Here is a 72,089-nt window from a genome sequence, read left to right on the forward strand (position 1 = left end):
AGAATTCCCCCATTATGGATGTGCACAAGGTGATTCAATTTTTTTTCTGATCTCATCAATATATATGTTCTTTCTATATGTCACGTTGTCTGTCAAAGTATTGAAGAAATCAATGGCTTCATCATTAGCTAGAAGTAACAGCATATGATGCTATGAAGCTCTTCAAAGTTGTTTTGGAAAGGAGTCCTGATAGGATAATTTGCTTTTTGGTACGAAGTTCAGCAAAGGCCTTCCAAATGGCGATATTCGGAAGGCTATTGATGAACTTCGTACCAAAAAGCGAATTACCCTATCAGGACTCCGTTCCAAAATAACTTTGGAGAGCTTCATACCATCATGCGTCTATTACTTCTGGCTAATGATGAAGCCATCGTTTTCTTGAATCTTTGACACTAGACAACATGACATATAGAAGGGTAGATGAGATCAGGAAAAATAGTGACCATTTTCTGCACATCCAGAATGGCGCCATTTTGTTAAATCCCTTAAAGGTTAAGACAATCCATTATGTTACATTTGCATATAGAATTTTTATATAAGAAATCACAATCCAATCATTTAAAAAATGCATTTGCATATAGAATTTGTTATCGATGTCAACGATGCCCATCCCGCATCCTCGCCGTCGACCCGTTCGTGACGACGTCCTGCTTCAGAGGAGCCATGTCCGGGACTGGGCTCCGCCGGGCTGGCACTGGGAGGTGCTACCATCAGGGGCACTCCGCATGGTGAGGAACTCGTCCCCGGGTCCCGTCGTTGGCCCGGAGCTCCTTTGGTGGCGTTCGCGTGGGCCACTTTCGGTGCGGAGGGAGCCGGACCACCGGAGGTGGTACGTCACCGTGTCAGGGAGGAGGACAAGCACATCCGTCGCTACATGGCTGTGTTGGACATCAGGTTCTCCAATATCTGGTAGATTCTTCGGGGATCTCACATGAGCTATGATCCCGTGATGGTTCCTTCTCTTTGGGTGTCCACCGCCCACGCTTTAGGAGCCACGAGTGAACTATATTATTCGATAGTATTCCATCTGTATTAGATAGCTAGTGATGTATTCGATAATATTTGAGACAATATATTCTAGATTATATATATTATTCGATAATATTCGAGACGATGTATTCGAGATTATATATATTATTTGATAATATTCAAGACGATGTATTCGAGATTATATTCGATGATGCATATTATGTACAATGATTCAGTTTTTCCTTATTGATCGCATGCATGCATTCTAATTTGAATACTAAACTGTTTTATATTTCTTCTGGATTAGTTAAATAAAAGCTATGGACAATATCGGCAGAGAAGGAGAGGAGGCCCTATTCAACATCATACGCTCATCCCCTAGCCTAGATGAGTATGAAGAAGATGACGGCTCGCAATATCAGAACCCTACAGATGAGGGTATAATATTTGATGAAGATGAACGAATAGATGAAGTCCAGAACTATGATGACGAAGAAAATGTTGATCTTGAAATAACAAAGACAGGCGAGGTATATTTATATATATAAGCAGGTATCTGGTGATCATCACATGTTTTAATTGATTTTTATATATATTAATAAATCAATCTTTCTTCTTTCAGCCCTCCAGATCGAGTAAATCTTCTACAGGCAGCAGGACAGTGCGAAGCCCGGCCAAAAAGTTGAAGGATGGTGTAAAGTACAACATCGATGCCATCAAACCTAATGGTGAACCAAGCGAGCATAAGAAGAATGTGGTCAAGTTCGTTCATCAGTGCGGAGTTCCCGTGATGGACCAAATCCCGATCTCAATTCAAGAATGGAAAAAGCCAGCAAAGGAACATCCAGATCTTACTTTTGTCGACCAAAGAGCAAAAGATCTACTTTGGGAATCTCTCATGTCACATTTCACCCTACCAGATCATTTCACAGATGCAGATGTGTGGAAAGTCAAGGACGCTGCTCTTAGGAAGATGGCGGTACCATTCAACAACCACAAGAAAAGATATAGGCCAAGTACATCGAAGGAGGAAAGAAGACTCCAGAATTCAAGGGAACACTGGAGAAGCAAAGATATCACTGGTCCGCTTTCATGAAATTCAAGGAATCGAAATTAGCTCAGGAACGGTCGAGAATAATCAAGATCAATGCCGCGAAAAAGGAGCATTACCATAAGCTGGGGCCAGGTTGCTACGCAATGGCCGACCTAAGTGGGATAAGGCTGAGCAACAAATGGTAGATGAAGGTGTCATTCCAGTTACATTGAGCTAGCCCCCAGTCCAGGACTTGGTTCTATGCACATGGGGGGATGTTGGACCCAAAGACAGGCCAGGTTTTGGAGCGGGCAAGTCTTAAAGGAGCTGACCTCAAAATACTTGTTGCAATTGAATAGGCTCAAACGGGGATGTTCACGCCCAACAAAGAGAACGTCAAGATTACGCATGCCCTGGGAAATCCTGAACACCCGGGAAGAACATGAGGCAAAGGCGTTGTTCCGTGGAATGAGGGGTTTGTGGACTGGAACGCGGACTACAACAGCTGTGCGAGAAAGAAGATGCAGGAGAAGTAGAAGAGGAACCTATAGGAGGTGGAGAGGAAGCAAGAAGAAGAACACCTTCGCATAGTAGAATCCAAGCACGCCGAGTTAGCACTCCAATTCCAGCGGCAGCAGCAGCAGATCGACTCACTTAGCCAGGAAAGGGGGTCTCTGCAACGGCAGTAGCTACCGGATCTAGCATTGGATAGCACTGTCCCATCCATGCCGAGAAGCAGCATGGGTTTCGCCCCAGGCGATGAGGTACTGCTGGATAGATACCCTGTGGATGACATCATGGATAACACTAATTGTGAGCTACACTTTAAAATGAAGAACATATCCATGAAGGTGGCAGACGTCGTTGCTTCTACAAATCCTCTTGAAGCAACCATCCATTGCAATCTGATTCCAGCTGGCTATGCTCGTGTCGTGGTTGATGAAGTGGTGGCACAATATTCAGGGCTAGAGCTTGACATTCCTGGAGGTGACGACAAGCGCACACTGGGAGAGACCATACATCGTATCATTCTATGGAGAAAGGATTGCATCATCTTTCCAAGGCCACCGACACCGCGTCAGCCGACACCTCCTCCAAGTTCACCACCGCGTCAGCAGACTCCGCTCCTCCATGTCAGCCACCACCTCAGCAGAGTCCTGCTCCTCCAAGTCTGCCAACGCGTCAGGCCACTCCTACTCCTCCAAGTCTGGCACCGCATCTGCCCACTCCTCCTCCTCCCCCAAGTCCGGAACCGTGTCAGCCCACTCTTCCTCCTCCAAGTCAGGCAATGCGTCAGCCGTCTCCGCCGCCTAAGCAACAGCGGAAGAAAGCCGATGCAGCTCTGGCGGCTAGTGGTACAAGTACAAGAGGCAAGAGATACCAATTTGGTCAGAGCCTCAAGCCTCTTCCAAAGAGGCCTTACGACCTGACTCTAGAGGAAAACGAAGCTGAAGTGCAAGCCCAAGTGAGGGCCCATTTTGGACCGAAACCGCCATTGCCGCCAAAGGAGAAAGTTCCTGAGCATGTCATTGACCGCTTCATTCATATGAATCAACCACCAGCTCCCAAGCCTAGGGACTCAAACTATGAGCACCAAATCAAGAAGGCATATCAAGCACAAAAGAATCAGTCGAGCTCAAGCTCAAGCCAAGTAGGTGCCAAAAAGCAGGAAAACCGTTCCCCGGCTGGTAGAACAGGCGGTGCAATCGATTCCCCCGCTCATTGTACCAACACATGTGAGTACTGGCGCCGATCAGCTTGTAATAACCGATGATCATAGAAGGCAGGCTGTAGAGATCATATGCACTATTGAACAACTACTATAGATCGAGCCCATGGAAATGTTTAAAGAGGAGGAAATAAAACGGAAATATGCCTGCGGCGAACCTATGGTCAAGCCTGAGGAGGTCAAGAATCTCTCAACGAGAATGTATGAATTGCATGAATGGTACATGAAAATTGCCAAGACTACCAATCGAGAGTCCCTCATGGTGAGAGTCAAACCAGAGCATTACTACCAAGAGAATGATCTGTATGTTGAGTTTACAGAACTGTTTCAGTTATTCAATCAAGACGCACTCGACAAATCTATTGCCAGTTGTTATTGTCTGTAAGTTATTTCTTTCTGTAATTTCTTTAAGTCTCAAGCTAGCTGTAGTGCTCGTTGATCATTACCTATAATTATCATCACTATATTCTTTTCTGTGGTATTATGCAAAATGAATATCTATGAAATGAAAAAATGGCATTGGGTTCATTGACCCAAATACCATTAATCAAGAGACATGGACGCGTCAATGGGAACGAAAAGATAGAGGAAAGCTTGCTAGAGTTCTTGAAACGCCTAAATACGAATCGAGATATACTACTTCCTTACAACTTTGGGTGACTCATACTGTCTTGTACTAAAAATTCTATTTTTGCTCACTAGCTAGATGTTAATAAGTGTACAGGGTTTAGGGTAGTTGATGATTTATATACACATGCCCGCTTAATTTATACATGCAAACATGTGCGCATGCAGTGTCCACTGCATCTTGTTAATCATTCAAGTCGACGATGGAAAAGTTGAAGTACTCGACTCACTACTTAAACCAGTTACTGAGTACGAAATCATGAAGGGGATTGTATCCGATCCAAGGTAATTAATTAAGTAGCTAGTATTAGCTACCTACCATCTCTTCAATTCTAGTTTCAATAGCATTAATTATCATGCTTGTTGTCGGTGTACAAGAAGAGGGGTACACTTTTTGTACCCCTATAACTGTGCACGGGAGTCTGAGCCACGGGCACCACCACACCAGGCAAGGCAAGGGAGGTGAGCCAGGGTAAGACCGAAGCTCAAGAGAACTAGAAGAACACCAAGGCCAAGACCACGAAGAGCAAAGGGGACGAAGCGGACTCACCCGGCAAGATCCTTGCAGGGAGACAGTTCTAGCAGCCCCGTCAAGACCCTCGCCACGGCGACTCGTCCCGCGCCTACGGAGCAAACCACCCTCGAGTCCACTGCCCCCAAAGGGCAAGGATTCGGGAGACATCCCCGTGGCGGCATGCAGATCTTTGTGAAGACATTCAAGATCAGATACGCACTAAGGAGACGACAACCCTTGGCGGGATCCCAGCCGAGGAAGACCACAAGGCCCCCGGCAAGCGCCTTGCCTGGGATGACAGCAGGCGCCCCGGCAAGACCCTTGCCGGGGCCCCGGCAAGGCCCTTACCGAGGACACCCGCAGGGCCACCATCAGGCCCACGCCGACTAAACGTCCACAGCCGTTCGCATGCAGCTGCCGACCCAACCTGCTGGGCTGGCACCTGCGTGGCGGGATGCAGATCTTCGTGAAGACCCACCACTATGCCACCTCAGCTGCCTGCCTACCTACGTGGCATCGCAGGCGTCGCTGGCCAGGGCGCGTGTCGACACAAGAAGGAGCGGCGACGGACGAGACAGGTTTCTCCCCCGTCCCCGATAAAGCAAGGACACCTAAGCAAGACGCATTAATTGCGCCTTGTCATGTAATGCGAGGGATAATCTCGCATCACTGTACCCTTTCCACCTCCTGTGTGCCACTGTGGCAAACCCTTTTTCTAAAAAAGGAGGCCCGAGGCAACCAAAGGAAGGATTGGGCTTTTTGGAGCTCCTCACGCCCCATAGCTAACTCAAGAACACAGATATACAATCCACCAAAGCAGGAGTAGGGTTTTACGCATCCTCGTGGCCCGAACCTGGATAAACGAACCGTGTGCTACCTACTAGATCCGCTCTTCTCACGACCCCGCGCCCCACTAACCACAGTAGGGATTCTTGTGATCCCATAGGAGTCGTTCCCACCGACACTTGAGTAATTATTATCTGATTGAATTCTATTCTCGTAAAGGCCCTGAAGCAGGCGCTGCAGATTGATTTATGTGCGTAGTATGCTTGCGAGAATATTCGCATCATGATGTCCGAAAGGATCAGAACTGATAGAGAGCAATGGGTACGTTTGCCAGAACACTATTCACAATTTTTACATCATTATATAATATATATACACACAACTAATAAGACATTCATATTTTGATCTCTTCTTTAAAGATGAAGGAGATGCGGGATCGGCTCCTACCAGAGGCTCGCGTACGAGCAATTCAAGAGGAAATAGCGGGATTTTTGCTCGACCATATCATATATCTCATAGGAGAATTCCATTACCCACTACCACAGTAGTGCCTCCATGTAATGATCTGCAAATTGTAGGAGAAATTGTATATATACATGTGTATGTGTGAATGGTCGTGCGAGACATTCGATGATATATATATATATATGATCGGTTCTACGAGAAATTCTATTTATATATATGCACAACATGTACAATATGTAGTATCGTAAAATAGTAGCAAATGAAAAAAATGGAAAACTCAAAATTAAAGGAAAAATAAATCATAAAACCAAAACCCCTAAACCTTTTAGTCCCGGTTGGTGTTACCAACCGGGACTAAAGGTCTCCCAGCCCCGGCGCGGGCTCGTGCCACGTCGTGGGCGTTTGGCCCCGGTTCTTGTTGAACCGGGGCTAAAGGGGGGACCTTTAGTCGCCACCCTTTAGTGTCGGTTCCAGAACCGGCACTAAAGGGCCTCACGAACCGGCACTATATCCCGTTTCTGCACTAGTGATTAAGTTCATGGAGAAATGATGTAATGCAATAATAACAATGAAATGATGTAGACGAGATCTATTATTGTAGGAATATCCCCCATCTTGTTATCCTTAATAGCAATGATACATGTGTGTTTGGCTACCCTTCTATCACTGGGAAAGAACAATGATACGTCTCCAACGTATCTATATTTTTTGATTGTTTCATGCTATTATATTACCTGTTTTGGATGTTTAATGGGCTTTAATATGCTCTTTTATATTATTTTGGGACTAACCTATAAACCAGAGGCCTAGTGCCAGTTTTTGTTTTTTTTGACTATTTTAGAGTTTTGCAGAAAAGGAATACCAAACGGAGTCCAAACGGAATGAAACCTTCGCGATGATCTTTGTTGGACCGAAAGCAATCCAGAAAGACTTGGAGTTGAAGTCTAGACCTCCACGAGGAGGCCACAAGGCAGGAGGGCGCGCCCAGGGGTAGGCACGCCCCCACCCTCGTGGGCCCCTTGTAGCTGCACCGACATACTTCTTTCGCCTATATATACTCTTATACCCTAGAAACATCGCAGAAAGCCACGAAACCACTTTTCCACCACCACAACCTTCTGTACCCGTGAGCTCCCATCTTAGGGCCCTTTCCGGTGATATTCTGGAGGGGGAATCGATCACGGAGGGCTTCTACATCAAAACCATTGCCTCTCCGATGAAGCGTGAGTAGGTTACCATAGACCTTCAGGTCCATAGTTATTAGCTAGATGGCTTTTTCTCTCTCTTTGATTCTCAATACGAAGTTCTTCTCGATTTTCTTGGAGATGTATTCGATGTAATAATCTTTTGCGGTGTGTTTTTCGAGATCCGATGAATTGTGGATTTATGAACAAGATTATCTATGAGTATTATTGGGTTCTTGTCGGTGAGAACGACACCTATGGGATCACCGGGATCCCTTCTATGGTCAGAGGGCGCGGGGTCGTGAGAAGAGTAGGTTTAGGACCAAGCACACGGGTCATTTATCCAGGTTCGGACCGCGAGGATGCGTAAAACCCTAGTCATGCTTTGGTGGATGTATTGAGTGTTCTTGAGATTTTTGAACTAGCTACGGTGGCTGTGCCGTCCCAAAAAGCCGAATCCCTCTCCTGGTCGCCTCGGGCCTCCTTTTATAGGAAAAAGGTGTTGCCACAGTGGCACACAGGAGGTGGAAAGCCCTACAGTGCGCGAGCTTATCGCACAACATTACGGGACATAGTGCATTAAATGCGCTACGTTGGTGTTCATTAGCTTTATCGGGGACGGGAACGAGGCCCGTCCCGTTCGTCGCCGCTTCGCCTCGCTTCGACACGCGCCCACCCCGGCGATGCATGCAGTGCCATGTAGGCAGGCAGGCAGGTGAGGTAGCACGGTGGTAGGGCCTTCATGAAGATCTGCAGGCCGCCACAAAGGTGCTTGCTGATTTGGCCTCGAAGCTGCATGTTGCCACAAAGGTGCCTGCCCAGCTGGTTGGGCTGGCAGTTGCATGCGAACGGCGGCGGAGTATTGGCTGATGCGGGCCTGGCAGTGACCCTGCTAATGCCCCCGGCAAGGGTCTTGCCGGTGGTCTTGAGGATTTCCTAGGCTAGGATCCTGCCGAGGGTTGCCATCTTCTAATCCTCATCTGATCTTGTGTTTATGATCTTGACGAAGATTTGCATGCACCACAGAGGTGCCTCCCGAGCCTTGGTTGCAACACAGTTGTTTGGGTCGGAGCATGTGGGCTCCAGGGTGGCTCACTCTGCTGGTTTTGGGCAAGTTGCCCCGGCAAGGCTCTTGCCGGGGCTGCGGGGGGCCGCCTCGGCAAGGATCTTGTCGAGGGAGTCCACCTTGCCCTCGTGCCCTCCTGCACTTCTTGTCTTGGCGTCACCTTGGTTGTCTTGTGCTTCGGCTTCCCTCCGGCTTCCCTCCTATGCCCTGCTAAATGTGGTCGCGGCGCGTGGCTCTGACTGCTCGTGCACAAGTAACGGGGTCAAAAGGAGAGCCCCTATTTTTGTACACCGACAGGAGCCCCCGTGCCTGGGCCATACATAAGTGCGATGCGTTGTTGGGCTAGGCCCAGAACGGTGCGTGGGCAGGTGGGGCGGATTTTACCGTAGTAACTTCTCGTCCGCTGCGCTTCCCCACGACCCGCGTTGAACGCGCGACGTGGAGGGTCATGCGTGACGTGGGGGTCATGCGTGGGGCGGTTCCCGCACGCATGCGTCACATCATGGTAAAGAGGCGGCCCGCGCCTTCCCCGTAAAAAGGGAACGACCACGAGCACACTGCTCATTTACCCCATGTGTCTTCTCCAATCTCAAAGCCGTCGTTCCTTCCTTCTTCCTCAAACCCCTACTCGCCGCCGCTGCACTTTCGCTGCTCTTTCCCTTCCACCGCTCGCAGCCGCCATGGAACCTAAGACTGGCAAGGGCAAGGGAGCGGCCAAGAACACCGGAGGGGTGGAGCCGCCGGAGAATGAGTTGGCGGCGCGGCAGACGGAGCTCGCCTACTTTCCCTCGATGGTCGATGCGGCCCACCTTCGGAACAAGACGGGGGGAGAGACGACGGGGCACCCTGCCACACGTGTCATCCCTGCCAACTGCGGCAAAGCCGCCCCGAATCGGTATCCGTTCTTCGTTGATTACTTCTCCTGCGGCCTTTCCCCCCCCTTCTCCGATTTCTTCAATGACATCATGCATACCTTCGGCTTCCATCTCCTGGTTTTGACCCCAAATGCCGTGGCGTGCATGGCTCTCTTCGCCCATCTCTGTGAGGGCTTCGTCGGAGTGCACCCCAACACGGCTCTCTTCTGCCACTACTTCTACCCTCGGATCCAGCAGGGAGGCGCCATCTCTGGTTGTGTCACCTGGATCCCAAGGTCCAAGGGGACATACCCGGAGGGCGCTCAGAAGGAGAGGTGGGAGGAGTGGCGGGGCCGGTGGTGCTGGATTGAAGAGGAGGATCCACAAGAGTTCTGTTGGGTTCGCCAGGCGCCACCGGTTCGTGGAAACGATTGGAGCAGTGTCGATGCCGACGATGCGAAGCTCACGGTCGCCACCACCAGGATCCTTCGCCTCACCGAGGCCGGGCTCACCCTTGAGATAATCGGGGCGGATTTCATCCGCCGCCGAATCGCTCCGCTACATAACAAGGGGAGGCCATCCTGGCTTTTCACGAACTCGGCGGACATCATGTGACTCCGCCCCGGCCTCGACCACAACTACACCGTGTTGGTGCACGCTCACTTCTGCCACCAGCTCTTCCAGCTCGATGTGCACCGCAACGACAGGGCCGAGAGGTCCAGCAAGGCTGCGAAGGCCGGCAAGGTCGCCAAGGGTCCCTTGTTTGGGTTGCCGGCTTGGATGGTCCCGCTGAGCAACAACTCGCGCCAGACCGACATTATCGCTATGATGCCGGACTGCAATGCGCACGGCCCCGTCCAAAACTGGGTCGCGCCGCCAGAGGAGCGGGTGCTGGAGTTTTTTGACACCCTAGAGGAGAAGTACATCCCTGAGGAGCCGCGGCTCGTACAGGACACCACCCAGGCGGAGCTGGACTACATCGCCGCCAGGGCAGCAGAGGAGGAGCTCGCCAGGGAGGCCGGCAGCACCGGCGGCATGGAGAAGGAGAAGGAGCTCGCCCAGTGGGCGGAGTCCGTTGGGGAGGCCATCAGCGTCAGGGCTCCTCTTATTAGACACGACGACAAGGAGCCGTTCGAGGAGGAGGCTGAAGCTATCGATCCCCCAGCCACGGGGAAAGGGCGTGTCTTGCGACGGGCCAGCTCCGGCGAGCCGGTTCAGCCCAGAAGGGCCATGCCACCCCGGCAAGCCTAGGAGACGTCCGCACGCCAAACGAGGATTGCGGAGGCGAAGAAGTTGGTGAAGGCCGCAGTGGCGACGAAGAAGGCATCTGCTTCTTCTTCTTCGTTTAAGCGTTCCCCAACTCCACCTGCTTCCCCTCCTCCCGCAAGTAACGACATGGAGGTCTTCTTCGACCTTGGGTCTCTCAGCCCAAGGAGGAAGAGGAGGGTAACAGAATAAGAAACGGAGGACGAGTAAGTGCTTCAACTCTTGTCATCTCCGTCCCTCCGGGCCGTAACTCTTTTCTTGACTTGGCTTCATCTTGGCAGGGATACGGAGACACTAGCCCAGAGGGTGAAGAGGGCCAGGTCTTCGGCGGGCGGCCAGCCCCCGGCGGGCACCTCTAAGGCGCCACTGGTGCTGGTGAGCAGCCCGGACAGCAGCCCCCGGCACAGCCCCCAGCATAAGCTCATCACTAGCCCCTCGTCAACGTGTGTTGGGGTACGATCCTTGGTGCTGACCTTGCCGTGATTACAGGAGGAGGGCAGCAGCAGGGGGAGCCACTGAGGGCCACCCCCAGCACACCGCCTCCGTCAACCACGCCGCCCCTCATGGCATCCCCGGCAAGGGCGCGAAGCACCAAGCCCATGCACATGGAGGAGGAGTAGGAGGAGAACTTGGGCGCCGGCAGCTCCACCTTGGCGCCAAATGTTGGCGAGGAAGGGGCTACTTCTTCCTAGCCTGTCACGGGTACATTATTTGCCTCTCATCCCTGCCCTTTTGTTTTAATTTCTGAATCTTTATCTTGGCTTTGCTTCATCCCCTTCTCGATGTCCACATCCTCCATCGGCGGACCAGGAGGACATAGACACCATCATCGAGGATGTTGCCAAGGGCGCCACGGCGGGGGCCGAGAAGATCGCCGCCGAGGATGCCGCCAAGGGTGCTGCCAAGGACGCCACCAAGGGGCCTGCCGGGGAGCCCGGCAAGGCTGCTGCCGAGCAGGATGGCAAGGGACCTGCCGGTGAGGCCGGCAAGGCCGCTGCCGAGGAGGAGGTGGTGGATGACGAGCCTTCCTCCTCTGCTACCTCCGGCTCCGGCAGGTACATGAGGGTGAGTGACATCATTTTCTTCCACCTTCCAGGGGCGTCAAGCTCCAAGGCGCCCATCGAGGGAGAGGTGTTCGACGAGTAGGTTCTCGCCGCCACCGGGCTCGAGATCGTCGACGAACCAAGCACCGGCGATGACGGTTCCCAGGAGGAGCGGCTTCTCCAGGCCATGGGTTCCAACTTCCTGAAGCTCCAGGTGCTCCACCGCCGCCGCCTGGACAAGGCCAAGTCCAGGGCGGCAACGATGGACAAGGCGGAGGCGGACCTCAAGGTACGGGTCGCTGAGACGCAGACTTGGTTCCGCCAAGCTTGTGAGGAGCTGAAGGCCGCCTAGGGCGAGCTGGCCAAGCGCGAGATGGAGCTCACCTTGAAGCGGGCCGACATTGAGAAGGCCCAGGAGACGGTAGAGAACTTGGCTGCCGTAGCCAAGGCCGCTTGGGCCCAGCACCAGGCCGCGCTGAACTCCTAGGAGGAGGACCTTGCCGCGCGTGAGGAGAAGCTTGCCGCAATGCTCCGCGCCAAGGATGAGGAGGTAGAGAAGCTCGTCATGGAGTGGAACCAGGGGCTGGAACAGAGGCATAGGGAGGCACTCAATGCCCAGGCTCAGGTTCACGCCGGCAAGATGAAGGAGCTGGAGGTGGAGTGGGACAGGCTAAAAAACTAGGTCCTGACACTGTCCAAGGAGAAGGACTGGGGAGCTCTCTGAGGCCAACAACTCCATCAAAGACCTCAATCTGAAGCTGGAGGGTCTTGAGGGGATGTTGTCGGAGAGCAAAGCCCGGGAGGAGACCCTGACCAAGAATCTAGAGACCGAGAAGCAGCTACGGAAGGACGACGCCCTCGCCCACAAGGAGCACGTGGAGGGCGAGAACCGCTGTCTCAATCGCCTCGCCGCCGTTGCCGACAAGGCCACCACGTAGCTAGCTACCATGGGGATACCAGATGTGAGGTACGCCCCGGAGCCAAACTTGAGCGCCAACTGCAGTCTGACTCAGTTCTTTGAGAGGGTTGTCGGTGCCTTGGAGCGGCTTCGTGCCAACCGGGTGGCCGTGCTGGCCAATGAGGCCCGGAGGCGTTGCCAGGGTGCCATGACCAAGGTTCTCACCAAGATGACGTACTAGAACTCCAACCTCGACTTCGACACCGCGCTGGACAGTTTGTCGGCGGGTGTCGACCTCGCGGTGCTCCGAGATTAGGCACCCCGTCTCCCACTGTCGCTGCAGGTTCATGACCAAGACAGTTTTTATCTTTATTTAGAACCGCAGCAACAATTGATGTAATATAACTCTGCAGCACTTTTAGTACGATGCATGTTATCTTCCCGTTCGATCTTCCCTCTGTATGTTTACCCTACATTAAACGGGTAGTCTTGCCGGCGCATAAACCCAGGGAGGCACCATGAGGACGGATCCCCAATGGCCTGCCGGGTGTGCTTGCTGCCGAGCGAACCACCTTACCGCTCTCAACGCGGCCGCTCGAACTGTCGAGCTTGACTCGAGTCAGAATCGAGAGCGTTGCCAATTGCGGAAGGCTACCCTACCACTCTCGACGCGGCCGCTTGAGCTGTTGAGCGGACTCGAAAAAGAACAAGGGCATTGCTAATTGCGGAAGGGCCTCTTTGCGTGCAGGCTTTCATACATAGGGCAGGACCTTCGAGCACAATAACCTCATATATAAAAAGGAAATTTCTTAAGGTTTCGTATGACTTTGCTTTTCTGTCGCCGCACCGGCGTCCTTCGCGCTAGCAGGCGGCGTCATTCTCTTGGTCGTCTTCTTCTCTGGAAGACATGGCCACGCGAAACTGCTAAGCTGATCGCTAAACTAGATTCTTACAACTGCGGCCCCCTACCTAGCGCGCCAAAGATGTCGGTGAGAGCGACAACTATGGGATCTTTGGGATCCCTTCTACGGTCGGCGGGCGCGGGGTTGTGAGAAGAGCAGGTTTAGGTGCAAGCACACGGGTCGTTTACCCAGGTTTGGGCCGCGAGGATGCGTAAAACCCTAGTCCTGCTTTGGTGGATGTATTGAGTGTTCTTGAGCTTTTTGAACTAGCTACGATGGCTGTGCCGTCCCAAAAAGCCGAATCCCTCTCCTGGTCGCCTCGGGCCTCCTTTTATCACTACTAGGGAAAACCTTATACACAGAATCTTAGCAGCAGCGCGGCATAAAAAGCGGTGCTGCTGCTAATTAGTAGCAGCGCGGTTACGGAAAGCGCGCTAATGGTGCAAATTTAGCAGTAGCACGTGATGTTTAAACCGCGCTGCTACAAAAATCCACCGACAGTACACAACGACCTAAGTTACCAGTAGCGCGGCATCAAGAAGCGCGCTGCTGCTAATGCCATAGTAGTAGCGCTCTTTTTAGTCACGTCGCTGCTGCTAATTTTGAAATTGTCCACACGGTTGGCCCGTTTAGCAGTAGCGCGTGATAGGAAAGCGCGCTGCTGCTACGCTCTTAGGAGCAGCGCCCTTTTGCTCCCGCGCTACTGCTAAGACGCAGCACCCACCACCTTTTTCCACCTCCCCCTCCCCATCTCCTCTCCTCCCTTTCCCCTACCTCCCACATCCTCCCTCTCTCACTTTTCTTCTTCCTCAATACTTCTCCCCCCATTACTCTCCCTCTTCTACCTACCTTTCTCTCTCTTCATTACTTCTAGCTATAACTACACCACCTCCATTAATGCATCTCCTTTCTGTTTTCCTTCCCCCTCCACTAGTTGAAGTTGTCTCCTCCCAAATTAGGTAGCTAGGTAGATGTAGCATTTAGTTAAGTGACCTATTTGCCCCTAACTGGATCTATCTTTGTTAAGAAGTGCTCTGTGCACTTTTGATCTCCCTGCAACATCATCTCCACCGTGTGCTCGATCTCGAGATAGAGGTGATTAAAATTTCATGCTTTTGCAAAATGGAAACATGTCTATGTGTGTGTGATATGTTTATGGAAATTTTGTGTGTGGCATGAGTTGACGCCAAATTGTGCTTTTGAGTTGCCTATGTTTTGCCGAAATGTCGATTCATTTCCATTTTGGCGAATTCCGTCAAACTCTAGATCTATATATGTCCTATTTTTAAGGAAGGTCGTGCCGAATTTTTGTATGACTTTGATGAATGCACGCATTTTTATAATCAATTTGTTTATTATTACCGCGCAGAGTTGACGATGGTGGACAGGTGGTTGCGGTCGGCGGTGCAGGACATGTAAATAACCTGACAGAGTTTTTATGTCCATGTCGAAAATGCAAAGGAATAGTGTGGCTCGACCCCCATGACGATGGTCGTGTCGAAGCGCACCTGCTCATGACTGGTTTCATGCATGGCTATACTCGGTGGATAATTGAAGATGAGGATGGCGATGTTGAGGATGCCGACGGGGCAGGCAATGATGACATGGGGCAAGACGAAGAGATGATCGATAATGGCGGCGGGGAAGAGGCCGGACATGGCGGCGGAGAGAACGACATGGACTCCACGCAGCAGAGTTCGTCGGTACTAAGTTCAATCGTGCGGGACCCTCATGTTCAAGCATTGCTTCGCAAGGCGACAAGTACTGAGAGAGCTACTTCTAGAGAGGAGGCTAAGCTGGAGCAACTGGTGGTAGACTCGAACACTCCATTGTATGAAGGTTGTAATCCTGAGGTGACCCGCTTGAGTTTCACGCTCCAACTCCTGAAGACGAACGCTAAAAACAAATGGACTGACACTAGCCTCGATGAGCATCTCAAGTACCTAAAGGATGTTCTTCCCGCGGGTAATCTATGTCCTAGTAGTGTTGATGAGGCCAAGAAGATCGTGTGCCCTCTTGATCTGCCACACGTTAGATTGCATAATTTATCGGAAGGAGCACGCGGAAAAAACAAGCTGTCCGGTGTGCAATGCTTCTCGATACAAGAAGGCTAGGAAGAAATGTCCCCATAAAGTGGTATGGTACTTACCGATCACTCCCCGTCTCCAGAGGTATTTTGTAGATCCCAAGGAAGCAAAGCTAATGCACTGGCACACGGAGAGAAAGAAGCCCGACGATGGAAATGATCCGAAGCTGAGACACATGAAGGATGGAAGCCAGTGGAGAGCGTTGAACAGCTTCTATTGGTATTTTGGATGTGATGCAAGGAACTTTGTGCTCGGCGCGTGTACCGATGGCACGAATCCGTTTAGCAATCAGAACACCAACCATAGCACATGGCCCGTGTTTGTATGGATGTACAACCTCCCCCCTGGTTGTGCATGAAATCGAAGTACATTCACATGAGCATGCTTATTCAAGGGCCGAAACAACCAAGAAATAATATTAATTTGTATCTGGGGCTACTTCAAGAGGAGTTAGACACGTTATGGAAAACACCGGCCAAGACATGGGACGCCAGCAAAGGAGAGTATTTCAACATGAGAGCCGCGCTGATCACGATAGTGCAGGACTATCTCGGTTACGGATACGTGGCAGGCCAGGTGTGCCATGGATATTGCGGATGCACACGGTGAATGGATGATACGACGTCTCAGCAGCTAACGTCAAGGAAAGATGGGAGGTCGGGGAAAATTGTGTACATGGGGCATCGAATATGGCTCGAACAGGACGTCCCGTGGAGAAACCGTGGAGATCTATTCAATGGTCACGTTGAGCATCAAGGACCTCCACGTAAGCGGAGCGGTGCCGAAATCGATGAGCTATTCAAAAACTGGAAGGAGTGCCCCGCGTCGGGAAAGACGATGAGAAAGGCGCCAGAGCCGCTGCTGAAGGTATGGAACACGAGGTCTGTGTTCTGGGACTTGGAGTACTGGCACAAACTCGATACACCTCATTGCCTTGATCAAATGCATATCTGTAAGAATGTCCTTGAGAGCTTGCTCGCAACACTGATGAACATGCCGGATAAGACCAAGGATGGGCTGAAGGCAAGAAAAGACTTGCAAGATTTGAAAATCAGGGAAGATCTGCACATGTCGCCCCGTAAAATGTCAGATGAGACAGAGACAGAGACAGAGGCACGGTAGAAGAAGGGCAAGAAAATAAAGAAAGAGGATTATTGCCCCCCTTCTTGCTTCACCTTAAGTCAGGCTGAGATCCATCAATTCTTTAAGTGCCTTACCGGAGTCAAAGTTAGTGCCGGTTACTGTGGCAAGATAAGAAGATATCTAGACACGGACAAGAAAAGGTTCAGCGGGATGAAGTCCCATGACTATCATGTGATGATGATGCAGATACTACCTGTTTCCCTTAGAGGGATAATGGACAAGCACGTCAGTGACACACTTATTGGTCTCTGCAACTTTTCCGACGTCATCTCTCGAAAGTCGATCAGTGTGAAGCAGCTCCGAAGGCTACAGGAAGAGATCGTTGTGATACTGAATGAGCTTGAGATGTACTTCCCGCCCACGTTCTTTGACGTCATGGTGCATCTGTGTGTCCATATTGTGGATGACATAATAGACCTGGGGCCGTCATTCCTACAAAACATGATGTCGTTTGAGAGCAGGAATGGGATCATCAAAAGGATTCGTTCGTAACATGTCCCGTCCAGATGGAAGCATCGTCTAGGGCTATTTGACACAAGAGTGCATCTCTTTATGTGAGAATTTCTATATGGTGCAGACCAGCCGGCTGGTGTTAGTGTTGGTTTGCCCGTTAACAAGCACGATGGGAGGCTCGAAGGAGAAGGTCACTGCAACTGTCGCAGGGAATTGCACGTGGCATACTCAGATCGACGCAGCGACTTTGACAGAGCAAACTTGATAGTGCTACAACATCTAGACGAGGTAGATCCTTTCGTGGCACCGCACAAAGAAATTATCGCAAAGAAGTATCGTGACCGGGGGGGTATGCATGATAGACGCCGAAGTTACTAGAGAGCACAACTCCACTTTCCTGCATTGGTTCAAAGAGCATATTATTGCTAATCCCCCAGAGGAGGGCTCTAAGGATGGATTGCTCATATACGCCTTAGCACATGGCCCCTCGCCCAACCTCGTAACCTATCAGGCATATGATATCAATGGATACACGTTCTACATGGAGGCCAAAGATGTGGACAGTGATGATCAGAACTCAGGGGTGACGATGGAATGCATGACCGGCAGCGACAATGACGCAACTGAACGATTTTATGGAAGGGTCGAGGAGATCTTGGAGCTTGACTACTCTTGACTGCACAACATGACGATGTTCTGTGTCAGATGGGCTAAGAATGTCGAAAGAGAAAACCGGATTTTCACTACCATGACTATACCCGACGCCAAGAGCGCTACGGTGAACGCTATCGCAAAAAACGAGCCATGGGTACACGCAAAGCATGTGACACAATGCTTCTTCATAACAAACCCATGCAATCCCAGTCGTGTTGTCGTGAGGAGAGGCAAAAGGAACATCATTGGAATGGATGGAGTCGCCAACGAGGAAGACTATGATCAGTACGGCAACCCAATGAGGGAAGATGACGATGAGGATGAAGTATACGTTAAAATAAGAATCAATACTACATTACCTAAGAAAAATTGTACTCCATGGAAAAGGCAAAGTCACAATGAGGGGCTCAATTATTCTTCGACGAACAAGAAGGGAAAGAAGCTGACTTAAAAACGAAAACGTCAGCGCTGAGGAATCGGTCAAATGATGTAATATATATATATATATGTTCCTATTTTGTATACACACTTAGCCACTATAATGCATGGGTCCAATGATGTAATATATATGTTCCTATTTTGCATACATATTTAACGGTCAAACAATGCAATATATATCGCCTTCCCTTCGTTCACTGCTCTCGGAAAAAAAAAGTGGGAAAAATATAGGAAAAGAAAAAGGGAAACTGGTTATAGCAGTAGCGCTTTACTGAAAAAGAGCTACAGCTAGTCAAGGTAGCAGTAGCAGTTTTTGTATAAAACCGCTATAGCTGCCTTTAGTAGTAGTAGCGCGTTTTGTCTAAACGCGCTACTGCTACGTCCGCTTAACCCAAAATTCTCACTCTCCCAGCTTCATCCCGCCTCTTTTCCCCCAAATCCCCACTCTCTTCCCCCCATCGCACCGCCGCGCCCAACCCGGCACCGGCGCTCGCCCCCGACCCAGGCACTTGCCCCCGACCCAGGCGCTCGCCACCGGCACCGGTGCTCGCCCCCGACCCCGGCGCGCTCGCCTCCGACCCCGGCACGCTCGCCCCCGACCCGTTGGCCCTCGCCTCCCTCCTCTGCTTCCTCCCCTCCCAACCTCGGCCGTCGTCGGGCCTGCCTCGTCGCCCCTGCACCCTCTGTAAACCACCCCCCTCTCTCTCTCTGCTAGCTAGGGTTCTTCGGTTAATTTATTTAGGTTTTAGTTATGTTAATTAGGTTATCTATTTAGTTATGAATTTAGATAGGTTTCAAAATTAGCTGACACTCTGTTTGTCTATGTATTCACACATGTATTATGTTTCCAGTTAATACAATTCTAGCATAAATAATAAACATTTATCATGATATAAGGAAATAAATAATAACTTTATTATTGCCTCTAGGGCATATTTCCTTCACCTAGATCATCAGCGGGCTCATCTGATGCATCTTCTTCAGCTTCTTCCCGCATTGTCGGCTTAGCTTCTTCCCCCATTGTTGTATCATCATATTCAGAGAACCCATGGCCAGGATAGCTGTCGTCGTCCTCTTCTTCATCATTGTCTTCCATCATAACCCCTCTTTCTCCGTGCTTGGTCCAAACATTATAGTGGGGCATGAAACCGGACTCAAACAGGTGGACGTGAATGGTTCTTACCTTAGAGTAATTGTGATCATTCTTACAGCCAACACATGGACAAGGCATAAAACCATCCGCCCGCTTGTTTGCATCAGCCGCAAGTAGAAAAGTTTGCACGCCATTAATGTACTTGGGAGAGCATCAGTCATCGTACATCCATTGTCGGCTCATCTTCATTACACAACACCGAAAAGACCAAATTAATACAAGTTCATACATAAAGTTCAGACAACACTTAAATGCAACAAACAAATAACTCTCTAGCTAAAGCATTTAAATGCAACAACAAATGTGATCAAGATCGCAACTAATGTAACAATTGATCCAACAGCATAATGATACCAAGCCTCACTATGAATGGCATATTTTCTAATCTTTCTAATCTTCAAACACATTTTCTCCATCTTGATCTTGTGATCATCGACGACATCGGCAACATGCAACTCCAATTTCATCTCCTCCCCCTCAATTATTTTCAATTTTTCTTTCAAATCCTCGTTTTCTCTTTCAACTAAATTTAACCTCTCAACAATAGGGTCGGTTGGAATTTCCGGTTCACGTACCTCCTACATACAAATATCCATGTCAACTTGATGGGCATAATTTTTCATAAACACGAAATGCAACAACTAGTTTTAAAAGAGAATATACCACATCCGAATCATAACAAGGACGAGGGCCGACGGGGACGGATATCCAAACCATGGCACCATGTATAACAAACAATGTACGGGTAAGATAATTATATGAGTAACTATATATCCAATTCACACAAACATTAATTTTTTATATAAAACATTCATGAACAAGAGGCTCACCACAAGGTTGTGCCGGCGATGGGACGGTGCGGGCGATCGACGGTGGTTACAACGGAGATTTAGAAGGCACTAAGTAAACCACACCTACATATGAAAACTAAGTGTTATTTTTGACCTCAAATTGCATATAAATCAAATACTAGCACATATAATTCCTCCCAAATTACTAAACTCACAAATTAATCACTATATAAAGCATTGCAAGAGCTAATCTAGCAATGAGAGATGAAAGGACAAAGTTGCTAATCTTTGTGATCATTTGAATGGATGGGGGCCTTCAAATCTTGACAAAATTTGGGCAAAATGTGTGATGAGCTCGAGAGGAAGAGGGGAAGAACAGAGAGGAGAGGGGAAAGGGGAAGAGCAGAGCGAACTCGGGTGGACGAAGGGTTTATGTAGGACGACCTTTAGTACCGGTTCGTGACACGAACCGGCACTAATGGTCACATTACACTACTAGGAAAAGGCCTACTAATGGCGCACCTAATTTGGCCATTAATGGCGCATTAGTGGTGCGCCATTAGTAGCACGCCATTAGTATATTTTACTAATGGCGCACCACTGGTGCGCCATTAGTATCTGGTATACTAATGGCGCACCACAAATGCGCCATTAGTATATACAACAGTGCGCCATTAGTATGCCTCCCAGGAGGCCATGTATACCCAGGTGCTTTGGCATACTAATGGCGCATGACAGCAAGATGCGCCATTAGTAACTTCGGCATACTAATGGCGCACTATGATGTGATGCGCCATTAGTATGAATATTAGGTTTTTTTTTTATTTTTTAATTTTCTGTTTTTTGCACAGGTTACAAAATGTATAATTGGACAAAATATAGACAGCACACATCAATAACAGATTCATCGAATACAATAGAAGATTAGTCTCTGAATACAATTCATCATTTTAGTCTCTGAATACAAGTCATGATATTAGTCTCCGAATTGAAAAGACTGAACAAAGATGGAACATTATATTACAAGTCTCGAGACCGCGAGTTTGTCTTCACATTACAAGTCGATATCGATCATCTAAACTACCATCACATAGAAGAGAGCTGCGGTCATCACGATGAGCATCATCACGTTGAAACTCATCTTCATCCGGTTCCTCCAACACTCCCTCCCCTCTCCCGCTAGATAGCGGGCGTATCTAGATTCGGCCTCGGCCCTAGTGGCGTACCCTTTGTAACTGTTACCGCTGAATCGGCGAACCTGTCTCCGACACTCCTCCTAGTCGTCGTAGACTCCGGGAACCTTACCCTTGTACACGACATACCACGGCATCGCAATGCAGTAGCCAAACGAAACGTTAGTACCAATTCACAGACAATACATAAGCAATATATAAGTATGCAACAGAACATCGAAAGAGAAAAGCAAGACATTAATAGCATCGATTACATCTTAAGTTGAACGACTCTCGAAACCAAAGAGACATACTACAAGTTCATTAAAGTTTAATTACAACATGAGCCAATCGATGTTTCATAACTAGACACAGTATCACTTCTTTCGACTCGACTCAAGGGACCGGAGCGTGGATGAAGCCGCCGTCTATCGTGGGAGTCATGAAAGAACGGGCGTTGTCAGCCTGCATTTGTAGGATTGTGTCGATGTCACTATTGGACGGTTGATTTCTGAGGTAGAACTGCCCCGTGGTACGAAGGACATCTTGATGGATGATTTCCGCAAACTCCGACTGGATGCGAAAGAATTCTTGTCTGATGTCCGCGTCCTGGATTGCCGACACGCTCGCGGCCCAATCTTTGAGTCTACTCGGTAGCAGAAGTTGATGATGGTCCCGTACGATCGCCCGCATGTGATGGATGGCATAGTAGGCACCCTTCTGACCGCCAGGCGGCTGCTTGACGCAGCAGAACGTCGTATTGTGGGAGAACACGTGCTTGCCGTACTTACGAATAGGCCTGGTGAAGGTGCCTCCAGATTTGACGTAGCCGAGGAGAACATCATCAAGAACCTTCTTGACATTTGTGTAGTCTACGTTCGACTGCCGGTCCGGGTCGAAATACGTGGCCATGGAATATTTAGGGCTTAGGAGGATGAGCGTGCAATGTGTGTCACTGCAGAAAACACGGAATGTTAAAAGAAAAACGATCGAAATCTAAGAATTCATATGTTACGGGGCGGTTGAGGGGAGGACTTACTCGGGAAAGTAAGGCACGAGGAAGTTATCCTTATCTTGGTTTGCCAGAATGACGCCTTCAAGGTAAGAACTCGCGACTTGCCGGTCCCCAGCGCTGCCCAAGATCTTGGCACGCATGTAGAAGGGGTCGACTATCACGATGTCCGGGGTCTTGTCGCGAATGATCCGCATCTCCATACTCAGCGAAAATAGCCGAACGAAGGTGTAGTGCAGCGGATGAAGGTTCAACATAGCGTGGATGTCATCAAACCGCAGGACGATCGTACCCCCGATGGAGTTATCCACAAAGCCCTTGCCCTCTGGCACCTTGGCCGCAAAAACCGGGTATGCCACATCCTTCTCTCCGAGACGCCGCTTCTCCAAAGAAAGAACACTGTCATGCAGACTCCGCATAGCACCGGTTGCAGCATCGAGCATATTTCTCGGTAGCATCGGCCTACCCGCCACATGCACCCTCCTCGAGATATCCTCAGGTGAAGGTGGGCCGTCCTGAGCACGGATCGTACTCGGTGCCGGCTGGGCCGCACCCTTGTTAGTCTTTCTTTTGCGTGCCTTCTTCTTCTCCTGTAATGGGACCGAGTTCTGCTCACAGACCGCCTTCTTGAGTGTGTTGGGGCTGATCATATTTCGCACCTCGCCTATCTGAGGCTCGGTGAAGTCGGCAGCTAGAGGTGTCTCCTGAGAGCTGAACTGGAGACGACGCCTGTTGCAACTTGGCTTCTCCGCGGTATCAGCTAGATCGTGCACGTCTTTTGTTGGGTTGGGTTCTTGAGAAGGAGGCCCCATGAAGTCGCCACCGTACCCATGATCGGCAAAGTACTGATCGACGTTGGCAAATGTATCGTCGTCGTCGTCGTTCTGATGCTGTGCCATATTCATGTTTGGATCCAGTGGCATAGGGATGTCCGGCACCGTTGCGGCGGTCTTGCCATGGGTCCGACTTGGCGCCGGCACGACTGGTGGTGTTGTCTTTAGGGTGGTGTCCCCCGCCCCCAAACGTATCTGGCTCTTCGGCCAAAGCAGGGGCCAGCTCAGGCAGGCGCTGAGGGTCATCACGTCATCATCGTCGGCCCAGATGGGTCGAATCGGAGGTAACAACTCGTCGCAGCCTGGCAGCACCCGATCCAGTTGAACCCTAAACAAGTTGGGTGGCATCTAGGTACCGTGGAACAAGGGGTTGCCGGGTTGAACAATTTTGCCCTTGGCGACATCGACCAACTCGTTGTTCACGAAGTGCAGGAGAGTGCACGGAACGTCGGCGGCGCCCTGCGAAAACATGTAGGGCGTTAGGGATGCCCAGTCAAAGGCAAGGAGATGAAGTCCTCAACCGAGAGAGGCTTAATTAGTTACCGTGATGATGGCGTCGAGCTCGGCTAATGCCGAGGCACCGCCAACGGTGGGCGTGCAGTTGACGGAGGGGCCGCTTGCTGCAGAGGTGCCGGCCGGCATACACCCGGGTGCATTAAGCTCCTGTGCCGGCGTCGGAGACACCAATGCCGCCTCCGCCGGAGACACCAATGGCCCCGCCATCGCGTTCTGCGAGTTGCTGGCCGTGAAGCTAGGAATCGGGGGCGGCCCATGTTGGCCGCCCGCAATCCACGCACTAATCCCCTAGATCAAGGTAGGCACAATGGCGGTGATCGTCGCTCCGAGTTGTTGTTGCACTCGCTCTTGGACAATCTCCGGAATCCGCCCCACCTATGCCCTGAGTTCTTGAACCTCGTGCACCTGGCTTTCCGAGCTGGTCTTTTTCTCCTTTCGCCCACCAGTGTTATAGTATGACGACCATTTTGTCGACAAGCCTTTGCCGGCCACACGACCAGCTGACGTCGGCTTACTGAGCTTATCCTTGTTCTTCATTACATTCAACGCTCTATTTAGAGTGGTGTCCCAAGGGTTGCTCTTAGTCGACCCCGCGCTACTGCTTTCAGTCGCCTACGGAAGGAATGTGAACCATTTAGAAATTTGGTTTCATTAATTAGAATGCAACCATATGGAGCTTATTACTCGGGGGTGTATTCCTTACCAGAACAAGCTCAAGCGCCCTGGTCTTCAGATCCGTGGTAAGCTCCTTTGTTTTCGAGTCCTTCTTGTACCGGGCCCTGACAAAGTTCCTGGTCTTCTTGTCACCGTATTTATCGAAGAGGGGCGGTAGGCCTTGCTCGGCACGGTCCGCCTCCTCCTTGTCCCATATAGGCTCCGCCACTCTGTAACCGCCGGGACCGAGTGTGTGTTCCCCTAAGTTCAGCTCCCACATTTCTTTCCCCCACTTACTTGATTCGGAGTTTGCGGTGCTCGAGCAATTGATCTTGAAGTCATTGTAGTCATCTTCGATGATCGAACGATTTTTCTCCTTGATCTTCTCATAACTCTCACCTTTCTCGATCATTCTCTTCACATTGCTTTTCCAAGTAGACAGGGCCTTGCTCATCTTCTTGAGGGCAGCATTGTTCACTTTATTCCCTTTGAGGCTTGTGTTTTCAAATTCAGCGGGGAACTTGTATCGTTCGTGCAGCTTCGTGAAGAGGAGGTTGCGCAAATACCCTCGGTCAGGATGCCTCAGGTTCTCGGTGTTGATCGAGACGGTGCTCCGGAGAATGCACCCGAGCTGAAGCGAGTACCCCTTGACTATTCGTTCGGGCGCCGTTGGATTCCCGTCGGAGTCCACTTCAGTAACTTCCTCCTTGAGGGTGCGGAGCACGGTCGGGCGCCGGTCCTTCCGTTGCCTCTTCGGTTGGCTGCCATCTGTGCGTGCGCCGCCATCATCAGTGGTGGCATCCTCGGCGGCACCATCAGTGGTGGCATCAGTGGGGTCATCCTCGGCGGTACCATCAGTGGTCTCAGGAACGATGGGGAAGGCGGCGTCCTCATACAAGTGAGGTAGTTCCTCCATCTCCTGGGACAGTTCCAGAATTTCTTGCCGCCCGAACCCCCGGCCTCATCGTTGTTGGCCATGTTTCTCTATAAATAGGAACAAAGTTTGGTCAAAAAGTTGGTTATTGTCAAGGAACAAGATCATGGTCTCATCATTTAGGGTTTGTCGACACCGAGGCATCCTAAAAGCTAAGCTTTTATCATTCAGGGTTTTTCGACGCCGAGGCACCCTAAAAGCCTAAGCTTTCATCATTTCGGTTTTTATCGACACCGAGGCACCCTAAAAGCCATGCATTAGTCACAAGTACGCCGGGGCACTTGATCCTACTTAATTAACTACTAAGATACCCCGGCCCACACCAAGTCACAAGTACCCCATATGTCCTATTTTTAGCAAAGTCATGCTAAAATTCACGGAAAATTTCAGCATGACCTTTGCTGAAAATAGGACATATGGAGTACCCGAATTTGCCGGAACGGAAGTTAATCGACATTCCAGCAAACTCAAGGGCCTCTCGGGTGGACAAGGCAAAAAAGGCCTCCATCACAACGTGGAAAATACATTGGCATGTGAAAAAAAGGCCTCCATTGCTTAGGATGCACTGCCACTGAAGCATTGGGTACAAGACTGTTACATGAAAGTAAATGCAGCAGTTGAAGCAGAGATTGGTGTACAAGCAAGAATAGAGCAAGTTCTTCTTATCCTCTGCAATAATAATAGGAGCCAATCAAATGGATAAAAGGTGAATAGACTTAACAAACTGCACATTAGCAATCTTCTTATCCTCTGTAAATCATTTTGTCTACAGACTGCACATTAGCAATCCAAGGAGCAAACAAACCAAAAAAGGTGAATAGACTTAACAAACCAGCAAAAGCAGCCGGAAAGTAAGGCCATCTACAGTAAGTTACAAAACATTACACTACAGATGACCAGTCTATCCAGATTTCATTTTAAGCACCACACCACAGGAGCTCCCCTGGGTCATGTGGCCAGGTTACTACAATTTTTAGCAACTGTTAAAGTTTACAGGCAATTGCTCTACAACAGAAAAAGCTGTGATCCTTTACTCCTAATTGACCACAGACAAGCACCAAACTGCCGTCATCAGAAAAATACATGGTGCTGTAGTAATAACAACAAATAGACCACAGCTGTTGTACTGCTAGGATTCATATGTGCAGATATATATATATATAAGCAATGCTGAATAATGCTCCCAGCTAAATGCCATTCATGCTTCTGTTATAAAAGTTTACAGGTGATTAGGCCCACAAACAGACAAGGATGTGATCCTCCACTCCTATCTAACTATAGACAAGCACCGAACACGCAAACAAGCCATCATCAGAAGATAAGTGATGATGTAACAATAACAACAAATAGATCACAACTGTTCTAGAGTTAGGATTCATATGTGCATATGTAAGCAATGCTGAACAATACTTGCAGATAAAGGCCATTCTTGCTGTTTTGTCAGATTTGATCTATAAATAACTAGTAGTACATGTCTGAGTATTTGGATATGCTATCTATCTATCAGCAAGTAAATTATGCCATTTGAACAGATTTATACTATTTGAATGCCAAGTACATGACTGAATCTGAATTAATGCCAAGTACATCCAAATTATGCAAGAAGTGTAGATTACAAAAGCTAGACACTCATCACTATAGTAGTCTACAGCAACTGCAGAATCACCAACACTGAAAGTCAAATCTATGGGTACCATGAAAAGAAGTTAACATGGACAGCAAGTAGCTGACACAAAACGAACATAGCCTAATTTTGCTAAGAAAACCCTCAGGTTGTAGTAGAAGATAGTGCTCTAAAACATTGTAACAAAACTTTTCTTCAGAACACAATTTCAGAACACATATTTCAGAACACAATTTTTTGAAATAGGTGCTAGTCCATTTAGCAAGTGCACTTCTACAATTTTTTGAAATAGGTGCTAGTGCATCAAATTGAAGATAGTGTTCTGAAATAGGCGCTAGTCCGGCTTGTAGAAGTGCATCATACACCCAAAAGGTCCCATGTGGTTTCTGAAAACAAACTAAACCTGTTATCAGAATCAGATATCTCGGTAGAAAAACAAAATTCCGGCCATCTGATATGTGCTAAAGGGTACTGTGTAATTTTGTTTGTTCTTTCCCACTTCCACTCTGCATATTCCTATATAAAGGGACATGAATCCCTGAAGACGAAAGTGACCTACTTTAATTTTTTTTCACGAAAGTGTCTTCCAAAGGGAAGGGAGTCCCTAATATTATATGACCAAGCAAAAATTGACAAAAAAATTAGAGTTACAAAGTTCTTATGCTTCCACCTCGTCTTATAGTATGGTCCTCCCAGTGTATTTACCATTTGTTCTAGCCGTGACTTGAGTGTGTGTAGATGACATTTTCGTATTGTATGATGCTAGTCCACTGTATGATGCTAGTCCATTTGATGCCATTGTATGATGCCATTGTATGATGCTAGTCCATTGCTAAATGCACTAGCACCTATCTTCAATTGTATGATGCACTTCCACCCGGACCTCAGGTTTAGCATAATGAATAGAGAGGGAGAGGGGGAGAGGAGGAGGGGGAGCTCACGGGGGCGGTGGTGTGGACGGGGCGACGAGGTGGGGCGATGAGGTCCGGGTGGTGGTGGTGCGATGAGGTCCGGGTGGTGGTGGTGCTCCGGCGACGGTGGTGTGGACGGGGCGGCGTCCGGGCCACCGGCGATGAGGGCGGCGGGGCGATGGCGTCCAACGAGGTGGGGCGACGGGGAGAGCGGCGCCGAGCAGACGAGGACGACGAGGCGGCGGGGAGACGAGGACGACGGGGCGGCGGGGCGGCGGCGTCGGGAGAGGAGAGGGCGGCGTCGGGAGAGGAGAGGGGAAGGGGATCGAGGGCGAGGGCGAGGGAGAGAGAGGGGATAGGGAGGGGCCGGGGAGGAATTATGGATGGCACAATACTAATGGCGCACCTCACCCTGGTGCGCCATTAGTAGTTTTTTTCTTATAGCAATGGCACAATACTAATGGCGCACCACCCCTCGGTGCGCCATAAGTACATCCATACTAATGGCGCACCTCACCGTGGTGCGCCATTAGTATTTTTTTTTATTTCTGCTCGAGCCAACAGGTTATCTTCCACCTGACCTGATCCACACCAAGTCCCCTCTACTAGCTTGACTGGTCAGCAGCCAATTCTCACACCAGGAGGTCCTGGGTTCGATTCCCAGGCTCCACAAATTTTTTTATGCATTTAAAATGCTGTTTGATACTTATTTGTGTTTAAATATGTTCAAACTTGTTTAAATCGTAACAGTAATATTTTTTAAAAGATAGTAATAATTTTTTAAAAAATATCATCAAACAGTAATGCCGGTGGAGCGGGGGAGGGTGCGCGGGGTGCGGGGGGTCGGCGGCGGCGGTTGAGTAGGGGAGGGGTGCGGGGATCGGCGGCGGCGGTTGAGTAGGGGAGGGGTGCGGGGGGTCGGCGGCGGCGGTTGAGTAGGGGAGGGGTGCGGGGGGTCGGCGGCGGCGGTTGAGTAGGGGAGGGGTGCGGTGGGTCAACGGCGGCGGTTGAGTAGGGGAATCGAGGGTGCGGGGGGCCGGCGGCGGCGGCCGGTGGACCGGGGGGTGCTCGGCGGCGAGGGGGACCGGATTTGGCGAGGTGGGATAGCGATCGAGATGGAGGGGGATCGAGATCGAGTGTCCATGAAATTTAAAAATATTCATTATAGTTCAAAAAGTGCCCATGAAATACAATCGAGATCGAGAAATGAAGGCTACGATTTAAATACAATCGATCTTAGCTAGCTATCTGTTCACAATCTTCTTGCCCTTCTTTTTCGCAAATGGAGTACTTCTGTGGAACGGACGTCCTTTAGGTAGGGTGGTCCTACTTCTTCTTGTGGTGTCTGCTGCTACTTCATCATCGTCGTCATGTTCGATCCTCGGGTCGCCGTACTTGTCGAAGTCTTGCTCATTGGCTACTCCATCCATTCCGATGATCTTCCTTTTGCCTCTGCCCACGACAACACGACTGGGCTTTGACGGGTCGGTAATGAAGAAGCATTGGTCCACATGGGAACCCAGTACCCATGGCTCATTTTTCGCGGTGACGTTTGCGCCCGCAGTCTTGGATTTGGCTTCGGGTATAACCATGGTGGTGAAATACCGGTCTTCTTTTAGGACGCTCTTGGCCCATCTGACACGGAACATCGGGACCTTCTCTCCAGCGTAGCTCAGCTCCCAGATCTCCTCGATCCTTCCGTAGTATCTGTCCTTGTCGTTACCGGTGTAGGATTCCATCGTTACCCCGGAGTTCTGATAACCATCGCTCTTCATGTCCTTGGCCTCGGTGTAGAATGTGTAGCCGTTGATATCGTACGCCTCGTAGGTCATCAGGTTGTGCTCGGCGCCCTGTGACAAGGCGAATATGAGTTGTTCTTCCGCGGAAGAATCCACATGTAAAAGGTACGACAGAAGCTTCTGCTTGAACCAACGCGTGAAACATGAGTTGTGCTCTTTGAGTATATCTCCGTCCGTCCTCTGTTGGCCTCGGTCATTGTACGTCTTCTTAATAAAGGTTTTGTGCTGTACCACCCAAGGATCGACCACGTCTATGTGTTGTAGCGCGACTAGGTTTGCTCTTTCAAAGTCGGCAAGTCGACCCTCGAAGTCGACATGCATTTCGCGACGACCCTCACGGTGACCCCATCCAGCGAGCCTGCCGAGGTGCCTGTTGACGGGCAGACCAACGGGGTTCTCGATTCCTAGATAATTCGTGCAGTAGGAGATGCATTCTTCGGTCAGAAAGCCCCTGGCTATGCTTCCCTCTGGATGTGACATGTTGCGAACGTATCCTTTGATGACACCATTCATCCTTTCGAATGGCATCATGCTGTGCAGGAACGTCGGCCCGAGTTGGATGATATCGTCCATGATATGGACCAGCAGATGCACCATAACGTCGAAGAATGCGGGCGGGAAGTACATCTCAAGCTCGCATAGTATCACCACGATCTCTTCCTGTAGCCTTTTGAGTTGCCTCACGCCAATAGACTTCCGAGAGATGACTTCAAAAAAGTTGCATAGGCCAAATAGGGTTTCACGGACGTGCGCGTCCATGATCCCACGGATTGCAACTGGAAGTATCTGCGTCGTCAGCACATGACAGTCGTGAGACTTCATCCCGCTGAACTTCAGCTTCGCTGGGTCTAGGTATCTGCTTATCTTCCCCGCATAACCGTAAGGAAGTTTTACTCCTACGAGGCAGGTGAAAAACTGCTCGATCTACTCCTGACTTAGAGTGAAGCACGCGGGAGGGTAGTCATTTCCGGTCTTCTTGGCCTTTTTGCCTTTGCGACGACTTTCCGTGTCCTGCTTCGCCTCATCATCAACATCATGATCATCATATATAGCGTGAAGCTCCTGCCTGATGCCAATTGATTTCAAGTCTGCCCTTGCTTTCGGCCCATCTTTGGTCCTCTCTGGCATGTTGAGCAGGGTACCAAGAAGACTCTCGCACACGTTCTTCGTGATATGCATGACATCAAGGCTGTGAGGCACACGGTGGATCTTCCAGTACGGCAAGTCCCAGAAAACAGATCTCGTTTTCCATAACTTCAGCAGCGGCTCTGGCGCCTTTCGCTTCTTTCCCGGCTCTGGCGCCTTTTGCTTCTTTCCCGGCAGTGAGCAGTCTTTCCAATTTTTCAACAGCTCGTCTATCTCCTCGCCGCTCCTCGTACGCGGGCGTCCTCGGGGTTCGGTTTCACCATCGAACAGATCCTTGCGTTTTCCCCACAGGTCATCATCGCGAAGCCACCTTCGATGTCCCATGAACACGGTTTTCGAAGACCCGGGATCTCTATCTAGCTGGCGATACGTTGTGTCATCCATGCACCTGACGCATCCAGAAAATCCGTGGACCACCTGCCCCGCGACATATCCGTAACCGAGATAGTCGTGCATCGTCGTGAGCAGCGCGGCTCTCATAGGGAAATATTCTTTCTCTGCGGCGTCCCACGTATTGGCTGGCGTTTTCCACAGCGTGTCAAGCTCCTCTTTCAGCAGCCCCAGATACAGATTGATGTCGTTCCCTGGTTGTTTCGGTCCTTCAATTAGCATACTCATGTGAATGTACTTCCTCTTCATGCACAACCAGGGGGGAAGGTTGTACATCCACACAAACACAGGCCATGTGCTATGTGTGCTTCTTTGGCTGCCAAACGGATTGACTCCATCGGTGCTTGCACCCAGCACGATGTTCCTTGGATCGTTCCCAAATTCTAGGTCTTCGAAGTTCAACGCTTGCCACTGGCTCGCATCCTTAGGGTGACTCAGCATCTTGTCTTTTTTATCTATCTCCGGATCATTTGCGTCATCTTCTCGCTTCTTCTCCTCCCTATCCGCGTGCCAACGCAGGAGCTTTGCTACCTTAGGGTCCGTGAAATACCACTGCAGACGAGGAGTGATCGGAAAGTACCACACCACTTTTCGAGGAGCTTTCTTCCTCTTCTTGTATCGAGTGACACCGCACATCGGACATATGGTAGACTCCGCGTGCTCGTCCCGATAAATGATGCAATTGTTCATGCACACATGGTATTTCACGTGCGGTAAATCCCGAGGACACACGATTTTCTTCGCCTCCTCCAAACTGGTCAGGCACTTGTTCCCCTTGGGAAGACGTTCGTGCCAGAATGACATGTTCTCGTCGAAGCATGCGTCGGTCATTTTGTGTTTTACCTTCATCTCCAGAGCCATGAGCGTTACTTTCAGGTGGGTATCCTTGGGCCTGCATCCTTCATACAATGGAGTAACCGCGTCTAACTCAAGTTGATCCATCTTGGCTTTCTCTCGAGCGGCAGCTCTTGCGTTATCCGTCTGCTTGAGAAGCAGCTCTTGAATATGAGGGTCCTGCACCCAGCCCATCGATGGTCCAGCGTCGTCTGCTCCGCCGGCATCATCATCTTCATGATCATGCCCGTCGTCTGCTCCAACATCTTCCTCATCATCATGTCCTGCATCTTCTACATGATGACTGTGTACAGCATCACCATGGTGGTCATCTCCTGGGGATTCTTCGTCTTCTCGCCCGCCCGAGCCGCGGTGGTTGTCTTGCTGCCCTTCCTCATTTCTTTCCCGGCCCCCATGGACGACTTCATAGTCATCTTCATCACCTTGCCACCGATAGCCATCCATGAAACCACGTAAGAGCAGGTGGTCCCGCACCTGCCCGGATTCCGGGTCCGCAATAAGGCTCTTCAGCTTGCATCTTCGACAGGACATCTTATCTCCGTCTCGTTCTTTTGAAGCATCTAGGCCTTCGCGGACCTCAAAAACCGATTCACGATGCCTTCGGTCATCATGCGGACCATGGTCGCCTGCGGGGTATAGCAAAACGATATTTTAGAACCAAGAAAAAATTTGGCATGACTTTCCCTAAAAATAGGACCAAAATGAATGCTTAATGCCAAAATTCTCGCCGAAACGGAAATGAATCAACATTCCGGCAAAATATTGGCAACTATCGCATTTCAAATACCGGTATACCTCCAAACACAAACACATATGCAACACCACAAACATATGCAACACCACGAACATACATAGATCTAGCTAGGCCATAAAAAGTGCATGTGCACATTGTTGTAGGGAGAACAACATAAATATAGCTTCCCCCCTTACTTACCTATCAAAACAAGGTAATTTAACCACTTAAATTGAATGAATCTATGGTGGAAATGAGGTGAAAAAGAGGAGGCACCCGAGACAAGGAGGAGGTGGAGAGAATGAAGTGGGGAGAAAGTGAGTGTGGGTAGGAGAGGCTGTCCAAAATATCTTGTTGCTGCCCACTTACTAATGGCGCACCAACTCTAAATGCGCCATTAGTAATCCAGGTTACTAATGGTGCACCTTCTGGTGCTGCGCCATTAGTAGTTTTGCAAAAAAAAAAATACTAATGGCGCACTGTCCCACAGTGCGCCATTACTAGTTTAAACTAGTAATGGCGCACGGTGGAACAGTGCGCCATTAGTAGTTTTGCAAAAAAGGGAATAAAAAATATAATAAAAAAAACAACATTAGTGGCGCACTTTCCGGCAGGTGCGCCATTACTAGTTACAACTAGTAATGGCGCACTGTGTCTGGATGCGCCATTAGTATGTTTGGACAGGCGCACTAGTTAATTTTTTTTATACTAATGGCGCACCCTGGGCCAGGTGCGCCATTAGTAGTTTCAACTCTAATGGCGTATCAGAAGGTGGTGCGCCATTAGTATATACTAATGGCGCACCGCTTGTCTGGTGCGCCATTAGTGTCAATCCCATCTATAGCCCTTTTTCTAGTAGTGTTAGTGCCGGCTCAAATTCAAACCGGCACTAATGTGCTTTACATTTCACCGTTTTTCTACTAGTGATGGCCGACGAGGTATGCGGTGTAATGCCCCCGCTTTGTAGTTCGGCTGATATAGCCGTAGTGTGATCCTCTGCGCGGAGAGAGCGCTCCATGTGTTCCCCTGTAGGGGACTGTGCCATGTGTACCATGTTCACTATCTTTACTTCGATGGGAAATTACTTCCGATCCCTGGCATTTGGTTGGCGAGTTTTGTCGTCATCGCCGTCACCGGGCGGCTTCTTCCCCTTGTGTTCGGTGTTTAACTTGCCGACCTATTTGAAGACCCAACAGTTTCTGTTGGTGTGGTTGGCTGGTTTATTGGGGTGGCCATGAATCTGGTAGGGCCTATCCAATATCTTATCCAAGTTGGATGGTCTGTCTCTGTTTGCCTCGAATGGCTTCTTCCGCTGACCGGGTTTGGGGCCGCTGAATCTGGCGTTGACCGCTGTGTCGTGCGCTCCCTCATTACTATTGCCACGTTTGTGCTTACTGCGTGGTGGTCTCTCGTTGCCATCTCGAACTTTGGAAGTGCCTGGGTCGCTGGCACTATTGCTTCTACGAGCAAGCCAGCTGTCTTCTCCCGCGCAAAAGATGGTCATCAGAGTGGTAAGGGCTGACATAGATTTTGGTTTTTCCTGACCGAGGTGGCGGGCGAGCCACTCGTCTCGGACACTGTATTTAAAGGCCGCTAGGGCTTCCGCGTCCGGACAGTCTACGATTTGTTTCTTTTTAACTAAGAACCTAGTCCAGAGCTTTTTGGCTAACTCTCCGGGCTATTGGACGATGTGACTTAAGTCATCCACGTCTGGTGGCCGGACATATGTACCTTGGAAGTTGTTGCGGAAGGCGTTTTCCAGATCTTCCCAGTTGCAGATATAGTTTTCAGGCGGACTGTTTAACCAGTACCTTGCTGGTCCTTTGAGTTTTAGTGGGAGGTATTTGATGGCATGAAAGTTGTCTTCTCGAGCCATATGAATATCGAGAAGAAAATCCTCGATCCATACCTCGGGATAAGTTGTTCCATCATATGATTCGATATTCACGGGTTTAAACCCTGCTGGCAATTCATGCTCCATTACTTCGTCAGTGACCCCGTGCTGCGGCGCCTCTATATTGGGCCAGGTCACGACATAGCTTAGATGGAGTCAATCTGCGGTTCTCGGCCCGGGCGTGACTAGACTTGTCCCGTCTGAATAGGTAGCCGACGTGGCGTGCCGAGGCACAACCTCGCGATCCGTAGATCGATCTTGTATGTCCTGCTCTACTATCTAGGTCTTGCCGAGGGTCGTATGTATGACCCCGAGCTGTTTTATCTCTATTTTTCTTTGGGGCGAGGAGGGCTGTTGTTCGGCTTGAGCTGCTGCTTTATCCCGACTACATGGTGGTCGGTTAGCCACATTGTCCCGACCGCGTGGTGCAGGCTCCGGCGCTTCCTTATCGAACTGAAGTAGCAATCTGTGCTGCGGGTAACCCTTGGTTGTGCACCTAGGGTCGTATTCTTCGGCCACTAGGATATCTGTCCATATATCGTTGAGCCGGTCTTCGTCAGCTTGAAGCTGCTGCTGTTTCTTTTTCAGGCTACTTGAAGTGGCTAGTATCCGGCGTTTAAAGTGCTCCTACTCGAGAGGTTCCTCAGGCACCATGAAATGCTCGTCGCCGAGGCTCTCCTCATCCTCAGAGAGCGGAAGATAATTACTGTCCTCCGAGTCTTCGTGTATGGCCTATTTATGCGGGCTATCGTGCCCGTCTTCCAGTTCATCCTGTTCGGATGTTGCTCCAACAAGGGCTTCATTGGCTTCGGCATCGTCCGAGGTGTTGTTTTCTCTGGTGTCGGTATTACTGTCTTTTGCACGACGTGACTTAGAGCGACGCTGCTGACGCCAGCGTCTGGCCTGTGTCTCAGGAGGTTCATCCTCAACTGGATCTTCTTTGTCATCATCGTTAGTTTATTTAGGTGTATCCACCCTGTATACATCGTATGAAGAAATGATTGTCCCTCGTCCGGTGAGTGGTGGGTTTCGGCCCTGCTCTTCTTCGGCATCGTCATCTATGTCGACGAAGTCTTCGGAGCCGTAATCGAGCATGTCGGTTATGTCCTCGACAGTGGCTATGGAGTGGGTGGCGGGTGGGAAGCAAGGTTCTCCATCATCATCCCCTAGTTAGAACCGAACATAGTTCGACTGTGAGTCCCCCGCCAAGGATAGGTTTTTCAATGAGTTTAGCATGTTGCCCAAAGGCGAGTGCTGGAAGATGTCCGCGGCGCTAAATTCGAAGATCGATAAACGATCAAGTTCGGCGTCCGCAAGCTCACATGGTTTGGATCTTATGGCCGGAGACGAGTCCGAAGTTCCGGTGGCACAGGTATCATGTGAGATCAAGTCTATGTGCGGCTCCAATGCTTTGGAATCTGTGGCCTCCATGGCAGGTTTGAGCCTCCCATCCTTGGATGGCGCAGTCTACTACGGAGTTAAGGCTAGAGCAGTTATGGGAGCTGTCTCCTAGATGCCGTCTGATGAAAGATTTAGGTCATGTCTCTCAGGGTGGCCAGGAGTGTCAGCCGCGGTCTCGACTCCGGTGAAGATCAAGTCTCCATGGATGTCTGCAACGTAGTTCAAGCTCCCAAATCTGACCTAATGGCCAGGGGCGTAGCTTTCGATCTGCTCCAGATGGCCAAGCGAATTGGCCCGCAGAGCAAAACCACCAAACACGAAGATCTCTCCGGGCAGAACCCCCGCCCCCTTGGGCAGCATCATTGTAGATGGTTGAAGGAGCCATCGAACCTCTTGATGACGACACAGTGGAACTCTCAATGAAAGCACCAATGTCAATGTCAAAACCGGCGGATCTCGGGTAGGGGGTCCTGAACTGTGCGTCTAAGGTCGATGGTAACAGGAGACAGGGGACACAATGTTTTACCTAGTTTCGGGACCTCTCTATGGAGGTAATACCCTATATCCTGCTTGATTGATCTTGATGAATATGAGTATTACAAGAGTTGATCTACCACGACATCGTAATGGCTAGAACCTAGAGGTCTAGCTTGTATGGCTATGATAATGTATCTCCTTCGGACTAAGTCCTCCGGTTTATATAGACATCGGGAGGATCTAGGGTTACACAAGGTCGGTTACAAAGAAAGGAATCTACATATTTAGTCGCCAAGCTTGCCTTCCACGCCTAGGAGAGTCCCATCCGGACACGGATGTAGTCTTCGGTCTTCGTATCTTCACAACCAAGTAGTCGGGCCCAAGGCTAACAGGCCGGACGCCCGAGGACCCCTTAGTCCAGGACTCCCTCAGCCGCCCCGGTCGCCCCGCTATGAGACCCCCTGCGCCATGGCCGCGCCCTCGATCATCCGATCGAGCCCGCCTGCCCGCACACACACACACAGTACACACACACGCACACACACACATTTTCTTAATCATTTTCTGTTTTCAGTTTTTTAGTTTTTTATACTTTTAGTTATAGAAATTTTATATGAATTAGATATATATAAATGTTAGATTAGTGTGAAAGTTTTAGCTAGATGAATTAGATTAATGTCAAATGCTAGATGAATTAGATATATTATTAATGTCAAATGTTGGATGAATTTGATAGAAATGTTAGATTAGTGTCAAATGTTAGATGAATTAGATAGAAATGTTAGATGAATTAGTTTTTATACTTTTAGTTCTAGATGAATTAGATATATTAATGTTAGAAGAATTAGTTTTTTATACTTCTGTCAAATGTTAGGTGAATTAGCTAGATATATTAATGTTAGATGAGTTAGCTAGCTAGATATCATATGTCAAAGTTTGAATTTTGACATATGCAAAATTTGATCATATATCAAAATTTGATCATATGTCAAAATTTGAATTTTGACATATGCAACAATATTTGATCATATGTCAAAGTTTGACTTTCGACATAGAATTATCAAGAATTCCCCCATTATGGATGTGCACAAGGTGATTCAATTTTTTTTCTGATCTCATCAATATATATGTTCTTTCTATATGTCACGTTGTCTGTCAAAGTATTGAAGAAATCAATGGCTTCATCATTAGCTAGAAGTAACAGCATATGATGCTATGAAGCTCTTCAAAGTTGTTTTGGAAAGGAGTCCTGATAGGATAATTTGCTTTTTGGTACGAAGTTCAGCAAAGGCCTTCCAAATGGCGATATTCGGAAGGCTATTGATGAACTTCGTACCAAAAAGCGAATTACCCTATCAGGACTCCGTTCCAAAATAACTTTGGAGAGCTTCATACCATCATGCGTCTATTACTTCTGGCTAATGATGAAGCCATCGTTTTCTTGAATCTTTGACACTAGACAACATGACATATAGAAGGGTAGATGAGATCAGGAAAAATAGTGACCATTTTCTGCACATCCAGAATGGCGCCATTTTGTTAAATCCCTTAAAGGTTAAGACAATCCATTATGTTACATTTGCATATAGAATTTTTATATAAGAAATCACAATCCAATCATTTAAAAAATGTTACATTTGCATATAGAATTTGTTATCGATGTCAACGATTCCCATCCCGCATCCTCGCCGTCGACCCGTTCGTGACGACGTCCTGCTTCAGAGGAGCCATGTCCGGGACTGGGCTCCGCCGGGCTGGCACTGGGAGGTGCTACCATCAGGGGCACTCCGCATGGTGAGGAACTCGTCCCCGGGTCCCGTCGTTGGCCCGGAGCTCCTTTGGTGGCGTTCGCGTGGGCCACTTTCGGTGCGGAGGGAGCCGGCCCACCGGAGGTGGTACGTCACCGTGTCAGGGAGGAGGACAAGCACATCCGTCGCTACATGGCTGTGTTGGACATCAGGTTCTCTAATATCTGGTAGATTCTTCGGGGATCTCACATGAGCTATGATCCCGTGATGGTTCCTTCTCTTTGGGTGTCCACCGCCCACGCTTTAGGAGCCACGAGTGAACTATATTATTCGATAGTATTCCATCTGTATTAGATAGCTAGTGATGTATTCGATAATATTTGAGACAATATATTCTAGATTATATATATTATTCGATAATATTCGAGACGATGTATTCGAGATTATATATATTATTTGATAATATTCAAGACGATGTATTCGAGATTATATTCGATGATGCATATTATGTACAATGATTCAGTTTTTCCTTATTGATCGCATGCATGCATTCTAATTTGAATACTAAACTGTTTTATATTTCTTCTGGATTAGTTAAATAAAAGCTATGGACAATATCGGCAGAGAAGGAGAGGAGGCCCTATTCAACATCATACGCTCATCCCCTAGCCTAGATGAGTATGAAGAAGATGACGGCTCGCAATATCAGAACCCTACAGATGAGGGTATAATATTTGATGAAGATGAACGAATAGATGAAGTCCAGAACTATGATGACGAAGAAAATGTTGATCTTGAAATAACAAAGACAGGCGAGGTATATTTATATATATAAGCAGGTATCTGGTGATCATCACATGTTTTAATTGATTTTTATATATATTAATAAATCAATCTTTCTTCTTTCAGCCCTCCAGATCGAGTAAATCTTCTACAGGCAGCAGGACAGTGCGAAGCCCGGCCAAAAAGTTGAAGGATGGTGTAAAGTACAACATCGATGCCATCAAACCTAATGGTGAACCAAGCGAGCATAAGAAGAATGTGGTCAAGTTCGTTCATCAGTGCGGAGTTCCCGTGATGGACCAAATCCCGATCTCAATTCAAGAATGGAAAAAGCCAGCAAAGGAACATCCAGATCTTACTTTTGTCGACCAAAGAGCAAAAGATCTACTTTGGGAATCTCTCATGTCACATTTCACCCTACCAGATCATTTCACAGATGCAGATGTGTGGAAAGTCAAGGACGCTGCTCTTAGGAAGATGGCGGTACCATTCAACAACCACAAGAAAAGATATAGGCCAAGTACATCGAAGGAGGAAAGAAGACTCCAGAATTCAAGGGAACACTGGAGAAGCAAAGATATCACTGGTCCGCTTTCATGAAATTCAAGGAATCGAAATTAGCTCAGGAACGGTCGAGAATAATCAAGATCAATGCCGCGAAAAAGGAGCATTACCATAAGCTGGGGCCAGGTTGCTACGCAATGGCCGACCTAAGTGGGATAAGGCTGAGCAACAAATGGTAGATGAAGGTGTCATTCCAGTTACATTGAGCTAGCCCCCAGTCCAGGACTTGGTTCTATGCACATGGGGGGATGTTGGACCCAAAGACAGGCCAGGTTTTGGAGCGGGCAAGTCTTAAAGGAGCTGACCTCAAAATACTTGTTGCAATTGAATAGGCTCAAACGGGGATGTTCACGCCCAACAAAGAGAACGTCAAGATTACGCATGCCCTGGGAAATCCTGAACACCCGGGAAGAACATGAGGCAAAGGCGTTGTTCCGTGGAATGAGTGGTTTGTGGACTGGAACACCGACTACAACAGCTGTGCGAGAAAGAAGATGCAGGAGAAGTAGAAAAGGAACCTATAGGAGGTGGAGAGGAAGCAAGAAGAAGAACACCTTCGCATAGTAGAATCCAAGCACGCCGAGTTAGCACTCCAATTCCAGCGGCAGCAGCAGCAGATCGACTCACTTAGCCAGGAAAGGGGGTCTCTGCAACGGCAGTAGCTACCGGATCTAGCATTGGATAGCACTGTCCCATCCATGCCGAGAAGCAGCATGGGTTTCGCCCCAGGCGATGAGGTACTGCTGGATAGATACCCTGTGGATGACATCATGGATAACACTAATTGTGAGCTACACTTTAAAATGAAGAACATATCCATGAAGGTGGCAGACGTCGTTGCTTCTACAAATCCTCTTGAAGCAACCATCCATTGCAATCTGATTCCAGCTGGCTATGCTCGTGTCGTGGTTGATGAAGTGGTGGCACAATATTCAGGGCTAGAGCTTGACATTCCTGGAGGTGACGACAAGCGCACACTGGGAGAGACCATACATCGTATCATTCTATGGAGAAAGGATTGCATCATCTTTCCAAGGCCACCGACACCGCGTCAGCCGACACCTCCTCCAAGTTCACCACCGCGTCAGCAGACTCCGCTCCTCCATGTCAGCCACCACCTCAGCAGAGTCCTGCTCCTCCAAGTCTGCCAACGCGTCAGGCCACTCCTACTCCTCCAAGTCTGGCACCGCATCTGCCCACTCCTCCTCCTCCCCCAAGTCCGGAACCGTGTCAGCCCACTCTTCCTCCTCCAAGTCAGGCAATGCGTCAGCCGTCTCCGCCGCCTAAGCAACAGCGGAAGAAAGCCGATGCAGCTCTGGCGGCTAGTGGTACAAGTACAAGAGGCAAGAGATACCAATTTGGTCAGAGCCTCAAGCCTCTTCCAAAGAGGCCTTACGACCTGACTCTAGAGGAAAACGAAGCTGAAGTGCAAGCCCAAGTGAGGGCCCATTTTGGACCGAAACCGCCATTGCCGCCAAAGGAGAAAGTTCCTGAGCATGTCATTGACCGCTTCATTCATATGAATCAACCACCAGCTCCCAAGCCTAGGGACTCAAACTATGAGCACCAAATCAAGAAGGCATATCAAGCACAAAAGAATCAGTCGAGCTCGAGCTCAAGCCAAGTAGGTGCCAAAAAGCGGGAAAACCGTTCCCCGGCTGGTAGAACAGGCGGTGCAATCGATTCCCCCGCTCATTGTACCAACACATGTGAGTACTGGCGCCGATCAGCTTGTAATAACCGATGATCATAGAAGGCAGGCTGTAGAGATCATATGCACTATTGAACAACTACTATAGATCGAGCCCATGGAAATGTTTAAAGAGGAGGAAATAAAACGGAAATATGCCTGCGGCGAACCTATGGTCAAGCCTGAGGAGGTCAAGAATCTCTCAACGAGAATGTATGAATTGCATGAATGGTACATGAAAATTGCCAAGACTACCAATCGAGAGTCCCTCATGGTGAGAGTCAAACCAGAGCATTACTACCAAGAGAATGATCTGTATGTTGAGTTTACAGAACTGTTTCAGTTATTCAATCAAGACGCACTCGACAAATCTATTGCCAGTTGTTATTGTCTGTAAGTTATTTCTTTCTGTAATTTCTTTAAGTCTCAAGCTAGCTGTAGTGCTCGTTGATCATTACCTATAATTATCATCACTATATTCTTTTCTGTGGTATTATGCAAAATGAATATCTATGAAATGAAAAAATGGCATTGGGTTCATTGACCCAAATACCATTAATCAAGAGACATGGACGCGTCAATGGGAACGAAAAGATAGAGGAAAGCTTGCTAGAGTTCTTGAAACGCCTAAATACGAATCGAGATATACTACTTCCTTACAACTTTGGGTGACTCATACTGTCTTGTACTAAAAATTCTATTTTTGCTCACTAGCTAGATGTTAATAAGTGTACAGGGTTTAGGGTAGTTGATGATTTATATACACATGCCCGCTTAATTTATACATGCAAACATGTGCGCATGCAGTGTCCACTGCATCTTGTTAATCATTCAAGTCGACGATGGAAAAGTTGAAGTACTCGACTCACTACTTAAACCAGTTACTGAGTACGAAATCATGAAGGGGATTGTATCCGATCCAAGGTAATTAATTAAGTAGCTAGTATTAGCTACCTACCATCTCTTCAATTCTAGTTTCAATACCATTAATTATCATGCTTGTTGTCGGTGTACAAGAAGAGGGGTACACTTTTTGTACCCCTATAACTGTGCACGGGAGTCTGAGCCACGGGCACCACCACACCAGGCAAGGCAAGGGAGGTGAGCCAGGGTAAGACCGAAGCTCAAGAGAACTAGAAGAACACCAAGGCCAAGACCACGAAGAGCAAAGGGGACGAAGCGGACTCACCCGGCAAGATCCTTGCAGGGAGACAGTTCTAGCAGCCCCGTCAAGACCCTCGCCACGGCGACTCGTCCCGCGCCTACGGAGCAAACCACCCTCGAGTCCACTGCCCCCAAAGGGCAAGGATTCGGGAGACATCCCCGTGGCGGCATGCAGATCTTTGTGAAGACATTCAAGATCAGATACGCACTAAGGAGACGACAACCCTTGGCGGGATCCCAGCCGAGGAAGACCACAAGGCCCCCGGCAAGCGCCTTGCCTGGGATGACAGCAGGCGCCCCGGCAAGACCCTTGCCGGGGCCCCGGCAAGGCCCTTACCGAGGACACCCGCAGGGCCACCATCAGGCCCACGCCGACTAAACGTCCACAGCCGTTCGCATGCAGCTGCCGACCCAACCTGCTGGGCTGGCACCTGCGTGGCGGGATGCAGATCTTCATGAAGACCCACCACTATGCCACCTCAGCTGCCTGCCTACCTACGTGGCATCGCAGGCGTCGCTGGCCAGGGCGCGTGTCGACACAAGAAGGAGCGGCGACGGACGAGACAGGTTTCTCCCCCGTCCCCGATAAAGCAAGGACACCTAAGCAAGACGCATTAATTGCGCCTTGTCATGTAATGCGAGGGATAATCTCACATCACTGTACCCTTTCCACCTCCTGTGTGCCACTGTGGCAAACCCTTTTTCTAAAAAAGGAGGCCCGAGGCAACCAAAGGAAGGATTGGGCTTTTTGGAGCTCCTCACGCCCCATAGCTAACTCAAGAACACAGATATACAATCCACCAAAGCAGGAGTAGGGTTTTACGCATCCTCGCGGCCCGAACCTGGATAAACGAACCGTGTGCTACCTACTAGATCCGCTCTTCTCACGACCCCGCGCCCCACTAACCACAGTAGGGATTCTTGTGATCCCATAGGAGTCGTTCCCACCGACACTTGAGTAATTATTATCTGATTGAATTCTATTCTCGTAAAGGCCCTGAAGCAGGCGCTGCAGATTGATTTATGTGCGTAGTATGCTTGCGAGAATATTCGCATCATGATGTCCGAAAGGTTAAGACAATCCATTATGTTACATTTGCATATAGAATTTTTATATAAGAAATCACAACCCAATCATTTAAAAAATGTTACATTTGCATATAGAATTTGTTATCGATGTCAACGATGCCCATCCCGCATCCTCGTCGTCGACCCGTTCGTGACGACGTCCTGCTTCAGAGGAGCCATGTCCGGGACTGGGCTCCGCCGGGCTGGCACTGGGAGGTGCTACCATCAGGGGCACTCCGCATGGTGAGGAACTCGTCCCCGGGTCCCGTCGTTGGCCCGGAGCTCCTTTGGTGGCGTTCGCGTGGGCCACTTTCGGTGCGGAGGGAGCCGGCCCACCGGAGGTGGTACGTCACCGTGTCAGGGAGGAGGACAAGCACATCCGTCGCTACATGGCTGTGTTGGACATCAGGTTCTCCAATATCTGGTAGATTCTTCGGGGATCTCACATGAGCTATGATCCCGTGATGGTTCCTTCTCTTTGGGTGTCCACCGCCCACGCTTTAGGAGCCACGAGTGAACTATATTATTCGATAGTATTCCATCTGTATTAGATAGCTAGTGATGTATTCGATAATATTTGAGACAATATATTCTAGATTATATATATTATTCGATAATATTCGAGACGATGTATTCGAGATTATATATATTATTTGATAATATTCAAGACGATGTATTCGAGATTATATTCGATGATGCATATTATGTACAATGATTCAGTTTTTCCTTATTGATCGCATGCATGCATTCTAATTTGAATACTAAACTGTTTTATATTTCTTCTGGATTAGTTAAATAAAAGCTATGGACAATATCGGCAGAGAAGGAGAGGAGGCCCTATTCAACATCATACGCTCATCCCCTAGCCTAGATGAGTATGAAGAAGATGACGGCTCGCAATATCAGAACCCTACAGATGAGGGTATAATATTTGATGAAGATGAACGAATAGATGAAGTCCAGAACTATGATGACGAAGAAAATGTTGATCTTGAAATAACAAAGACAGGCGAGGTATATTTATATATATAAGCAGGTATCTGGTGATCATCACATGTTTTAATTGATTTTTATATATATTAATAAATCAATCTTTCTTCTTTCAGCCCTCCAGATCGAGTAAATCTTCTACAGGCAGCAGGACAGTGCGAAGCCCGGCCAAAAAGTTGAAGGATGGTGTAAAGTACAACATCGATGCCATCAAACCTAATGGTGAACCAAGCGAGCATAAGAAGAATGTGGTCAAGTTCGTTCATCAGTGCGGAGTTCCCGTGATGGACCAAATCCCGATCTCAATTCAAGAATGGAAAAAGCCAGCAAAGGAACATCCAGATCTTACTTTTGTCGACCAAAGAGCAAAAGATCTACTTTGGGAATCTCTCATGTCACATTTCACCCTACCAGATCATTTCACAGATGCAGATGTGTGGAAAGTCAAGGACGCTGCTCTTAGGAAGATGGCGGTACCATTCAACAACCACAAGAAAAGATATAGGCCAAGTACATCGAAGGAGGAAAGAAGACTCCAGAATTCAAGGGAACACTGGAGAAGCAAAGATATCACTGGTCCGCTTTCATGAAATTCAAGGAATCGAAATTAGCTCAGGAACGGTCGAGAATAATCAAGATCAATGCCGCGAAAAAGGAGCATTACCATAAGCTGGGGCCAGGTTGCTACGCAATGGCCGACCTAAGTGGGATAAGGCTGAGCAACAAATGGTAGATGAAGGTGTCATTCCAGTTACATTGAGCTAGCCCCCAGTCCAGGACTTGGTTCTATGCACATGGGGGGATGTTGGACCCAAAGACAGGCCAGGTTTTGGAGCGGGCAAGTCTTAAAGGAGCTGACCTCAAAATACTTGTTGCAATTGAATAGGCTCAAACGGGGATGTTCACGCCCAACAAAGAGAACGTCAAGATTACGCATGCCCTGGGAAATCCTGAACACCCGGGAAGAACATGAGGCAAAGGCGTTGTTCCGTGGAATGAGTGGTTTGTGGACTGGAACACCGACTACAACAGCTGTGCGAGAAAGAAGATGCAGGAGAAGTAGAAGAGGAACCTATAGGAGGTGGAGAGGAAGCAAGAAGAAGAACACCTTCGCATAGTAGAATCCAAGCACGCCGAGTTAGCACTCCAATTCCAGCGGCAGCAGCAGCAGATCGACTCACTTAGCCAGGAAAGGGGGTCTCTGCAACGGCAGTAGCTACCGGATCTAGCATTGGATAGCACTGTCCCATCCATGCCGAGAAGCAGCATGGGTTTCGCCCCAGGCGATGAGGTACTGCTGGATAGATACCCTGTGGATGACATCATGGATAACACTAATTGTGAGCTACACTTTAAAATGAAGAACATATCCATGAAGGTGGCAGACGTCGTTGCTTCTACAAATCCTCTTGAAGCAACCATCCATTGCAATCTGATTCCAGCTGGCTATGCTCGTGTCGTGGTTGATGAAGTGGTGGCACAATATTCAGGGCTAGAGCTTGACATTCCTGGAGGTGACGACAAGCGCACACTGGGAGAGACCATACATTGTATCATTCTATGGAGAAAGGATTGCATCATCTTTCCAAGGCCACCGACACCGCGTCAGCCGACACCTCCTCCAAGTTCACCACCGCGTCAGCAGACTCCGCTCCTCCATGTCAGCCACCACCTCAGCAGAGTCCTGCTCCTCCAAGTCTACCAACGCGTCAGGCCACTCCTACTCCTCCAAGTCTGGCACCGCATCTGCCCACTCCTCCTCCTCCCCCAAGTCCGGAACCGTGTCAGCCCACTCTTCCTCCTCCAAGTCAGGCAATGCGTCAGCCATCTCCGCCGCCTAAGCAACAGCGGAAGAAAGCCGATGCAGCTCTGGCGGCTAGTGGTACAAGTACAAGAGGCAAGAGATACCAATTTGGTCAGAGCCTCAAGCCTCTTCCAAAGAGGCCTTACGACCTGACTCTAGAGGAAAACGAAGCTGAAGTGCAAGCCCAAGTGAGGGCCCATTTTGGACCGAAACCGCCATTGCCGCCAAAGGAGAAAGTTCCTGAGCATGTCATTGACCGCTTCATTCATATGAATCAACCACCAGCTCCCAAGCCTAGGGACTCAAACTATGAGCACCAAATCAAGAAGGCATATCAAGCACAAAAGAATCAGTCGAGCTCGAGCTCAAGCCAAGTAGGTGCCAAAAAGCGGGAAAACCGTTCCCCGGCTGGTAGAACAGGCGGTGCAATCGATTCCCCCGCTCATTGTACCAACACATGTGAGTACTGGCGCCGATCAGCTTGTAATAACCGATGATCATAGAAGGCAGGCTGTAGAGATCATATGCACTATTGAACAACTACTATAGATCGAGCCCATGGAAATGTTTAAAGAGGAGGAAATAAAACGGAAATATGCCTGCGGCGAACCTATGGTCAAGCCTGAGGAGGTCAAGAATCTCTCAACGAGAATGTATGAATTGCATGAATGGTACATGAAAATTGCCAAGACTACCAATCGAGAGTCCCTCATGGTGAGAGTCAAACCAGAGCATTACTACCAAGAGAATGATCTGTATGTTGAGTTTACAGAACTGTTTCAGTTATTCAATCAAGACGCACTCGACAAATCTATTGCCAGTTGTTATTGTCTGTAAGTTATTTCTTTCTGTAATTTCTTTAAGTCTCAAGCTAGCTGTAGTGCTCGTTGATCATTACCTATAATTATCATCACTATATTCTTTTCTGTGGTATTATGCAAAATGAATATCTATGAAATGAAAAAATGGCATTGGGTTCATTGACCCAAATACCATTAATCAAGAGACATGGACGCGTCAATGGGAACGAAAAGATAGAGGAAAGCTTGCTAGAGTTCTTGAAACGCCTAAATACGAATCGAGATATACTACTTCCTTACAACTTTGGGTGACTCATACTGTCTTGTACTAAAAATTCTATTTTTGCTCACTAGCTAGATGTTAATAAGTGTACAGGGTTTAGGGTAGTTGATGATTTATATACACATGCCCGCTTAATTTATACATGCAAACATGTGCGCATGCAGTGTCCACTGCATCTTGTTAATCATTCAAGTCGACGATGGAAAAGTTGAAGTACTCGACTCACTACTTAAACCAGTTACTGAGTACGAAATCATGAAGGGGATTGTATCCGATCCAAGGTAATTAATTAAGTAGCTAGTATTAGCTACCTACCATCTCTTCAATTCTAGTTTCAATACCATTAATTATCATGCTTGTTGTCGGTGTACAAGAAGAGGGGTACACTTTTTGTACCCCTATAACTGTGCACGGGAGTCTGAGCCACGGGCACCACCACACCAGGCAAGGCAAGGGAGGTGAGCCAGGGTAAGACCGAAGCTCAAGAGAACTAGAAGAACACCAAGGCCAAGACCACGAAGAGCAAAGGGGACGAAGCGGACTCACCCGGCAAGATCCTTGCAGGGAGACAGTTCTAGCAGCCCCGTCAAGACCCTCGCCACGGCGACTCGTCCCGCGCCTACGGAGCAAACCACCCTCGAGTCCACTGCCCCCAAAGGGCAAGGATTCGGGAGACATCCCCGTGGCGGCATGCAGATCTTTGTGAAGACATTCAAGATCAGATACGCACTAAGGAGACGACAACCCTTGGCGGGATCCCAGCCGAGGAAGACCACAAGGCCCCCGGCAAGCGCCTTGCCTGGGATGACAGCAGGCGCCCCGGCAAGACCCTTGCCGGGGCCCCGGCAAGGCCCTTACCGAGGACACCCGCAGGGCCACCATCAGGCCCACGCCGACTAAACGTCCACAGCCGTTCGCATGCAGCTGCCGACCCAACCTGCTGGGCTGGCACCTGCGTGGCGGGATGCAGATCTTCATGAAGACCCACCACTATGCCACCTCAGCTGCCTGCCTACCTACGTGGCATCGCAGGCGTCGCTGGCCAGGGCGCGTGTCGACACAAGAAGGAGCGGCGACGGACGAGACAGGTTTCTCCCCCGTCCCCGATAAAGCAAGGACACCTAAGCAAGACGCATTAATTGCGCCTTGTCATGTAATGCGAGGGATAATCTCACATCACTGTACCCTTTCCACCTCCTGTGTGCCACTGTGGCAAACCCTTTTTCTAAAAAAGGAGGCCCGAGGCAACCAAAGGAAGGATTGGGCTTTTTGGAGCTCCTCACGCCCCATAGCTAACTCAAGAACACAGATATACAATCCACCAAAGCAGGAGTAGGGTTTTACGCATCCTCGCGGCCCGAACCTGGATAAACGAACCGTGTGCTACCTACTAGATCCGCTCTTCTCACGACCCCGCGCCCCACTAACCACAGTAGGGATTCTTGTGATCCCATAGGAGTCGTTCCCACCGACACTTGAGTAATTATTATCTGATTGAATTCTATTCTCGTAAAGGCCCTGAAGCAGGCGCTGCAGATTGATTTATGTGCGTAGTATGCTTGCGAGAATATTCGCATCATGATGTCCGAAAGGATCAGAACTGATAGAGAGCAATGGGTACGTTTGCCAGAACACTATTCACAATTTTTACATCATTATATAATATATATACACACAACTAATAAGACATTCATATTTTGATCTCTTCTTTAAAGATGAAGGAGATGCGGGATCGGCTCCTACCAGAGGCTCGCGTACGAGCAATTCAAGAGGAAATAGCGGGATTTTTGCTCGACCATATCATATATCTCATAGGAGAATTCCATTACCCACTACCACAGTAGTGCCTCCATGTAATGATCTGCAAATTGTAGGAGAAATTGTATATATACATGTGTATGTGTGAATGGTCGTGCGAGACATTCGATGATATATATATATATATGATCGGTTCTACGAGAAATTCTATTTATATATATGCACAACATGTACAATATGTAGTATCGTAAAATACTAGCAAATGAAAAAAATGGAAAACTCAAAATTAAAGGAAAAATAAATCATAAAACCAAAACCTCTAAACCTTTTAGTCCCGGTTGGTGTTACCAACCGGGACTAAAGGTCTCCCAGCCCCGGCGCGGGCTCGTGCCACGTCGTGGGCGTTTGGCCCCGGTTCTTGTTGAACCGGGGCTAAAGGGGGGACCTTTAGTCGCCACCCTTTAGTGTCGGTTCCAGAACCGGCACTAAAGGGCCTCACGAACCGGCACTATATCCCGTTTCTGCACTATTGATTAAGTTCATGGAGAAATGATGTAATGCAATAATAACAATGAAATGATGTAGACGAGATCTATTATTGTAGGAATATCCCCCATCTTGTTATCCTTAATAGCAATGATACATGTGTGTTTGGCTACCCTTCTATCACTGGGAAAGAACAATGATACGTCTCCAACGTATCTATATTTTTTGATTGTTTCATGCTATTATATTACCTGTTTTGGATGTTTAATGGGCTTTAATATGCTCTTTTATATTATTTTGGGACTAACCTATAAACCAGAGGCCTAGTGCCAGTTTTTGTTTTTTTTGACTATTTTAGAGTTTTGCAGAAAAGGAATACCAAACGGAGTCCAAACGGAATGAAACCTTCGCGATGATCTTTGTTGGACCGAAAGCAATCCAGAAAGACTTGGAGTTGAAGTCTAGACCTCCACGAGGAGGCCACAAGGCAGGAGGGCGCGCCCAGGGGTAGGCACGCCCCCACCCTCGTGGGCCCCTTGTAGCTGCACCGACATACTTCTTTCGCCTATATATACTCTTATACCCTAGAAACATCGCAGAAAGCCACGAAACCACTTTTCCACCACCACAACCTTCTGTACCCGTGAGCTCCCATCTTAGGGCCCTTTCCGGTGATATTCTGGAGGGGGAATCGATCACGGAGGGCTTCTACATCAAAACCATTGCCTCTCCGATGAAGCGTGAGTAGGTTACCATAGACCTTCAGGTCCATAGTTATTAGCTAGATGGCTTTTTCTCTCTCTTTGATTCTCAATACGAAGTTCTTCTCGATTTTCTTGGAGATGTATTCGATGTAATAATCTTTTGCGGTGTGTTTTTCGAGATCCGATGAATTGTGGATTTATGAACAAGATTATCTATGAGTATTATTGGGTTCTTGTCGGTGAGAACGACACCTATGGGATCACCGGGATCCCTTCTACGGTCAGAGGGCGCGGGGTCGTGAGAAGAGCAGGTTTAGGACCAAGCACATGGGTCATTTATCCAGGTTCGGACCGCGAGGATGCGTAAAACCCTAGTCATGCTTTGGTGGATGTATTGAGTGTTCTTGAGATTTTTGAACTAGCTACGGTGGCTGTGCCGTCCCAAAAAGCCGAATCCCTCTCCTGGTCGCCTCGGGCCTCCTTTTATAGGAAAAAGGTGTTGCCACAGTGGCACACAGGAGGTGGAAAGCCCTACAGTGCGCGAGCTTATCGCACAACATTACGGGACATAGTGCATTAAATGCGCTACGTTGGTGTTCATTAGCTTTATCGGGGACGGGAACGAGGCCCGTCCCGTTCGTCGCCGCTTCGCCTCGCTTCGACACGCGCCCACCCCGGCGATGCATGCAGTGCCATGTAGGCAGGCAGGCAGGTGAGGTAGCACGGTGGTAGGGCCTTCATGAAGATCTGCAGGCCGCCACAAAGGTGCTTGCTGATTTGGCCTGGAAGCTGCATGTTGCCACAAAGGTGCCTGCCCAGCTGGTTGGGCTGGCAGTTGCATGCGAACGGCGGCGGAGTATTGGCTGATGCGGGCCTGGCAGTGACCCTGCTAATGCCCCCGGCAAGGGTCTTGCCGGTGGTCTTGAGGATTTCCTAGGCTAGGATCCTGCCGAGGGTTGCCATCTTCTAATCCTCATCTGATCTTGTGTTTATGATCTTGACGAAGATTTGCATGCCACCACAGAGGTGCCTCCCGAGCCTTGGTTGCAACACAGTTGTTTGGGTCGGAGCATGTGGGCTCCAGGGTGGCTCGCTCTGCTGGTTTTGGGCAAGTTGCCCCGGCAAGGCTCTTGCCGGGGCTGCGGGGGGCCGCCTCGGCAAGGATCTTGTCGAGGGAGTCCACCTTGCCCTCGTGCCCTCCTGCACTTCTTGTCTTGGCGTCACCTTGGTTGTCTTGTGCTTCGGCTTCCCTCCGGCTTCCCTCCTATGCCCTGCTAAATGTGGTCGCGGCGCGTGGCTCTGACTGCTCGTGCACAAGTAACGGGGTCAAAAGGAGAGCCCCTATTTTTGTACACCGACAGGAGCCCCCGTGCCTGGGCCATACATAAGTGCGATGCGTTGTTGGGCTAGGCCCAGAACGGTGCGTGGGCAGGTGGGGCGGATTTTACCGTAGTAACTTCTCGTCCGCTGCGCTTCCCCACGACCCGCGTTGAACGCGCGACGTGGAGGGTCATGCGTGACGTGGGGGTCATGCGTGGGGCGGTTCCCGCACGCATGCGTCACATCATGGTAAAGAGGCGGCCCGCGCCTTCCCCGTAAAAAGGGAACGACCACGAGCACACTGCTCATTTACCCCATGTGTCTTCTCCAATCTCAAAGCCGTCGTTCCTTCCTTCTTCCTCAAACCCCTACTCGCCGCCGCTGCACTTTCGCTGCTCTTTCCCTTCCACCGCTCGCAGCCGCCATGGAACCTAAGACTGGCAAGGGCAAGGGAGCGGCCAAGAACACCGGAGGGGTGGAGCCGCCGGAGAATGAGTTGGCGGCGCGGCAGACGGAGCTCGCCTACTTTCCCTCGATGGTCGATGCGGCCCACCTTCGGAACAAGACGGGGGGAGAGACGACGGGGCACCCTGCCACACGTGTCATCCCTGCCAACTGCGGCAAAGCCGCCCCGAATCGGTGTCCGTTCTTCGTTGATTACTTCTCCTGCGGCCTTTCCCCCCCTTCTCCGATTTCTTCAATGACATCATGCATACCTTCGGCTTCCATCTCCTGGTTTTGACCCCAAATGCCGTGGCGTGCATGGCTCTCTTCGCCCATCTCTGTGAGGGCTTCGTCGGAGTGCACCCCAACACGGCTCTCTTCTGCCACTACTTCTACCCTCGGATCCAGCAGGGAGGCGCCATCTCTGGTTGTGTCACCTGGATCCCAAGGTCCAAGGGGACATACCCGGAGGGCGCTCAGAAGGAGAGGTGGGAGGAGTGGCGGGGCCGGTGGTGCTGGATTGAAGAGGAGGATCCACAAGAGTTCTGTTGGGTTCGCCAGGCGCCACCGGTTCGTGGAAACGATTGGAGCAGTGTCGATGCCGACGATGCGAAGCTCACGGTCGCCACCACCAGGATCCTTCGCCTCACCGAGGCCGGGCTCACCCTTGAGATAATCGGGGCGGATTTCATCCGCCGCCGAATCGCTCCGCTACATAACAAGGGGAGGCCATCCTGGCTTTTCACGAACTCGGCGGACATCATGTGACTCCGCCCCGGCCTCGACCACAACTACACCGTGTTGGTGCACGCTCACTTCTGCCACCAGCTCTTCCAGCTCGATGTGCACCGCGACGACAGGGCCGAGAGGTCCAGCAAGGCTGCGAAGGCCGGCAAGGTCGCCAAGGGTCCCTTGTTTGGGTTGCCGGCTTGGATGGTCCCGCTGAGCAACAACTCGCGCCAGACCGACATTATCGCTATGATGCCGGACTGCAATGCGCACGGCCCCGTCCAAAACTGGGTCGCGCCGCCAGAGGAGCGGGTGCTGGAGTTTTTTGACACCCTAGAGGAGAAGTACATCCCTGAGGAGCCGCGGCTCGTACAGGACACCACCCAGGCGGAGCTGGACTACATCGCCGCCAGGGCAGCAGAGGAGGAGCTCGCCAGGGAGGCCGGCAGCACCGGCGGCATGGAGAAGGAGAAGGAGCTCGCCCAGTGGGCGGAGTCCGTTGGGGAGGCCATCAGCGTCAGGGCTCCTCTTATTAGACACGACGACAAGGAGCCGTTCGAGGAGGAGGCTGAAGCTATCGATCCCCCAGCCACGGGGAAAGGGCGTGTCTTGCGACGGGCCAGCTCCGGCGAGCCGGTTCAGCCCAGAAGGGCCATGCCACCCCGGCATGCCTAGGAGACGTCCGCACGCCAAACGAGGATTGCGGAGGCGAAGAAGTTGGTGAAGGCCGCAGTGGCGAAGAAGAAGGCATCTGCTTCTTCTTCTTCGTTTAAGCGTTCCCCAACTCCACCTGCTTCCCCTCCTCCCGCAAGTAACGACATGGAGGTCTTCTTCGACCTTGGGTCTCTCAGCCCAAGGAGGAAGAGGAGGGTAACAGAATAAGAAACGGAGGACGAGTAAGTGCTTCAACTCTTGTCATCTCCGTCCCTCCGGGCCGTAACTCTTTTCTTGACTTGGCTTCATCTTGGCAGGGATACGGAGACACTAGCCCAGAGGGTGAAGAGGGCCAGGTCTTCGGCGGGCGGCCAGCCCCCGGCGGGCACCTCTAAGGCGCCACTGGTGCTGGTGAGCAGCCCGGACAGCAGCCCCCGGCACAGCCCCCAGCATAAGCTCATCACTAGCCCCTCGTCAACGTGTGTTGGGGTACGATCCTTGGTGCTGACCTTGCCGTGATTACAGGAGGAGGGCAGCAGCAGGGGGAGCCACTGAGGGCCACCCCCAGCACACCGCCTCCGTCAACCACGCCGCCCCTCATGGCATCCCCGGCAAGGGCGCGAAGCACCAAGCCCATGCACATGGAGGAGGAGTAGGAGGAGAACTTGGGCGCCGGCAGCTCCACCTTGGCGCCAAATGTTGGCGAGGAAGGGGCTACTTCTTCCTAGCCTGTCACGGGTACATTATTTGCCTCTCATCCCTGCCCTTTTGTTTTAATTTCTGAATCTTTATCTTGGCTTTGCTTCATCCCCTTCTCGATGTCCACATCCTCCATCGGCGGACCAGGAGGACATAGACACCATCATCGAGGATGTTGCCAAGGGCGCCACGGCGGGGGCCGAGAAGATCGCCGCCGAGGATGCCGCCAAGGGTGCTGCCAAGGACGCCACCAAGGGGCCTGCCGGGGAGCCCGGCAAGGCTGCTGCCGAGCAGGATGGCAAGGGACCTGCCGGTGAGGCCGGCAAGGCCGCTGCCGAGGAGGAGGTGGTGGATGACGAGCCTTCCTCCTCTGCTACCTCCGGCTCCGGCAGGTACATGAGGGTGAGTGACATCATTTTCTTCCACCTTCCAGGGGCGTCAAGCTCCAAGGCGCCCATCGAGGGAGAGGTGTTCGACGAGTAGGTTCTCGCCGCCACCGGGCTCGAGATCGTCGACGAACCAAGCACCGGCGATGACGGTTCCCAGGAGGAGCGGCTTCTCCAGGCCATGGGTTCCAACTTCCTGAAGCTCCAGGTGCTCCACCGCCGCCGCCTGGACAAGGCCAAGTCCAGGGCGGCAACGATGGACAAGGCGGAGGCGGACCTCAAGGTACGGGTCGCTGAGACGCAGACTTGGTTCCGCCAAGCTTGTGAGGAGCTGAAGGCCGCCTAGGGCGAGCTGGCCAAGCGCGAGATGGAGCTCACCTTGAAGCGGGCCGACATTGAGAAGGCCCAGGAGACGGTAGAGAACTTGGCTGCCGTAGCCAAGGCCGCTTGGGCCCAGCACCAGGCCGCGCTGAACTCCTAGGAGGAGGACCTTGCCGCGCGTGAGGAGAAGCTTGCCGCAATGCTCCGCGCCAAGGATGAGGAGGTAGAGAAGCTCGTCATGGAGTGGAACCAGGGGCTGGAACAGAGGCATAGGGAGGCACTCAATGCCCAGGCTCAGGTTCACGCCGGCAAGATGAAGGAGCTGGAGGTGGAGTGGGACAGGCTAAAAAACTAGGTCCTGACACTGTCCAAGGAGAAGGACTGGGGAGCTCTCTGAGGCCAACAACTCCATCAAAGACCTCAATCTGAAGCTGGAGGGTCTTGAGGGGATGTTGCCGGAGAGCAAGGCCCGGGAGGAGACCCTGACCAAGAATCTAGAGACCGAGAAGCAGCTACGGAAGGACGACGCCCTCGCCCACAAGGAGCACGTGGAGGGCGAGAACCGCTGTCTCAATCGCCTCGCCGCCGTTGCCGACAAGGCCACCACGTAGCTAGCTACCATGGGGATACCAGATGTGAGGTATGCCCCGGAGCCAAACTTGAGCGCCAACTGCAGTCTGACTCAGTTCTTTGAGAGGGTTGTCGGTGCCTTGGAGCGGCTTCGTGCCAACCGGGTGGCCGTGCTGGCCAATGAGGCCCGGAGGCGTTGCCAGGGTGCCATGACCAAGGTTCTCACCAAGATGACGTACTAGAACTCCAACCTCGACTTCGACACCGCGCTGGACAGTTTGTCGGCGGGTGTCGACCTCGCGGTGCTCAAGGAGCGTATCAAGCCCATCATCAGCCGCATCGGTGAAATCGAGAGGATGGAGGGCCAGCTCCGAGATTAGGCACCCCGTCTCCCACTGTCGCTGCAGGTTCATGACCAAGACAGTTTTTATCTTTATTTAGAACCGCAGCAACAATTGATGTAATATAACTCTGCAGCACTTTTAGTACGATGCATGTTATCTTCCCGTTCGATCTTCCCTCTGTATGTTTACCCTACATTAAACGGGTAGTCTTGCCGGCGCATAAACCCAGGGAGGCACCATGAGGACGGATCCCCAATGGCCTGCCGGGTGTGCTTGCTGCCGAGCGAACCACCTTACCGCTCTCAACGCGGCCGCTCGAACTGTCGAGCTTGACTCGAGTCAGAATCGAGAGCGTTGCCAATTGCGGAAGGCTACCCTACCACTCTCGACGCGGCCGCTTGAGCTGTTGAGCGGACTCGAAAAAGAACAAGGGCATTGCTAATTGCGGAAGGGCCTCTTTGCGTGCAGGCTTTCATACATAGGGCAGGACCTTCGAGCACAATAACCTCATATATAAAAAGGAAATTTCTTAAGGTTTCGTATGACTTTGCTTTTCTGTCGCCGCACCGGCGTCCTTCGCGCTAGCAGGCGGCGTCATTCTCTTGGTCGTCTTCTTCTCTGGCAGACATGGCCACGCGAAACTGCTAAGCTGATCGCTAAACCAGATTCTTACAACTGCGGCCCCCTACCTAGCGCGCCAAAGATGTCGGTGAGAGCGACAACTATGGGATCTTTGGGATCCCTTCTACGGTCGGCGGGCGCGGGGTTGTGAGAAGAGCAGGTTTAGGTGCAAGCACACGGGTCGTTTACCCAGGTTTGGGCCGCGAGGATGCGTAAAACCCTAGTCCTGCTTTGGTGGATGTATTGAGTGTTCTTGAGCTTTTTGAACTAGCTACGATGGCTGTGCCGTCCCAAAAAGCCGAATCCCTCTCCTGGTCGCCTCGGGCCTCCTTTTATCACTACTAGGGAAAACCTTATACACAGAATCTTAGCAGCAGCGCGGCATAAAAAGCGGCGCTGCTGCTAATTAGTAGCAGCGCGGTTACGGAATGCGCGCTAATGGTGCAAATTTAGCAGTAGCACGTGATGTTTAAACCGCGCTGCTACAAAAATCCACCGACAGTACACAACGACCTAAGTTACCAGTAGCGCGGCATCAGGAAGCGCGCTGCTGCTAATGCCATAGTAGTAGCGCTCTTTTTAGTCACGTCGCTGCTGCTAATTTTGAAATTGTCCACACGGTTGGCCCGTTTAGCAGTAGCGCGTGATAGGAAAGCGCGCTGCTGCTACGCTCTTAGGAGCAGCGCCCTTTTGCTCCCGCGCTACTGCTAAGACGCAGCACCCACCACCTTTTTCCACCTCCCCCTCCCCATCTCCTCTCCTCCCTTTCCCCTACCTCCCACATCCTCCCTCTCTCACTCTTCTTCTTCCTCAATACTTCTCCCTCCATTACTCTCCCTCTTCTACCTACCTTTCTCTCTCTTCATTACTTCTAGCTATAACTACACCACCTCCATTAATGCATCTCCTTTCTGTTTTCCTTCCCCCTCCACTAGTTGAAGTTGTCTCCTCCCAAATTAGGAAGCTAGGTAGATGTAGCATTTAGTTAAGTGACCTATTTGCCCCTAACTGGATCTATCTTTGTTAAGAAGTGCTCTGTGCACTTTTGATCTCCCTGCAACATCATCTCCACCGTGTGCTCGATCTCAAGATAGAGGTGATTAAAATTTCATGCTTTTGCAAAATGGAAATATGTCTATGTGTGTGTGATATGTTTATGGAAATTTTGTGTGTGGCATGAGTTGACGCCAAATTGTGCTTTTGAGTTGCCTATGTTTTGCCGAAATGTCGATTCATTTCCGTTTTGGCGAATTCCGTCAAAATCTAGATCTATATATGTCCTATTTTTAAGGAAGGGGCTTTGATGAATGCACGCATTTTTATGACTTTGATGAATGCACGCATTTTTATAATCAATTTGTTTATTATTACCGCGCAGAGTTGACGATGGTGGACAGGTGGTTGCGGTCGGCGGTGCAGGACATGTAAATAACCTGACAGAGTTTTTATGTCCATGTCGAAAATGCAAAGGAATAGTGTGGCTCGACCCCCATGACGATGGTCGTGTCGAAGCGCACCTGCTCATGACTGGTTTCATGCATGGCTATACTCGGTGGATAATTGAAGATGAGGATGGCGATGTTGAGGATGCCGACGGGGCAGGCAATGATGACATGGGGCAAGACGAAGAGATGATCGATAATGGCGGCGGGGAAGAGGCCGGACATGGCGGCGGAGAAGGGGCCGGACATGGCGGCGGAGAGAACGACATGGACTCCACGCAGCAGAGTTCGTCGGTACTAAGTTCAATCGTGCGGGACCCTCATGTTCAAGCATTGCTTCGCAAGGCGACAAGTACTGAGAGAGCTACTTCTAGAGAGGAGGCTAAGCTGGAGCAACTGGTGGTAGACTCGAACACTCCATTGTATGAAGGTTGTAATCCTGAGGTGACCCGCTTGAGTTTCACGCTCCAACTCCTGAAGACGAACGCTAAAAACAAATGGACTGACACTAGCCTCGATGAGCATCTCAAGTACCTAAAGGATGTTCTTCCCGCGGGTAATCTATGTCCTAGTAGTGTTGACGAGGCCAAGAAGATCGTGTGCCCTCTTGATCTGCCACACGTTAGATTGCATAATTTATCGGAAGGAGCACGCGGAAAAAACAAGCTGTCCGGTGTGCAATGCTTCTCGATACAAGAAGGCTAGGAAGAAATGTCCCCATAAAGTGGTATGGTACTTACCGATCACTCCCCGTCTCCAGAGGTATTTTGTAGATCCCAAGGAAGCAAAGCTAATGCACTGGCACACGGAGAGAAAGAAGCCCGACGATGGAAATGATCCGAAGCTGAGACACATCAAGGATGGAAGCAAGTGGAGAGCGTTGAACAGCTTCTATTGGTATTTTGGATGTGATGCAAGGAACTTTGTGCTCGGCGCGTGTACCGATGGCACGAATCCGTTTGGCAATCAGAACACCAACCATAGCACATGGCCCGTGTTTGTATGGATGTACAACCTCCCCCCTGGTTGTGCATGAAATCGAAGTACATTCACATGAGCATGCTTATTCAAGGGCCGAAACAACCAAGAAATAATATTAATTTGTATCTGGGGCTACTTCAAGAGGAGTTAGACACGTTATGGAAAACACCGGCCAAGACATGGGACGCCAGCAAAGGAGAGTATTTCAACATGAGAGCCGCGCTGATCACGACAGTGCAGGACTATCTCGGTTACGGATACGTGGTAGGCCAGGTGTGCCATGGATATTGCGGATGCACACTGTGAATGGATGATACGACGTCTCAGCAGCTAACGTCAAGGAAAGATGGGAGGTCGGGGAAAATTGTGTACATGGGGCATCGAATATGGCTCGAACAGGACGACCCGTGGAGAAACCGTGGAGATCTATTCAATGGTCACGTTGAGCATCAAGGACCTCCACGTAAGCAGAGCGGTGCCGAAATCGATGAGCTATTCAAAAACTGGAAGGAGTGCCCCGCGTCGGGAAAGACGATGAGAAAGGCGCCAGAGCCGCTGCTGAAGGTATGGAACACGAGGTCTGTGTTCTGGGACTTGGAGTACTGGCACAAACTCGATACACCTCATTGCCTTGATCAAATGCATATCTGTAAGAATGTCCTTGAGAGCTTGCTCGCAACACTGATGAACATGCCGGATAAGACCAAGGATGGGCTGAAGGCAAGAAAAGACTTGCAAGATTTGAAAATCAGGGAAGATCTGCACATGTCGCCCCGTAAAATGTCAGATGAGACAGAGACAGAGACAGAGGCACGGTAGAAGAAGGGCAAGAAAATAAAGAAAGAGGATTATTGCCCCCCTTCTTGCTTCACCTTAAGTCAGGCTGAGATCCATCAATTCTTTAAGTGCCTTACCGGAGTCAAAGTTAGTGCCGGTTACTGTGGCAAGATAAGAAGATATCTAGACACGGACAAGAAAAGGTTCAGCGGGATGAAGTCCCATGACTATCATGTGATGATGATGCAGATACTACCTGTTTCCCTTAGAGGGATAATGGACAAGCACGTCAGTGACACACTTATTGGTCTCTGCAACTTTTCCGACGTCATCTCTCGAAAGTCGATCAGTGTGAAGCAGCTCCGAAGGCTACAGGAAGAGATCGTTGTGATACTGAATGAGCTTGAGATGTACTTCCCGCCCGCGTTCTTTGACGTCATGGTGCATCTGTGTGTCCATATTGTGGATGACATAATAGACCTGGGGCCGTCATTCCTACAAAACATGATGTCGTTTGAGAGCAGGAATGGGATCATCAAAAGGATTCGTTCGTAACATGTCCCGTCCAGATGGAAGCATCGTCCAGGGCTATTTGACACAGCCGGCTGGTGTTAGTGTTGGTTTGCCCGTTAACAAGCACGATGGGAGGCTCGAAGGAGAAGGTCACTGCAACTGTCACAGGGAATTGCACGTGGCATACTCAGATCGACGCAGCGACTTTGACAGAGCAAACTTGATAGTGCTACAACATCTAGACGAGGTAGATCCTTTCGTGGCACCGCACAAAGAAATTATCGCAAAGAAGTATCGTGACCGGGGGGGTATGCATGATAGACGCCGAAGTTACTAGAGAGCACAACTCCACTTTCCTGCATTGGTTCAAAGAGCATATTATTGCTAATCCCCCAGAGGAGGGCTCTAAGGATGGATTGCTCATATACGCCTTAGCACATGGCCCCTCGCCCAACCTCGTAACCTATCAGGCATATGATATCAATGGATACACGTTCTACATGGAGGCCAAAGATGTGGACAGTGATGATCAGAACTCAGGGGTGACGATGGAATGCATGACCGGCAGCGACAACGATGCAACTGAACGATTTTATGGAAGGGTCGAGGAGATCTTGGAGCTTGACTACTCTTGACTGCACAACATGACGATGTTCTGTGTCAGATGGGCTAAGAATGTCGAAAGAGAAAACCGGATTTTCACTACCATGACTATACCCGACGCCAAGAGCGCTACGGTGAACGCTATCGCAAAAAACGAGCCATGGGTACACGCAAAGCATGTGACACAATGCTTCTTCATAACAAACCCATGCAATCCCAGTCGTGTTGTCGTGAGGAGAGGCAAAAGGAACATCATTGGAATGGATGGAGTCGCCAACGAGGAAGACTATGATCAGTACGGCAACCCAATGAGGGAAGATGACGATGAGGATGAAGTATACGTTAAAATAAGAATCAATACTACATTACCTAAGAAAAATTGTACTCCATGGAAAAGGCAAAGTCACAATGAGGGGCTCAATTATTCTTCGACGAACAAGAAGGGAAAGAAGCTGACTCAAAAACGAAAACGTCAGCGCTGAGGAATCGGTCAAATGATGTAATATATATATATATATATGTTCCTATTTTGTATACACACTTAGCCACTATAATGCATGGGTCCAATGATGTAATATATATGTTCCTATTTTGCATACATATTTAACGGTCAAACAATGCAATATATATCGCCTTCCCTTCGTTCACTGCTCTCGGAAAAAACAAGTGGGAAAAATATAGGAAAAGAAAAAGGGAAACTGGTTATAGCAGTAGCGCTTTACTGAAAAAGAGCTACAGCTAGTCAAGGTAGCAGTAGCAGTTTTTGTATAAAACCGCTATAGCTGCCTTTAATAGTAGTAGCGCGTTTTGTCTAAATGCGCTACTGCTACGTCCGCTTAACCCAAAATTCTCACTCTCCCAGCTTCATCCCGCCTCTTTTCCCCCAAATCCCCACTCTCTTCCCCCCATCGCACCGCCGCGCCCAACCCGGCACCGGCGCTCGCCCCCGACCCAGGCACTTGCCCCCGACCCAGGCGCTCGCCACCGGCACCGGTGCTCGCCCCCGACCCCGGCGCGCTCGCCTCCGACCCCGGCACGCTCGCCCCCGACCCGTTGGCCCTCGCCTCCCTCCTCTGCTTCCTCCCCTCCCAACCTCGGCCGTCGTCGGGCCTGCCTCGTCGCCCCTGCACCCTCTGTAAACCACCCCCCTCTCTCTCTCTGCTAGCTAGGGTTCTTCGGTTAATTTATTTAGGTTTTAGTTATGTTAATTAGGTTATCTATTTAGTTATGAATTTAGATAGGTTTCAAAATTAGCTGAATTTATATGCAAATTTGAACTGGACATGTGATATGTTGATATGTCATGTTTTGGACATGTCATGTTTTGGTAAATGATCCGAGTGGCCTATGTTATGCCGGAATGTTGATTCATTTCCGTTCCGGTGAATTTCAGGCACTCGATATGTCCATTTTTTAGCAAAGGTCATGCCGAAATTTCCCATGAATAAAGGCATGATTTGTGCTACATAGTTGGCATATCAAGTGCTGGCACATAGATTTCTTTTTTATGTCATTTCTCATTTATTCATACTTTTAGAAATAAATGAGGACACTTAATCATTGGAAACATGTCGAACAATGAAGAAACTGGGCCTTCAGACCAAGATGCATACGAGATGGATTATCAAGGTAAACAAGACTACCTCGACTTTTTGACTGCTAAGCAAGGTTTGCAGGTCCGCCTCGATGATGGTACTGACACCGACATCGACACCGACGGCGCCGGCACCGATGGCGGCACCGAGACCGGTGGGGAAGGTAACGGTGCGGAAGATACCGGAGGGGAAGATACCGGCGCCAATACCGATACCGAAAAGAGGAAACATAAGAAGCAGAGGATACGAAAACCTAACAAACTAGGGATTGGACGACTTGTGATCACAAAGATGGCACCTGGCAAGTTTGAGCCGTTAGAGCCGGAAGAACCTCGCAAGCGCTCTGGGAACCAAGTAGGATGCATCCTATGGGAATGCACGAGCATCAACGATGATGACTTAAGGAGTAAACAACATTTGACACAGTTACTCCTAACGAAGTTGCACAAGTGATTCAAGTTCCCCGACCGGGATGATAACATAGAACAACCGTGGGATGATCCGAAGATGAAAAAGATTAACAATCACGCCATGGGCATGTTCAGCAATGATTTTGCCTCCTGGAAAGGGAGGGTGAAACGAGCTATTTAGGCTGAGGAACCCCTGTCCAAGATTCTGGAGGAAAATCCGACACTTACGGAGGAGGAGTTCAAAAAGTTCAAGGACACTTGCGCTACCAAGGACGCCAAGGCTAAGGCTGCAAAATTCAAGAGCCTTCAGCAAAGGAACACGGGGAAGCATCTCCTAGGAAGCCGTGGCTACCTCGGTAAAAGGCCCATATGGGATAAGGAGGACGCGGAACGTGAAGCCGTGGGTCTCCCAGACCCCTTCGAGATTCATTCTGAAGAGCATGTACCCGTGAAAGGTGCGGCCATGTTCCATCTCATGGGAGAGCCGATGCTACCACCAAAACCGTTGGAGGCACTATCAGGGGACCTCAGGAGACTGCACAACCATGTGTTGTTGACTGAGAAAAGCCTACTAGCCTCAAAGGATCCAGGATATCCGACATACGTGGCTCGTGTGCCTGAGGAGAAGTGCTACGTCGAGACACGGCCCGCGGAGGTGTTCTTCCTGCGGTTTGACCATATCTTTGAGATGTTTCTGACAAGGCGGCTCGATTTTACAATCGTCCGCCTTTTTGCGCTACATATGAGCTCCGTCATGAAGAGTGAAGAAGTCTCGCAAATCTGTGTGGCGGATCCGTACTACATGCATGAGTCTTTTTTGAGTCTCGGCGACTTTGAGCGTGAAACTGCTAGGGAGTACCTCCAAAACTTCATGGTACAAAATAAGGACCGGGAAATTGTCCTCGTGCCCTATCATCCAAAGTAAGTCAGTTCCGGATAACCCTTTCATAGATTTCAATCATTCCTTCTCTCTCTATGGGGAATAATTTGAGGTGTCTTTTCCCCGCAGCAACGGGCGCACCGTCCTTATCGTTCTTTACTATCACGACCGGTTTTCCAATAAAAATGTTTATAGAGAAACCTATCTTGTGAGTCCAGTATGAGAAAAATCCTCCTTACCGGTAGACAAATTCTTGATACAATGAGCCAGTAGCATAAAATATATTACAGGGTCGAGCTACGGTTGCTCAACCAAATTATTACAAGCACGCCAATAATTATACATAATGGCGGACATGACACAGTGGTGTGGAGGCATACTACTGACTCGAGGATAGGGTGGTGGTGGAAAAACACACCGGGGAGTGAGATACATGACTCTAAAACTGGCATCTCATCGAGCGTCGTGGTGAGGCTCGATGAATTTATTTGGTAGCGGAAGCGGATATAATACAGTGACCAAATCCTGGGCCGCACGAGAGTGACTGGGTTTCCTCTAGGCGTCGGACTCGCTATCAAATTCTTCATCCATGAGATCGCCTTCGTCAGCATCTGGCCAAATCAACAAGCCAGGTGAGTACTTTGAAAGTACTCGCAAGACAGTTCGGACGTAAGATATAACAAATGCATGCATGGATGCGTCATGATTAATTTTAACAGTGGCACATTAATTCGTAAAAACAAGACAGGTAAAAAGGGGGTCGGCGGTAGTCCGCTCAAAAACCCAACAAAATAACTGTAAACCCAATCGGTTGTCTGAAGCGACACCTCGATAGGAAGATAAATAAATAAATCACGCCGCAGTCGGGCGTCTAGGCGACACCACATAAAGGGCTTTAAAAGAAATGCCACAGTCGGGCGTCTGAGCGACGCCACATAAAGGGCTTTAAAAGAAATGCCACAGTCGGGCGTCTGAGCGACGCCACATAAAGGGCTTTAAAAGAAATGCCACAGTCGGGCGTCTGAGCGACGCCACATAAAGGGCAATAAAAGAAATGCCACAGTCGGACGTCTGAGCGACATCACAGAAAGGGCTTTCATTGAAAGTAAAATATAATAATGCCACAGTCGGACGTCTGAGCGACATCACAGAAAGGGCTTTTATTGAAAGTAAATAATAACAATGCCACAGTTGGACGTCTGAGCGACATCACAGAAAGGGCTTTTATTCACAAGTAAATAATACTCATAATAAATATTCAATTCATTAAAATAAACGGGTTAGTCCATCCACAGGAATAAACATTTAACCGGACTTAGCACTCATGTGATTCACCGGAGTCTCTGTCATCAAAACTGACATTTGTCAGGATAAGATAAAACCGAACTTGGACATGGAATAGGTGATTCAAAGGAATATATGACTCTGCAGAGTTTGTACGAAATTTTTTCCCACAGCCAACGGATTTCCGTAGTCACGAAGTACTAGTTCCGTTTACGGTATTTTGGAAGAAAACACAGCTAACCAGTACACACCCATCCTACCTCTTGATGCCAGGAATCACCCTAGACATCATCCAAGAAAAACTTTTGAGACGGGGAGATCACAATCTCGAATAGCATGGGATCAAATTTATATACGCGCGCTCTAAGGGGTGCCCCCCTCTCGGTCCCAACCGGAAACACCCATGCCCCCTGACCGGATGACTGGCTTTAATCCAGGGCCATGGAACCATCATCACGGCCTCTCCTTTTGGTGTGTACCAAGAAAGCGGTTTGCAACTTACTAAGCCATATTCCTTGCGGAAAACATGTGGTAGTACAGGGAAGGAAAAGTGGAAGGAACTGGATCGATACGGGTTGACAGCGACGTCATATAGTCTGGCATAAGACTGGCATGCTACAACACTGCCATCTTACCCATCCTCATGCAAACGCATGGCCATGCATACTCAAATCCATCCACTTATGGATTTTCGAAACTCACTTGCCTCATCGTTGCATGTAACATGACATTCGTCGGTATGTTCATCAACATGCCATGAAACTACTTAATGCAAACATTCCAAAACAATCATCATATCAAAAGTTCAAACATGCTTGCCTGGTTCAGAGTAGTCGGAGCCTAGCTCGGTGAAGTTCGCGGTCCCGTCACCTCCTTCGGTATCTACGGCATAAAGAAAATATACGTGCTATCGTGAATACCGTGAGGTGCACAAAAATTTCTCCAAATATTTTTCAAATAAATCTGATAAAAAACTAGACAAAATTTTAAGGAGGACAAAAAAAGAATCAGTCAGAAATACTTTTCTGTTAAAAAGTTATAAGGGTTTTCGTCCAGGGACTCATCTGTAATGAAACAAAAAGTTCCCAGGGGCTAACTTATAAAAACAGAAAATGATTCGATAAAGAATACGCCGGCCCAGAGGGAAAACGCATTTGGCAGAAGACGCTTTCAGAAAACGGTTTGTTTAGAAAGAACTGAGAGGCTGACGGGCGGGTCCCACCCGTCAGGTTTGAATTTTCAAAAGAGGCGGCAGAGCTCGACGATGCCCGAGAGCCGCGGCGGTCGCCGGCGGCGATCCACGGCGCGGCAGGGAGATCGGAGAGTACCTCCGTGTTCAAGGCGCCATTCTGCATCTGTGGGAGGTGGTGGTGGTCGCCGGCGAGCACCACGTCGACGGCGGCCCTTGCTCCGGTGGACGGTGGTTCGGGCGTTGATGGAGCTCGCCGAGGAGGGCTGCAAGGATCGAATTGAAGTGGGGGTTAGCTCTCTGGTTGCTCGAGGAGGGTACTGACGAAGTTTGGGCGCCGGGGACGGCCTCACCGGAGCGAATCGAGACGGAGGCCGAGGCGGAAAGGGGCGGCCGGAGTCGGGGGAGGAGACCTCCTCGAGGTCCTCCTAGTGGCCTTGCGTGGCGTTGGTGAGGTGCAGTGGTGGTGCGTGCTCGAGGGTGAGCTTGGGGTTCCCTTTTATAGGCGATCCGAGGCGGTGGCCGTGGACGGATAAGTCCGGTGGTTGATTACGGTGGCGTAGTGGCTGGACGGGGAGATTAGGGAGTTGGGCGTCATCGTGGAGGTCTACTGGTCCTATTCAGATGCTAAGCGGACGTGGATTAGGAGCTTGAGTGGGTTTCGACGGAACGGGGCGGCGCGGGCCCGTCGGCGGCAGAGAGCGTGCCCTGTTCTTGCCGGGCCACGGCGACGGTGCTGCGGGGTGCGCTGGCGTGCATGAGGCCACGCGGAGCTACCAGGAGGGTTGGGCGGCGCTGAACAGCGTTCTGCCGCTGTGTTGCCCCCCCTGTCGGCCGTTATGGTGGTTCTGCTGCCGCAAAGCACGCCGGCGCAGGAGGCCCAGGGCGCCACCGATGCCAGGAAGGCGCCAAGCGCGCGTGCAGGGGTGCTGGCCAGGGAGAAGGGGCTGCGTGCACCACGCCAGGATGCACTGTTGACAAGTGACAATTCTCTGACAAAGAAACGACACTGAACTTCTCTGAACTTTCTGAATTTTACTGAAAGTGCAAAGTAACAGTGCCGGCCAGGTGATCAACAGAATGATTCTGGCATGTAGGGACTTTTCCTTGAGCTGATTTTTGGTGGAGTGGCCTCTCATTGCACCAGGAGACTGCCTGAATTTTTGTGGAATTTTTGGAGAAGTGTAGATATGAATTTCACCAAATTTGTCAAATCTGGTCCAAACTTGCAGTGAGTGAAATTTGAAAAATTTGAAAAGAAGAAGAGTGGATCAAGATGGTTCTAGGTTGTGGGTACTAAGGACTATCCAGGGGAGTTGGTTTGGGATCAAGGATCAAAGGCATTAGGGTACTTGCTTTGAAAATCACTCAGGCTCAAAGTAATTGGCAGAAATGATTTGAGAGATAAAATAATTGAAATAAAATCCAAAACTTGTTTGGACTTGTTGAGACAGAGAATTTAGATTGTTCAGAGGTGCAGGGAGGGATTTTGAGAAGATTTCCTATAGGAGACATGGTAAAACCATGGGTGGTTTTCAAGATAAGAAAAACCTCAAAATTCATAGAGTTCTTTTTATAAGAAAAAGAATAATTTCCAAAAATATACTTTGAGAAGGGAACCATCAGAGAAAGAGTTTTAAATGATCAAACACCATAGTTTGAAGAAGATACAAAAATAAAAATCCTTGCCAAAGAAGTTTTTAAGAGGAAGGTTTTCTGGAAAAAATTTAAATGGCCTCTTTTCAAAAACCAACAAAGTTTTTGCTGAAAAACCAAATAAAAATTTTGGAGTGTCACATTTACCCGCAAGTCTCCCACGCCGTGTATTTTGACCCTTCCAGAGACTACGAGAAAAAAGACTACACCCACATAATGAACATTCTAGATGATGCTCTCCAAGGCTTCAGCATTAGAGGTGGCCACATGCAGATTAGGAAACAAAGGAACAAGAAGATGGGTTTCGCACATAAAACTAACTTCTCCTGCATCCATGTCCCAAAACCAAGCAAGAAGGATGGATTCTACATCGTCCATCTTATGATTCAGTTCAACACGGATCACCAAAAGCTTCGCATGAGAAGCAGAAATGATGATCATATCCACAAGTGGCTAGAATCTCATGGAGAAGCAGATTATAAACTTAGAGATGACTTCTTTCACATCCAAAGCGACATTGCGACGATCATCATGACAGAAGTCGTCGATGAGAAGGGGATGTTCCACCACGGCCCTATATCGCGAGCTGACGTCCGAACTCCCATAGGCATGCAACGTCTAGACCTCATGCCATTCAAGGAGCAAGGGTCCAGTGTCGATGATATGGAAGGATAGAACTTCTAGTGAATTATGATGCCTATGATGATGATATGTGTCGGTTGAACTTGTATAGTTTTTGTAGCGATGAAACTTTGTGAGGTCCACGGTCCCTGCCGAACTTGCGTAACGCTACTTTGTTAGTTTGCGTATGATGACCTGCGTACCTCTAGTTAATTAATTTGCGTCCTGTATGATGCATAAAGGCTTCAAAAGCAGACAATAAGGAGAAGCTAGTTACTTGAGGTTCACGCTAGCGCGAGAGAGGACTCGTAACCGCCACCTCATGTACTGCATATTTCCGCTCTCACTCATAGTGATAGCTCTTCTCGCGTATACCTTTGTTTAGATGGATGACGTTGTAGTTGCAAGTATTCGAGACTTGCATGTATCGCTATTTTCGAGATGATGACAAGATACCACTTTGTGTTGGATGATAATTATGATGAGACTATTTGTATGTATATGCTATGATTACATTTGTGGTCTCACAGGCATTTGTATGTGTATCATGATGACATTTGTATGTGCTAAAGATTCTTCTATAAAGCCTGTTCAAATACAAAACAAATACGCCAATTTTTTTTACTAAAATTAGCAGTAGCGAGTGGAGAAAAGTTAGCAGCAGCGCGGTAGTAGCAGTAGCGCGTACAGGAGAAGCATGCTATAGCTATTAGCAGTAGCGAGCTTCCAGTAGGAGCGCTGCTTCTACACTTGTGTAGCAGGAGCGCTTGTGAGAACGCGCTACTGCTACGTGTTAGCTGTAGCGCCTTATTAGTAGTGCCGGTACCCGCGCTACTGATACACCTAAAACCGGCTACTGCTAGCCTTTTCCCTAGTAGTTTATAGGAAAAAGGGGTTGCCACAGTGGCACACAGGAGGAGGAAAGGCCTACAGTGCGCGAGCTTATCGCACGGCATTACAGGACAAAGTGCATTAAATGCGCTACGTAGGTGTCCATTAGCTTTATCGGGGACGGGTATGAGGCCCGTCCCGTCCGTCGCTGCTTCGCCTCGCTTCGACACACGCCTAGACCAGCGATGCATGCTGCGCCATGTAGGCAGGCAGGCAGCTGAGGTGGCGTGGTGGTAGGGCCTTCATGAAGATCTGCATGCCGCCACGCAGGTGCTTGCTGATTTGGCATGGAGGCTGCATGTTGCCACGTAGGTGCCTGCGCAACTGGTTAGGCTGGAGCTGCATGCGAACGGCGGCATGGTCTTGGCTGATGTGGGCCTAGCAGTGGCCTTGCTGATGCCCTCGGCAAGGGTCTTGCCGTGGCGTTGCTGTCATCCCCGGCAAGGGTCTTGCCGGGGGTCTTGTGGAGTTCCTCGGCTAGGATCCTGCCGAGGGTCGCCATCTTCTAATCCTCATTTGATCTTGTGTTTATGATCTTGACGAAGATTTGCATGCCACCACAAAGGCGCCTCCCAAGCCTTGGTTCCTAAGCAGTTGTTTGGGTCGGAGCCTGTCGGCTCCAGGGTGGCTCGCTCTGCTAGTGTTGGGCAAGTTGCCCCGGCAAGGCTCTTGCCGGGGCTGCGGGGGGCCGCCTCGGCAAGGATCTTGCCGAGGGAGTCCACCTCGCCCTCTTACCCGCTTGCGCTTCTGGTCTTGGCGTCACCTTGGTTGTTTTGTGCTTCGGCTTCTCTCCGGCTTCCCTCCTCTGCCCTGCTAAGTGTGGCCATGGTGCGTGGTTCTGACTGCCCGTGCACAAGCAAAGGGGTCAAAAGAAGAGCCCCTACTTTTGTACACCGACGGTTCTTCTCTGAATTCTTATATGCATGATTTGATATCTTTGCAAGTCTCTTCAAATTATCGGTTTAGTTTGGCCTACTAGATTGATCTTTCTTGCAATGGGACAAGTGCTTAGCTTTGGGTTCAATCTTGCGGTGTCCTTTCCCAGTGACAGTAGGGGCAGCAAGGCATGTATTTTATTGTTGCCGTCGAGGATAAAAAGATGGGGTTTATATCATATTGCTTGAGTTTATCCCTCTACATCATGTCATCTTGCTTAATGTGTTACTCTATTCTTATGAACTTAATACTATAGATGCATGCTGGATAGCGGTCTATGTGTGGAGTAATAGTAGTAGATGTAGAATCGTTTCGATCTACTTGACACGGACGTGATGCCTATATTCATGATCATTGCCTTAGATATCTTCATAACTATGCGCTTTTCTATCAATTGCTCGGCAGTAATTTGTTCACCCAACGTAATACATGCTATCTTGAGAGAAGCCACTAGTGAAACCTATGGCCCCCGAGTCTCTTTCTTATTATATTGCATCTCTTTTATTTACATCGCATCTCATTTACTATTTTGTAATCTTTACTTTCCAATCTATACAACAAAAATACCAAAAATATTCACTTTACTATCTCTATTAGATCTCACTTTTGCGAGTGACCTTGAAGGGATTGACAACCCCTTTATCGCGCTAGTTGCAAGGTTCTTTATTGTTTGTGCAGGTACTAGGTGACTTGTGCGTTGTCTGCTACTAGATTGGTACCTTGTGAGGGAGTCCTGGATTAGGGGGTCTTCGGATAGCCGAACTATACCTTCAGCCGGACTCCTGGACTATGAAGATACAAGATTGAAGACTTCGTCCCGTGTCCGGAAGGGACTTTCCTTGCCGTGGAAGGCAAGCTTGGCGATACAGATATGCAGATCTCCTACCATTGTAACCGACTTTGTGTAACCCTAACCCTCTCCGGTGTCTATATAAACCGGAGGGTTTTAGTCCGTAGGACAACATACACAACAACAATCATACCATAGGCTAGCTTCTAGGGTTTAGCCTCTTCGATCTCGTGGTAGATCTACTCTTGTACTACCCATATCATCAATATTAATCAAGCATGACGTAGGGTTTTACCTCCATCGAGAGGGCCTGAACCTGGGTAAAACTTCGTGTCCCTTGCCTCCAGTTACCATCCGGCCTAGACGCACAGTTCGGGACCCCCTACCCGAGATCCGCCGGTTTTGACACCGACATTGGTGCTTTCATTGAGAGTTCCTCTGTGTCGTCGCCATCAGGAAGGGTGCCTCGCCCCGTCTTTAAAGACAGCACCGTTGCTAAGGGAGCTTTGGCTGTTGCCTAAACCCTCTGGCTAGGTGGTTTTCTTATGACCGCCTGTTCGGCTTCTGTGCCGACGATGACCTCTCGAGCCATCGAAAACAATCTTCATGTCAGCTCGGAACTCGCCGAGCAGTTAGATCTAGTGGAGCTCTCCTCAATAAACGAGCTCTTGGATCGCATCGCCGCCCTGGGAGTCGCTACGGATTACGACCAGATTGGGCCTAAACCCGATCTGAGAGAGATTAACTCTCCCAAAGTCACCCATCACATTGCCGTGGTAGAGGGACAGTGCGGCGACCATTCATCTATCTTAAGGACTAGCTACGTCCGGATTCCCAATCCCTCCAAGCCGAATACCCGCGGAGGGGAGGACATCACTCAAGACCTGAAATTAGAGTCAGGCGATGGGCTGGATTCATTGGACAACATCCAGGAATCCAAATTTTCGAGTTCGGAAATTCCTCGGCCTCTCAGCCTCAGATGGGGTGAGGCTTCTGATTTAATTCCGCCCACCCACCAAAACATAAGCGATCTATCCCAAATCAGGCAAGAGCCCGATGAAACAGTACATCATTACTGGGCCAGATTCCTCCTGGTTAAGAACAGGATAAAGGACTGCCGCGAGGAAGACGCAATCTCATTCATTTGCAATAATTGCACAGACAAGGGAATCCTCAACGCCATAA

The sequence above is a fragment of the Triticum urartu genome, chromosome 7A (assembly GCF_056163025.1).
Source record: "Triticum urartu cultivar PI428250 chromosome 7A, HENAU_Tu73, whole genome shotgun sequence".
Classification (NCBI taxonomy): domain Eukaryota; kingdom Viridiplantae; phylum Streptophyta; class Magnoliopsida; order Poales; family Poaceae; genus Triticum; species Triticum urartu.